General features: G+C 41.2%; 1 protein-coding gene and 1 non-coding gene across 2 annotated transcripts; both read right to left on the minus strand.

The window, feature by feature from the left end:
• Nucleotides 1–6,903: 6,903 nt before the first annotated feature.
• Nucleotides 6,904–7,010, minus strand: LOC138827056 (U6 spliceosomal RNA). The gene has a single exon (XR_011371932.1). It is a non-coding gene; the product is annotated as a U6 spliceosomal RNA (small nuclear RNA).
• Nucleotides 7,011–16,933: 9,923 nt separating this feature from the next.
• Nucleotides 16,934–26,053, minus strand: Il21 (interleukin 21). The gene is made up of 5 exons (XM_070022057.1): nt 25,905–26,053; nt 25,764–25,799; nt 18,934–19,089; nt 17,271–17,348; nt 16,934–17,179 (listed from the first exon to the last, which is right to left on the minus strand). Exons 1-5 carry the CDS (start codon nt 26,049–26,051, stop codon nt 17,141–17,143), a joined length of 456 nt encoding a protein of 151 aa, XP_069878158.1. The 5' UTR covers nt 26,052–26,053; the 3' UTR covers nt 16,934–17,140.
• Nucleotides 26,054–72,089: the final 46,036 nt, after the last annotated feature.

A 72,089-nucleotide genomic window follows, 5' to 3' on the forward strand; every position in this document is an offset into this window, starting at 1 on the left:
TTGGAATTCTAGGTTCCCTTACTCTGCAAGCCTATCAGAGAAAAAGCAATAGTAAACCAGGCACACTACTTCTTTCCGCTTTCTCAGGCAAAATAAAGGTATTGCTTCCATTTTACCTGATGCCAAGACACATATTTTCATATTTTAACATGTATGAAATCGGAAAGTATTTTGAAATATATAATGTGGCAGTGTCTTTTTTTTTTAATGTCCAAAAGCTACTACAATGTAAATGGCACGCTTTCTAATTAATGGCCTCCTAGAACTCTAACAGTATAGTATTTTATGATCTTCCTCACAGGTTAACATGAAGAAAGCTGAATAGACAGCTGGGTGCCAGTGGCTCACGCCTGTAATCCTAGCTACTCAGGAGGCTGAGATCTGAGGATCGAGGTTCAAAGCCAGCCCAGGCAGGAAAGTCCGTGAGACTCTTATCTCCAATAAACCACTAGAAAACCGGAAGTGGCCCTGTGGCTCAAGCGGTAGAGCGCTTGCCTTGAGCTAAAGAGGAGAGCTGAGGGACAGCGCCCAAGCCCAGAGTTCAAGCCCCACAACGAACAAAACAAAACCAAAAAAAAAAACTTGAATAGAAAATTCTTTGAAAAGTGGTCAATGTATAACAATAGAGAGATGAAAGAACATGGGCCTCCCCTAGAAACCCTTCTGTCCACTGGATGAGGGGTCATGTGACCCCCAGTCACCACTCAGCAGAGCCCTTCACCACCAGACACAGGTACCAGCTTGTGATGGTGGATTCTGCAACTGGAAAACCATTTGGTGTCATAAAAGTACTGTGATGTGTTCAAATAAAAGTACAAAAGGAGAAAATACGAAAATACATTCTTACAAAATCGAAGTTAAGGGGCTAGGAATATGGCTTAGTGGTAGAATGTTTGCCTAGTATGCATGAAGCCCTGGATTCAATTCCTCAGTACCACATAAACAGAAAAAAAACAGAAGTGGTCCTGTGGCTCAAGTAGTAGAATACTAGCTTTGAGCAAAAGAAACTCAGGGACAGTGCCCAGGGCCTGAGTTCAAGCCCAGGACTGGCAAAAAACATCAAAGTTAAGCACCAAATATCAACTGTATATTATATATGTATTGCATACAATGGGTATGTACACATTGCACATATTTAATATGTGTATTTTCCCTTTATTGGTACAAACAAAGGGAAAATACACATATTAAATATGTGCAATGTGTACATTGTACCAATACTGGCACTTGAACTCAGAGCCTAGGCTCTGTCACTTAGCTTTTTTGCTCCAGGCTAGCACTCTGCCACTTGAGCCATAGCTCCACTTATGGCTTTTTTTAATAGTTAATTGGAGATAAGAGTCCCATGGACTTTCTTCCCAAGGGTTGGCTTCAAACCTCAATCCTCAGATCTCAGCCTTCTCAGTAGCTAGGATTACAGATTGTGAACCACTGGCACCTGGCACTGTGTGTAGAAACTTTTTGTATGGACTGGGTTAGACAACGCCCATGAGATTTGATCAAAACCATCTTTAGTTTTTTCTAGAATACAGGATCTCTTGATAACTCCAAGTCTATAAAGTATAAATGCTACTAGGAAATGGATTCCGAATTTTTAACAGATGAAGCAAAAATGTTTGGGGACAGGAGTGTCATATGGTCCCTCTCAATCCCCTGCTCTCTTTCCTGGTCTATTCTTCAGTGAATTCTTCTGTGGCGGCTCTTCTCTCTGAGCTATCTGGCTAAAGCAATGCATGGCATAAAGTCTTCTGGAAGCTGACCACAGCTGGGATGTTTATATTCCAAGAATTTGATTTTCCCAAAGTTGGACAGAAAGTTCTTGACAGAGTCAAGAAGCCTGGCTCCATACCCTACAGGATAAACGTACCTTTGCAGCCAACAAGTAGAGATCCAGCAAATATTTACTGAGTTCTAGGTTCATTAGGAGAGATCATATACAAAGATGAACATATACTCCTATGCATTTGTGGAGAAATGTGCTTAAAAACATGAACTAGCCAGGAGCCAGTGGCTCTCACCAGTAACCCTAGCTATTCAGAAGGCAAATACTAAAAGATCCTGTTTCAAATCCAGACCAAGCCCCAAAGCCCAAGAGACTCCAGATAAATTAAGCAGCAAAGTGCTGGACTGGAGGTGTGTCCCAAGTGATAGAGCACCGGCCATAATGATGAAGCCAAGTGGGAACATGAGGCCTAGGGTTTAAGCACAGGTACAGCCATACACAAAAAACAATGAATACGAAAAGAACATGAAATCGTTCACAGAAGAAATTTTCAAATACTTAACAGACACATTTAAATATGTGTGATTCATTAGAAATTAAGAAATATATGCTGCTAAGCCATGTGCCAGTGGCTCATGCCTGTAATCCTAGCTTACTCAAGAGGCTGAGATCTAAGGATCCCAGTTCAAAGCCTGGACAGAAAAGTCCCCATGAGATTCTTATCTCCAATTAACCACTCAAAAACCAGAAGCAGAGCTGTCGCTCAAGTGGTAGAACACTAGCCTTGAGCAACAGAGCTCAAAGACAATGCCCACGTCCTGAGTTCAAGCCCCATAACTGACAAAAAAAAAAAAGAAGTATATGCTAAAATGAGAAACCACTTTTCAACAAAGGTTTTAAACTATATAAATATATATGTATATATACACACACATATACATATCTATACCATATATACATATATGTCAGCCATTGGCACATATATATAATGGGAGCCACCCTGGAGAGGTGAAGGATCTAAGCAAGTCTCTTAGGGAAGAGAATTCTAACTTAAGTAAGCCAGGGAAAGGAGGGAAAGATAGAGATAAAGCCTGGAGGTGAGAGTATGTGAGAACTTGAAGAGTCCTGTGGTCCAGAACAATTGATATATAGAGCTTTAAGAGAGATGGACGTGGAGACAGAAGGTCAGATACCTCTTGTTCTTTGGCAACGTGTTTTTCAATTTTTTTAATTTAATTTTTTATGCCAGTCCTGGGGCTTGAACTCAGGGCCTGGTCGCTGTCTCTAGGCTTTTTGTACTCAAGATTGGTGTTCTACCACTTGAACCATAGCCCTACTTCTGGCTTTTTTGGAGGTTCATTAGCGATAAGAGTCTCATGGACTTTCCTGACTGGCTGAATTTGAATTATGATCCTTAAATCTCAGTCTTCTGAGTAGCTAGGATTACAGGTATGAGCCACCGGCATGCAGCACTCTGGCAACTTTTATATTAAAGAAGGCTGAATTGGATTCAGCTGACCACATTCTTTTCTATTTTAAGCTGCTCTCCCTGGGATGGTCTTTATTAACAACAACACGGGCCTACCTAAGAGAAGGCTGGGATTATGCACAAAAGCTCTCATTTTATTATTCAGTATCTGAGGAAGAGTGGCTGTGACTGTCTGGAAACATTAGCACACTTTGACCTGAAGACTGAGGAAGAGGGATCCACCATGGTCCCAGCTTAGAGGGGAAACTGTCTCCTCCATCTGAGTATAGCAGACCTGCACCCTCTGCCTACTTTATGCTGCAGTATGCCTGTGCAGCAAGTGGGCCAGCTTAGGTGGGCAAAGTTTTGTTTTTGTTTTTGTTCTTTTGGTGCAAATCCTGGAGCTTTGTTCAGGGACTGAGCACTGTCCCTGAACATTTTTGCTCAAGGCTGGCACTCTACCACTTTAGCCACAGCTCTACTTCTGGCTTTTGGGTGGTTAATTGGAGATAAGAGTCTCATGAGACTTTCCTACCTGGGCTGGCTTTCAACCACAATCCCCAGATCTCTTGAGTAACTAGGATTACAGGTGTAAGCTACTGGTGCCTGGTTTGATGGGCAGTTTTTATAGTTCTTACAAAGAATAGCCTTGTCTTTCCCAAAGATATGTTCTAAAGACAGAACCTCAGTGATTCAACTCACACTGATACTGAGTTTTACAACTCTGTCTTGGTAATTCTTAAAGAGTACTCTCCCTCTTTGTTTCCCTTTAAAGTGTCAGGCAGCACAGCATTATGTGATTATCATATCTAAATGCCTCATTTCATCCACACAAATACGTGTTCTTAATTTTTATTTTCACTCAGGCTTTTTATTGTCTCTGTGTAAAAAAAAAAAAAAAACGTGTCTCTAGACTTAACAGTTCTCATGCTATTTTGAGATTCACTTTGAAAGTGAGTTAAGGATATGCCTTGAACTGGCTGACATTTTCCATAAGTGATTCAAGCCCTGCTACCATATTTATCTTCAAAAAGGCTTTTGTAGATTTCTCATAATACCTTTCGTCTTGCTCTCTGGGTTCATGTTGCTTTCTGTTTGTTTTGTTTTGTTTTGTTTTGGTGTAATATCCTCCATGAGGTATTTTTGGTAACAGAGCTTGTCTGATTCAATCTTCTTCTCACTGCTGAGGCAAACCAGTGATTCATCTTCAGTGTGGTAGCCACTTTCACAAACATGGTTTTCTTATTGTTCTTTATTAAGGAAAGTTGTATCGGGGGCCACCCAGCTTTCTAGTGACTCTTTTGCTCTTACTACTTGTAGAGATGAGAAGAATGTGGTACAGGTTAATTGCTTTGTGTCTGGCTTTAACACCATTGAATCTGAATCTAACCAGTTAGGCACATTCAGTTTGAGAGACAATTTGCAAATCAGCTAGCTTGAGTTCTTCAAAAATATCAATGTAGAGGAAAACAAAGAGAGGGAGAAGAGTCTAGATTAATCCTCAAAAGGTGTGTGTAGCCCAGGAGCTAATAGCCTATTGAAATCAAAATCTCAGACCCTACCCCAGAGCTACAGGATCAGAATCTATATTTTAACAAGCACTTCAGAGATGTGTATGCACACACAATGCTGATAAACTCTGATTAAATGTCTAAGTCTTCTTCAATCTACCCTCATTATCCAGCAATATCCCTTTGGATATACCTATTCTGAGTATAGCCAGGTATCATACATTGCATTTAGTTGTCAAATGCCTTTAGTCACTTTTAATCTAGATCTGTAGCTCTAAATGTCTTATTATGTATCAGAAGCCACAGTGATAAGTGATTTGTTTTCAAAAACACAGATTGCTAGCCCTCTCCCCTCCCTAATTACTTCCTATAGGTGATGTGGAATCACATCACCCAGGGACCGTACGTTATGTAACAAGGTACTAAATAATTGTATTATTTCAGTGTTAAACTTCTAAGTTTGCCAGGCACCAGTTGCTCATACCTGTAATCCTAGCTACTCGGGAGACTGAGATCTGAGTACTGCAGTTTGAGGCCAGCCCTGGCAGGAAAGTCTGTGAGACTCTTATCTCCAATAAACTGCTCAGAAAAATCTGGAAGTGATGCCGTGGCTCAAGTGGTAGAGCACTAGCCTTGAACAAAAGAAGCTCAGGGACAGAGCCCACATCCAGAGTTCAAGCTCCAGGACTGGCAAAAAAAATTCTAAGTGTGACAACCGTGGTTTGAATTGCAGAAATATTTAGAAATAAAGGTTGCAGGGGGCTCACACCTGTAATCCTAGCTACTCAGGAAGCTGAGATCTGAGAATCATGCTTTGAAGACAGCCCAGGGAAGAAAAGTCAGTGAGACTCTTGTCTTCAATTAACCATCAAAAAGCCAGAAGTGGATCTGTGGCTTAAATGGCAGGGGCTAACCTTGAGCAAAATGCTTGAGGACAGTACCCTGCCCCTGAGTGAAAGCTACAGTACAGGCTCGCTCTCTCACGCTCTCTCTCGCGTGTTCTCTCTCTCTCTCTCTCTCTCTCTCTCTCTCTCTCTCTCTCTCTCTCTCTCTCTCTCTCTCTCTCTCTCTCTCTCTCTCACACACACACACACACACACACAGATGAACTGTTGTAATATCTATGATTAAATGTCAAGCAAGCCCACAATAATAGCTATATGGATGTAGCCTGGATGGACAGACTAGTTGGATGGATGGGTAGGTGGATGGATGATGGATAGATGGATTGATAATGGATGGATGGGGGGGTGGGAGGGACATGGTAAAAATGTTAACAATCAGTGAACATAGGTGAACAGTGAAAGTAATAAGTGAATCATTGAGAGAACACTTAAACTGTAGGAGAGGAAATTATTTTCTTCTCATCTTTAAAAAAATTATTTTTTATTGTAAATATACTGTACAGAGAGGTTACCATTACATGAGCAAAGTAATGAATCCATTCCCTATGGAGCATTGTTACCTTACCCTCTCCTTTGTTTTTCCCCTACCATCCCTTTCCTCCCCACCTCCCCAACTCCTCCCTCCCCCACCACAGTTGTAAAGTTTGTTTTCAACATAGTGTCTTGTACATCTCATTGTTACAGTGGGTCAACCTGTATCCTTATTTCAGCATTTTGTTATTTCCCTTCCCCTCCCCAAATTAGAAAAATGTATATACAAGATGCAGGACACTGACATCAAATATAGTGAAAACAGGGGTTATACCATGGGGGAAGAACATATAAAGAAACAAAAAAAATTCACTAAGTACATTATAAGTACATTAAAAAGAATAACAAGAAAGATAAAAATCTCTTGTGTCCCTATCTTGGGGTTCATTTCGCTTAGTATCAGGTTATGTGGTCAGCTTTTGACCTCTTCTGCTTGTCCTAGACATATATTAGTTATTGCAGATAAGGGAAACCATGGGACCTATATTTCTTTGGGTCTGGCTTATTTCACTTAATAGAATTTTTTCTAAGTCTTTCCATTTCTTAACAAATGGGGCAATGTCATTCTTTCTGATGGAGGCATAGAATCCCATTGTATACATATATACCACATTTTCTTGATGCATTCATCTACTGAGGGACATCTGGGTTGGTTCCATAGCTTAGCTATGGTGAATAATGCTGTGATAAACATAGTTGTGCTGGTAGCTTTAGTCAGGCCTTGTTTGTGATCATTTGGGTAAATGCCTAAAAGTGGGAATGCTAAAAAGTATGGAACACTTCACGAATTTGCGTGTCATCCTTGCACAGGGGCCATGCTAATCTTCTCTAAATCCTTCCAATTTTAGTATATGTGCTGCCAAAGTGAGCGCCTTTTCTTTTTTTGATCTCAATGCCTGCTGCCCTACACATTAGACTGCCAAAAAGTTAGGCAAAAAGGCCATGCAAGTTTTATTTTGTGTTCATTTTTACTGGTGGTGACTTCCTGAAAAAGAAGACTCAAAGAAGCAAACATGTTTGGGAACTTACATGCAATTTTTAACCAAGATCAATACATTGTGGAGATCTGAGAAGAAAAAGAAAAGGACTGTTAGGTTGGGAGCTTTGAGAAGGTAAATACTTTGGGGAAATTAAAAGGAGATAAATACTGCCCAGTACAGTTCATTTGTGGGGGTCTAATCAGGTGCTGGCCTTTGTTTTTCTCAAGGTCACCAAATTTCCTTGGGAGAGGGGTTTCTCAGGAGTGTCTGTGCTTAGTCAGGTAAGTAAAGATCTGTGGGGGATGGGAGGCATGGCTCAGTTGGTAGAACGCTAGCAATGAACCAAAGCGTCAAGTACTGAGTTCAAATCTCAGGCTTGAACTGAAAAAGAAAAGAAAAGGCTTGTGTGTGGCAGGGGCATTGTTCCTTCTGTATCTGTTGAAACTCAAGTGGCTTGCTCAGAATAAGCCTGAAGTCACAAAGGAGAATTTCAGGGTCACATATTCTGTCCCCTTCAAAAGAAGCAAAAATACTAATGAAGTGCCTACCTACAGCTGGTAGCATGTGCTGTCCCTATTGATGACATGCTGGGGGGAATATGGAAAGATCAGTCTTTTGGCACACCTGCTTTGTATCTCTAGCGCCGTTGAGTGAGAAAGTGAACAGCCCTATCACGTTAGCCTGAAAAGCTGAATGGAAGCTGGTCTCCTGGATACTGATTTGTGCCATAATAACCAACAGGTGTGTTAATTGTACGCTTGTTTCATTTCTAGCAATCCAGACTTGTTACAGGAGTAATGGTGATGCTAGCTAAAATGTCTCCAGTGTGGCATCTGTAAACCACCCCCCCACTTGCTCTCCCTCTTTGGTACTGGTCCCAGAGCTTCAATTCAGAGCCTGAGTGCTGTCCTTGAGCTTTTGTGCACAAAGCTATCACTCTACCACTTGAACCACAGCTCCACTTGTGAGTTGTTGGAGTTAATTGAGTCTCACAGACTTTACTGCCTGGCCTGCTTTTGTACCACGATCCTCAGATCTCAGCCTCTTTAGTAACTAGGATTAAAAGTATGAACCACTGGCACCTGGTGCACACTGGGTTTTTATTAGTCACTAAGGCATAAATTGTGACTGTTCTTTAAAAAATGTAAATAGAGATCACATTCCCTATTCTAGACACTAGAAATCCTCTACACATTGATGAATCATTCATAGGCTCACCTGTTTCAAGCGTCAACAGCTTGATGTTATTTTTCTTTAAAGGCACATCTATAAACACATGCTCACACAAGCATCATACTAAGATTTCTTCTGAATTTGCATCACGTTCTTTGCAGCTACTGCTGCACTTGCTTCTGGCCACACTGTTCGGCTCACCATCGTCTTCTGAGCCTTAGCTTCTGTATACCATGGGCAGCTGGAGGGCTTCTGACGGGTAGCACTATCTGTGGTCAGATTCTACTCTGCATCCTCTATCTGGAGGGCTGTACCATCCTTCAGACCATCTGGGAATAACTGAGCCCCTCAGGAAGCCTGTGGCAACATCTAGAGTCCTATTATATTGTCACACTTAGGGGAAAGAGGGACAGTGGGCATCTAGGTAGTTAAGGTGAGGACACTGTTATGCATTCTATAAGGCATAAAAACACCTAAAACAAATAATGATCTTCTCCAAAACATCAGTAGTGCCAAATTTGATATATTCCCTTCTAGTAATTTCTCCAAGTTCTTTAGTCTGAAGTTTAAAGGTCTCTCTTCCTAGGACCACTGTCTAATACGTTGAAAGTGGTTAGCATAGTGTCTGGTACATAGTATGTATTTGGTAATGATTGGAGGCTTTGCTTGATTGGTGCTATTCTGGCCTTTGAAAACAATTGGTAAGTTAGATGTATTTATTTGTTTGTTTGTGTATTTATTTGATGCCAGTCCTAAGGCTTGAACTCGGGGCCTAGGTGCTGCGCTTTTGTGCTCAGGCTAACACTCAGCCACAGCTCCACTTCTGGCTTTTTAGTAGTTAAGTGGAAGTAAGAGTCTCACAGGCTTTTCTGCTCAGGGCTGGCTTCAAACTGTGATCCTCAGATCTCAGCCTCCTGAGTTGCTGGGATTGCAGGTGGGAGCCACCAGCACTCAGTGAACTTACTACTTTTTAATCACAGTAAAGCTTCTCTGCAAGACAAAACAGATGTCACACTCTTAAATCTGTCCATAGCCAACATTACAAACAACTTGAGAAATGCTGTTGTCATCCAGCTTTTACTCACAACTCCTACTCTAGTTCCCTGACCCATCCTTGCCCCTTCACTCCCTCACCCCCTCTGCTCTCCCATTCATCCCCGAATAAAATGCCTCAGTGGCTCCCCCTACCGTTTCGGATGAACTTCAGATTCCTTCATCTGTGAGGCCCTTTCCTGTTGAGCCCCTGCTCCCTGCTCTCCAGGGCCTTCTTGGTGTGGGCACAGTGCTGGTTCACACCTCTGTGCTCTTTCCACACTCCAGATTCTCAAATACGACTCCCCACGCTCCAGCCCTGGCCTAGACAAACCTGTTCCTTTAGTGTCTACTTCTCCAGAAAGACTTCTCTACTTCCCAGGCTCCAATCGTAGCTTTTATTTATTATTATCTGTATTCACTGAAGTCCACAAATATTGGTTGTTGTTGTTGTTATTGTTGTTGTGCTGGGTTTGAACGCTGTGCCTCACACTTGTTAAGGCAGGTGCTCTACTCCAGCCCTTTTTGGCACTGGTTATCTTTGAGATAAGGTCCTACTTTCTGCCCAAGTGCATGCCTAGATAGCAGTCTTCCTATTTTCATACCTCTCACTAGCTGGGATGACAGACACATGTCACTGTACCCAGCTATTGGTTGAGAAGTCTTGAGGGTATGCCTGGGGAGTAGCTAGAACCTACTGAGTTCTAGAATTATAGGTATGAGCCACCCATGCCTAGCAGTTTTCTTAAAGTTAATAGACTTTAAAAAAAATACTTTTCTTTCCTTATGAATTCTCTTGATTTTTTTTCAATACTGAAGTTTGAACTCTGGGACTTGAACATGCTAGGAAGTTGCTCTGCCACTAATTTGTGTCACACCCTTTACCCTTTTGGTTTTAGGTTTTCAGATAGGATCTCACTTTTTATCCAGTGCCAGGCTCAGACTGAGGCCTTCTACTTGTGCCCACTCTTAAGTTCCTAACATAACAAGTGTGCACTACCATGCCCAGCTTTTATTGAGATGAGGATCTTGCTAAATTTTGTGGCTTCAAACCATTACCCTCTTGATGACCCTAGGCAATATAACCTACGGAATGGCATTTACAAATGCATTTACTGCCTTCTCCCTAGTACTTCCTAATCTATCATATGATTAATCATGGATTATTTAGAAATCTGTTTCTTAAGTTTCCAAATAGTTTTAGCTTATCTAGGTTCATGACTTTGAATTTAATTTCATAATTTTAAAATATTTATACTTTAAGATCTTGAATTTTTTCTTTTCAAATATATTGAGACATATATTAAAGCTGAGGACATATGGCCTATGTTTTTAATTTTTTTATTATTCCTATGATCTGTCCCTTTTTTTTGCCAGTCCTGGGGCTTGAACTCAGGGCACCATCCCTGAGTTTCTTTTGCTCAAGGCTAGTCTTCTACCACTGAGCCAGCCTTTTCTGTGGTAGTGAGGAATCTAACCCAGGGCTTCATGAATGCTAGACAAGCACTGTACCACTAAGTCACATTCCCAGTCCTGGTCTGTCTTAATGAGTGTTCCGTGTGCACTCTAAAAGAATGTGTATTTTAGCCAGGCGCTGGTGGCTCACACCTGTAATCCTAGCTACTCAGGAGTCTGAGATCTGAGGATCACAGTTCAGAGCCAGCCCGGGCAGGAAAGTCTGTGAGACTCTTATCTCCAATAAAACCACTAGAAACCTGGAAGTGGCACTGTGGCTCAAGTAGTAGAGTGCTCACCTTGAGCTGAAGAGCACAGGGACACTGCCCAAGCCCAGAGTTCAAGCCCCATGACTGACAAAAAGAAAAAAGAAAGAAAAAGAAAAGAATGTGTATTTTGAAGTCACTGTGTAGTTTAGATTGGGGGGGAGTGATAAAAGGATTTAATTTGTTAATTCAAGTGCTCAAACCTCAAATCTTTCTTCTGTGAACTAGAAGTGTTGTAAAGACTTCTTTTGTTAAGTAGTTGTACAAAGGGGTATCCATTTACCGTGTCAGTTTATCAGTACAATGCCTCTTGATCAATGTCTCCCTTCCTCCATTCTTTCCCATCTCTCCCTCCCCCTACTCCTCCCCTCAGGTTGCCTGGCTCCATTTTGACATCTGTACATTGAATATTGGGGTTGTATTTGCCCAGCCTTCCTTCCATTCAGGGAGGCCAAGGTTGTAGGAGAGATTCACATGTGGATGATTGTCATGCAAAAACTTTTGAAGTGGTACTGAGTCAAAATTCAGCACAAACTATTGTCACTAGAGGCAAAAAAAAAAAAGTCTCAAAATAAGTTTCTACAACATCAAAGGGATAATCACTGTACAAGGTGTTTCTCATACCTTAATTCATTTTATTTTTTTTTTGGGGGGGGGGGTCCGGTCATGGGGCCTGAACTCTGGGCCTGGGCACTGTCCCTAAGCTCTTCAGCTCAAGGCTAGCACTCTACCACTTGAGCCACAGCTCCACTTCCAGCTTTTTTCTTATGTGGTGCTGAGGAATCGAACCCAGGGCCTTGAGCATGCAAGGCAAGTGTTCTACCACTGAGCCACCTTCCCAGCCCAGTTTATTTTATTTTTGTGAGCATTCTATGACCTCAGAAAGAGCTTCCCAATTATTTCACAGATTTAGAAAAAATTGACAGGTGCTGGTGGCTCATGCCTGTAACCCTAGCTATTCAGGAGGCTGAGATCTGAGGATCATGGTTCAAAGCCAGCCCGAGCAGGAAAGTCTGTGAGACTTTTATCTCCAATTAACCAACAGAAAACAGGAAGTAGAGCTGAGTCTCAAAGTGGTTAGAGCACTAGCCTTGAGCAAAAAAGCTCAGACACAGGCAGGCGCTGAGTTGAAGCTAAATAAGTAACCACTACTGGGTTCAAGGACCTCTGGAGAAAACCTAACTGGATTAAATTCCCTTTACCAAGAGAGAGTAGCCAGACATTCCTCCTGTTTGAGGACCTCTGAAGTCTTTCTCAGAGGATCATGTGTAAGGAATCTTGCAGCTAATATGCTCCTGAGCAGGTCCAAATATTCCATTCTCCTTCACACTGAATTCCGAAGATCCAGGAGGAAATGGTTTTCCTGGCCCTCAAGTTGCTTTTAAAACTGGTGTAAATAGTGAAAATCTGGTTTTTGTTGTTGTTGTTTTTAGTCTCAGGACTGAAAGAGGCAAAAAGCCTTAAGATTTTATCATGTGTTTTTGCTAGGTCTTTTATGAAACATAGGAGTCTCTATGTGCATTGCTTCAGCAGGTGGCAGCACATCATCTGCTTTTAAAGATACACTCCTAGGAGTATGCACACTGAGAAGCTTCTGCTAGAAATAGAATGGGGGCATTGGTAGTATAAAGGTCAATGTTGATGTGGCTGGGATGAACCATGAATAGATTCAAAGTCATGTGGAACAAAAGTTGTGGGAGAGGTAAAAATGCAGGTGCTGAACAGGTCAAGGTCCTTAAGAGGCTGACAGAAGTTAGGCAGGGAAGATCACACCTGTAATCCCAGCTACTAGGGAGGCTGAGATCTAAGGATTGAGGTTCAGAGCCAGGCTGGACAGAAAAGTCTGTGACATCCTTGTTTCCAATTAACCAGCAAAAATCCAGAAGTGGAGTTGTGGCTCGAGCGGTAGAGTACCAGCCTTGCGTAAAAAAGCCAAGTAAGAGTGTGAGGCCCTGAGTTCAAGTCCCAGTACTGGCACTAAGAGACTGGCATGTGGGAATCCACGCTTGGGTACTGAAGTCACCTTGGATGATGACAGCGAACAAACCTAAGTCCCCAGTAAACATAGATTCCTGCCCAGTAGGTGAGACTCTGTCATAGTAAGAGGGCAGAGGAGCTGGACGGGAAGCACTTGCATGCAGGAAGGAGTTGCGGCACAGGAGTGGGTGTGCAGTGATGGAAGCGGGCCTGGGGGAGAAATACCTGCCGCTCCTTCTAGCTGTGCACTGTGGGAGGGCTGAGAAGGAAGTGCTGGGCTGTGGCTGGCACAGAACACGGACAGGTGTATTTTAGGGGCAGCAGGCAATGAGAGAAGATGATCTTTGCCACAGACCTGCAAAAACTAGATGCTCCAAGGAACTTAAAAATTATCTTTAGCCAGATGCTGGTGGCTCATGCCTGTAATCCCAGCTCCTCGGAGGCTGAAGTCTGAGGATTGCAATTCAAAGCCAGATCAGGCAGAAAAGTTCTTGATACTCTTATCGCCAATTAACCACCAAAAAAGCCTGAAGTGGAGCTGTGGCTCAAGTGGTACAGCGACACAGTCTTCAACAAAAGAGGCGTAGGGACAGTGCGCAAGTCCAAGCCCCAGGACCAGCACAAAAAGAAAAAAAAAATCTTTAATTTTCTGCCAGGATTATTAGACCAGGGTGCCAGAGAATCACCAAAGACAAATGTACTGACTAGATAGTCTTTAATGTGATCAGGTCTTAAATATGCCATGAACATAAACATGGAAAACCAAACATACAATAAATAATCATTAAATTATAATGTACATGGTTTATATTAAAACTAAATCCTCAGATGCAAATGTAAATACAGTTGTAGAACAATAACATAGAGTAATAATGCTATAATATTATACAAGTGCCCCAAAATGACACTTTCAGTTGAAATAGCAATTGTCTAAAAACTCCCATACTCCCATTACTTACAGCAATTTTTGTCTCCTTCCTTCCTTCCTTTCTTCTTTCCATCTTTCTTTTCCTTTCTTTCCTTAATTTCTTCCCCTCTTTCAGAACATTTTCTTTATCCTTCAGTAAGTGTTGCTACAAGTACTACTGAAATAATATTAAGCAACTGAACATCAGACTCAGAACAAAGTTTTACTCAGAAGAATAGTCAGATGTTCCCAGAAGAGTACCCAGCAGTTAACAGATTCACAGCCATACAAAGTTCTAAAAAATGCAGAATTGACTTTAGAGATTAAAATATTCAGCACCCTTGTTGTACAAATAAGAAAATAGAAGCCCCAAAAGTTTAAGCTAGTGAACACAGTTTTACATCCAAAAGTATTTCCCATCTCTCCGCCCACAGGTAAACAGTGATAGTTATGGGTTTCCTCATGTCACTTTCTTTTAAATTTTTATTTTATCTGTAAGTAGTTTCACAAAGGAGTTGCTATCAACAAGATAATATATGAATACACTATCCCTTTTAAGAACTCACTAAGTCATGAACAGAGAAGTGGGGACGGGAGCTATTCAAGTCTCAGTCAGCTTGTTGATGTAAAGCATTCTTAGATGGGGGTGGGATCCTTAATGGATGTTTTAACTACTGGGCTTTTAGCCAATGTCCCCAATAAATTATTTTACTCTTCAGAAAAGTAGAGACAGTAGTCTGGTCAAAAGATTAAAAAGATTTCTAACCAACACAGCAACATAAATACATTATTTTAACTATCAGATCATCATGTCAAGAAGTCCACAGGTAGAAAGCCAGAAACAAATTAGAGAGACTCTGTCTTTATGATGTCTAAAGCCCTGTGCCGTCATGCTTCTTTGCAACATTGTCAGCATCTGGGCCGGCACCATGTGACATGTGGGCAGGATCATATGCATGATGGCGTCAGTAGGCACGTGGCAGCATTATTCTATTGTAATAACACATTTAAGATTTTTAAACAAAAACACCATGCTCCTGAGATTCATTGAGGTTTAATTAAATAATATATCTTCACTACACCTTTTAGAGCTATAAATTAAGTCTGAATTTGTTTTTGAACCACTTTTAAGTAGACAGGTCTTCTTTGCAGAGCATAACACATTTTCCATCCCATATCCTCTTACACACTCAGATCCATTTTAACACTAAGAAACAGTGAAATAGCTTATACCAGTTGAGAAAACGTTTACTACAGTTTTAGTTTCTTATCTGGAATTGACATGAAGTGGCCGAGCACTGTTTTTACCAGCCATGATTGAAAGACTGCAGTGTTTAAGCAAAAATCTGCTCTAAGCTGGGACAGGACACTTCCTGGCCTCTCAATTTGCCTTCTAACTTTGATTTTATATAGTTGATTAAATTTGTTTATGGACAGCATGCACAACAAGTGATTAAAATACAAACAGGGTTTGGAATGTCTTCATCGTGGTAATTTTGTTTTAAGAAAAAGAAAAGGGCCAGGCTCTATAATCCTAGATACTCAGGAAGCTGAGATATGAGGATCATGGTTCAAAGTCAGCCTAGGCAGGAAAGTTCATGAGACTCTTACCTCCAATTAACCACCAGAAAACTAGAAGTGGCTCTATGGCTTAAAGTGGTAGAGCACAAGCTTGTAGCCAAAATGCCCAGTTCCTAAGTTCAAGCCCCATGACCGACAAAAAATGAAAGGAAGGAAAGAAGTCAAGCACTAGTGGCTCATCCCTATAATCCCAGCTGAGTAGGAAGGATCATGATTGGAATTCGGCCCAGGAAAGAAAGTCCATGAGACTATTATCTACAATTAACTACTAAAACTAGCCAAAAGTGGAACTGTGGGTCAAGTGGTAAAGTGCTAGCCTTGAGCTCAAAAGCACAGAGACAGTGGTCAGGCCCTGAGTTCATGCCCAAGAACAGGCACAAGAAAGAAAAAAAGAGGAAGGAAGGAAGGAAGGAAGAAAGGAAGGAAGGAAGGAAGGAAGGAAGGAAGGAAGGAAGGAAGGAAGGAAGAAAAGGAGGGAGGGAGGGAGGGAGGGAGGGAGAGAAGGAAGGGAAGGGAAAGGGAAAGAAAAAGAGAGGAAGGAAGGAAGGAAAGAAAGAAAGAAAGAGATGCTATGCTCATAATATGCCCCTAACAATTTTAGAAGGCAGCCAAATATTTTTAATCTCTATTTTAAGCTTAGGAGACTCCCTAGTATGTCCCTCTATAGTTTTAAGTTACCATTTTTACCAGCTTAAAATGTTAGCTTATGAAGGGACATGAGGTTGGGCAGAGGTAATATTAAATCCACATTCCTAGACTACTTTAATGACCAACAAAGACAGTCTATTCTGTAAATAAGTTCATGTATATTGAATTTAAATATTTTGATAAACCTAATAGAAAAGACCTTTTTTTAGTAATCTGATGAAGCTAGCCCCCTAGAACATAAATAAGTTACACATTTAGATGTTAGACATTCTGGGATTAAAAAGTAGATTCTTCAGATGAAAGCTTGTAAATACTCAGTTTTCATTTTCTTGCAAAAATAAAGATTGCAATTTTTCATTGTGAGCTGCTGCTTCCATATTTTTAGCTTGAATGAAGGTATGCACCTTTTAAGTTAGGATCCTAATAGACTTATCGAAGACCAAGGCTAACATAAAAATCAATAAATTTCCACACAGGATTTTTGCATAAATTTTTTAGCCTTAAGCATGGTACCTATGGTATACTCCTGTAATCCTAGCTACTCAAGAGGCATAGATCTGAAGATCCCACTTCAAAGCCAGGCCAGGCAGGAAAATCCATGAGACTCTAACCTCCAATGAATCAGTAAGTGGAGATGTGGATCAAGTGGGAGAGCACTAACCTGAACACAAAGCTCAGGCCCTGAAATTCAATCCCCAGGACTTGCACCCCGCCCCCCCAAAAATGTATATTTCTCATACAATCAAAAATGGTCCATAACAAAAATGGTCCAGCTGATTAGAAAGTTTTTTCCAAAATGACCAAACAGCATAAAGTATCATATCATAATTGGAGAGAGAATCCTAACTTTGCATACTTTTCTGTGATTTTTTTTTCCATCATGAATACATTGGACTTCTCTGCTTGGAATAAGAGAGGTGAGTTTCAGGCTGTGTTAGAGTCTGTAGTATAGTGTCCAACTGCAGTGAAATCCCCAACCATCTTCACGCCCCACGGCTCCCGGACAGACGCTGGTGAATCATCTGCAGAAAGAGCACACTGTGAGCAAACTCAACCCAGAAGCAACCCAGACAAAGAGGAAATAGGAAAGCAAGCATAACGTAAGATAGTTACCTTTTGGAGAAGAGATTTCAGTCTTTCGAGGAATTCTTTGAGGGGTTTTTTCTCATAAGAATCACATGAAGGACATGTCTAGAAATCAATGAAGAGGTAACATTCTTTTTTTTAAAAAAAATCCCTAATGCATAAAATGTTCATTTAAATTTTACTTTTCCAACTAAAGACATAAATCACATTCACCAAAAAAAATCTGGAAAAGTACATAAAGTCATTCTGGAAGTAATGTTGCAAATTGCTTGCGATCACGCTGCAGTAGGGCATCACTGCAGTGTTTTCATGCAGATACTACCATTGGCTTATTTTTTTATTTCTTTAAAAAAAAAATCTGTGCCTGTCGTGGACTTGAACTTGGGGCCTGGGTGCCGTCCCCAAGCTGCTTTTGTTCATGGCTAGCACTCTACCACTTGAGCCACAGCGCCATTGCCAACTTTTTTAGTAGTTAATTGGACACAAGAGTCTCATGGACTTTCCTGCTTGGATTGGCTGCAAACCCTGATCCTCAGATCTCAGCCTCCTAAGTAGTTAGGATTACAGGTCTGAGCCACAAGCACCCAGCTTTATACTTTCCTTTTTTGCATTTGTCATATCACAAGCATTTCCTAAGTGAGAGTTATTCTTTCAGCTGCTCACTAGGCAGACATTGGGAGGATGGTACTTAGAGACAGGCCAGGCAACGTCACTGAGAATCCTCCCATCGCAACAAATAAGCCACCTGTGGTAGATCCCACTGTAATCCTAGCTGCATGTTCCAAGGTGAGCCCTAGAAGCTATATGAAAAATAACTAGAGCCAGAAGTCCTACAGGGTGTGAGTCAAGATGTATAGAGTGCATGCCTAGCAAGCATGAGGCTGTGAGTTCAAACCCCAGTCTAGTAAGCATGAGGCCCTGAGTTCAACCCCATATATACATATATATGTATATATGAGTATGTATATATACACACATTGGGGTACTAATGTATATATTAATATATAGTGAAATGCTATATATTAATACATGTGTATATATGTATATACAACATATATATATATATATATGTATATGTACACACACAAACTTTCCAGTCAAGTAGTGGGGCCTACATGCTTAAATTCAAATATTGACTCTGCTGTTGTCTCTTGTAGGCTTATTCCTTGTTAGCAAACTTAAGATCTAGCTCCTATTAATAAGAATGCAAGTATAGATAATGAGAGGAAAATATTCCTGCTTTTGTGCTGGTACTAGGGCTTAAACTCATGTAGACAGTTGGCTTTTTGCTCAAAGCTGCTGGTGCTCTACTACTTGAGTCCTGCCTTACTTCAGGAAAATACTTTTTAACTAATAATTGGATTCTCTTTCTAATGAGTTCTTCCCTTGAGAACTAGCATTATTGTATGTTAGCTGCTATGGACTATTAACAAATTCTTACTGAGTTACTGAGCAGTTACTTGAAAGTCTCAAGTTTGTGGATAGAGAGAGGTGACTTCATTTCTCAAAATGTGCTAGGTGTGATTAAGTATAGCAGGTATAACTAACTGTTCAGGAAGAGACCAGGCACTCTGTATGTGTATGTGTGTGTGTACAATGATAAATACATTCCATTATAATAAATAAATACAAGATAGATGATACATAATGGTTCAATATAAATAAGCTAGATGACAAATGACAATCTTACAAGTTTTTGTTTCTCTCTCTGCCCTGCTTTTGTCGGAGGTAGTTTCCTCTTCAGCTGTTGGATGAATCCTTGGATTATCTTCCCATTTTCTCCTTTATCTGCTGCCTTAAGTTTGGCCTTCTGAAAACATGAGAAAGCTGACTGCTCACAGTGTCCCTGAAAGAGAAATCAGCAGTATCCATGTTCATGGAAGTTCTTCAGAAGGTTGAAAATGACGTATGGTGTCTTGGATCACGAGGATCACCTAAATTTCAACAGATGAGTTTATCTTTGACAATAAAAGATGAGAGATCCTGCATGTCAGTCAATCTTCCCTTGACTTAGGGAAAATGGGACCTTTCCCTGCTCCTCAGAGAGGAGAAAAAAAGCAACCTTTTTCTTCCTAAGTCTGTATCATCTTGAGATTTGAGTAGAGGCATGGTCTTCACAGAGATTTTTGTTGTTTTTGTTTGGTACTGGGGATCAGACCTAGGGCCTCATCTCTACTAGCCTAGCACTGTACTGAGCCACATTCCCAACCTGACTTTTGTGCTTCCTAAGAGAGACTTATTTTGGTTAAAGAACACATGTGCTAGATTATGAAGTTGTACTATGGCTGGTGGCACCATTGGGTAAGCTAGGCTGTAGCATGATTAAGACTCTTTTTCAGGAAGTGGAGGTGTAGTTTAAATGATAGCACACCAACCCTGAGTGGAAAAAAACAAGTAAGAGTGCAAGAGCCTGAGTTCAAGGCCCCGTACTAACTGATACACACACAAAGACTAAGAATTTTTTTCAGATTGATTGTACTACAGCATAAACATACGTGGAGATGTAAAAATGAAATTCTTCCCCCTGTAGTACTAATATCAGCTAATACTTATAAGAATCTTTTTCATTAATTGCTGTTTCTGTCATGTACGTAAGTCATACAGCCCCAAACATACTGTCATATGATTAGCAAGTGCTAAATACATATTTACAAACTCAAAAGATGAGATAAATGAGATAAATTCCCTCATTTGGGGAAAAGAAATGGGTACCTGCCTCTAGAAAATGTCATTTTCTAAGATTCAATGCATTTTCTTTGAGCTATGCATGACTTCTATAAAATCCTATATATATGTTCAGGTTAGTTAGGGTAGGGTTCTATAGGAATCAAACAGTCAAAGAATGTAATGTAAGATTTATCCAACCAAATGGGAGTGCATTCCTGTTGGCAAGAATAGTGTCTCAGGGCATGGAGAAGTGGAGAGAACATGGATCCAACACTTCAATCCTTGTTTGACCAACTACTGACTAAAGAATAAGCCAAAACCACCAGACACTAGTGACACATGCCTGTAATCCTAACTACTCAGGATGCTGCAGCCTGAGGATCAAGGTTCAAAGCCAGCCAAAGTCTATGAGACTTTTTTTTTGTCGGTCCTGGGGCTTGAACTCTGGGCCTGAGCGCTGTCCCTCGGCTCTTCAGCTCAAGGCTAGCGCTCTACCACTTGAGCTACAGCGCCATTTCCGGTTTTCTAGTGGTTTATTGGAGATAAGAATCTCATGGACTTTCCTTCCCGGGCTGGCTTTGAACCGTGATCCTCAGATCTCAGCCTCCTGAGTAGCTAGGATTACAGGCGTGAGCCACCACTGCCCCGCTCCATGAGACTCTTATCTCCAGCTAAATCCACCAAAAGCCAGAAGTTCAAGTGGTAGAGTGCCAGCCTTGTGAGAAAAAGCTAAGATATTAGAGAGTACATTAATATATATATATAATAACCCCAGTACTGGTGAAATATTATATGTATATTGTCTTAGTACTGGGACAATATGTGTGTTGTATATGTGTATACATATATGTGTTTATATGTAGGTATATATTTATACGTGTGTATATAAACATATGTGCACACATATACATATATATTCATACACATGTGTATGCATATATATAAAGCACAATTTAGACTAATAATCTAGGTTACTTTTATCCAAGATACTTTTTACTTTCAGCAAATGTGTACATGTGACACCCTCCCAAGCCCCCAAAAGTTGCCACACCTTCATTTCACTGAAGCTTCTATGTGATAACTGCCACTCACAATGCCACCCAGGAAAAACAAGGGCAGTACTGTATAGAACAATGTACCTGAGTCCCATCCTGGGTGGTGAGCTGAAAATAGCATCTAGCCTGCTTTGCATTTTCCAACCCCTGCGCTTACCTAATCTCGATGCCGATTAATAACTTGCATCCTTAAGACACAAACCCATCTGATTTGCTTTGCATATCAGACCACAAACTGAGAGCCGCGTGTCTGATTTCCCTATCTTGGGGCAGCCTGCTGTTCAAAAAGGCAAAGTGGTGTCCTTTCCATGTTTGCCAAAATGCTTATTTAATAGAAACTATTTATGAGTGTTAATTATAGCACATTTTTTTCCTTGAAAACCACATGTTCATGTTTGTTGAATTTTTTTTCTTTTCTCTTCTTTTTGACCACAACCGTCTTAACTTACTGGAAAAAAAATAATATTCAGATTTAAAGAGGTAAATTTTCCAGCTGAAACTGAAAACACATAACTGCTTCATCCGCGATGGTCTGAGAAACCAGCATTTCTCACAGAGGCTCCTTTTGCTGACTTCACATTTTCATGTGTATGTTGAAAGAAAATTAAGTTCCAGAGAAATGATGAACTCCCTGAGCCAATAATGCCAGGAATGCTGGCACTCACCCTGCGGGCCTGGCCATCTTCCCTACCTTCCCTGTCCTCCTGTGCTAGTTAATGGACAAGGATGTTTCATTTTCACACAAGGCCTACAGACCTGTACCTGGCAGTGCAGGCCAGGACTCATTACTGATGGATTTGATGGTAGATAGACATCAGAGGTGGCCTCCAAGGGGAATAGAAGCAGAAGAGCTGTCCCTACTAACTGCCCAGATGTGTGGAAGAGAATAGAAGGATTCGTCTTCATTCAAGCAGCTTCCAATGCTCTGCCACCCCAGAGGTTTACAAGATAGGATGGCCCATGTCTGTGTGTAGTGCTGAGAGCATGACCACCACTTTCCTTTGCAGAGCCTTGGTAACAGTGAATGCCAAAAGCAAGCCTTTGTCTCCTTCATCTTTGAACACCTGAGGATATGAGGAGGCGAGCTCTTTGCTAGTTTAGTAGGCTAGATGGAGCAGTGAGGAAGTCAAATCAAGGATGAAAAAAAAAACTACTCTTTAGCTAGAAAGTGCATCAGATGCTGCTTTTTGAAAACACACACATGGCCGGGTGCCGGTGGCTCACGCCTGTAATCCTAGCTACTCAGGAGGCTGAGATCTGAGGATCACGGTTCAAAGCCAGCCCGGGCAAGAAAGTCTGTGAGACTCTTATCTCCAATAAACCACTAGAAAACCGGAAGCGGCGCTGTGGCTCAAGCAGTAGAGCATTTGCCTTGAGCTGAAGAGCTCAGGGCCAGCACCCAAGCCCAGAGTTCAAGCCCCACAACCAACCAAAAAAAAAAAAAAAAGAAAGGAAGAAAGAGAAAGAAAGAAAGAGAGAGAGAGGAAGGAAGGAAGGAAGGAAGGAAGGAAAGAAGGAAAGAAGGAAGGAAGGAAAATACACACATGGCTTTGTTTTGCATTGAATACTTGAAATATGTATCTCCTTTAAAAAAAAAAAAAACCAAAGTCACTAGACACTAATGTTGAAAATGAGCTTTTTTTTTGTGGGTGGAGATGGGAAGGAAAAACTAGGAGAAAGGTACTCTTTACCTGACTTATGAACTTGTAACCCCTCTGTACCTCACCTTTATAAATAACAATAAAAATTTAATCTATTTTTAGCCAGGTGCAGTGACTCCCACCTGTAATCCTAGCTACTCAGGAGGTTGAGATCTGAGGATCACAATTCAAAGCCTGGGCAGGAAAGTCTGTGAGACACTTAGCACTAATGAATTGTCAAAAAGCAGGAAATGGAGCTGTGAATCAAGTGGTAGAGTACCCTAGCTCTGAGTTTAAACTCCAGTACTGGTACACGCCATACGTGCATGCACACACACACACACACACACACACACATATACACACACACACACACACATATACACACACACACACACACACACACACACACACACACACACACACAAAGGAAGCCATGGCCATTCACGGTATGATATCGAATTAACTGGACTCCATTACCTTGTCCCTATTTGCCCTCTAGCATACACTGGGTTTTAATCAGGGTTTTCTAGTGCAGCATTGCTGAAATAGTGGCTACATAGTTCTTTGTGGTCAGACCTGTCCTGGACATTCTAGAAGGTTTAGTAACATCCCAGGCCTCTACCTACCAGATGCCAGTACTCTCACCTACCCCAAATTTGCCAACAAAAAATTTCTCTAGACAATGTCAAATGTCAAATGTTCTCTGGTATGGGATACAGTCACAATAGTTTTGTTGTGGTGGTAGATGAAGGAGATGAGAATGCATGAGAGAAAGGAAAAGAGAGAAAGGAAGTGAAGGAAAGCCAGGGGAAAGATAGAAGAAGAAAGAGAGAGGAGGAGGAGAGGGGGGAAGGAGATGAGGGAGGGAGCGGAGGAGGAAAAAATTAGAAAGGCCTAGAGAAACTAATGAAAGCTCCTATAAAAATCCAACCTTTAAATAATTTTATTACAGATCCTCCTTAGATGTTAGCCCTAAAAAAGTTGGATAATGAAATTAAGTGAAAATTTAAATGAAAAAATGTAATTTGTTTACATTTCTGCCATGCAACCTCTACTATTTTTTTCCTTCTTGAGTTTGCCTGTCAGTGCAGCTCAAAGATCTTAGCTACACCTAGGGAGGGTAAAAGGGGAATCACAGAAATGGAGAGACAAGCCGGGCACAGGTGGCTCATGCATGTAGTCCTAGCTACTCAGGTGGCTGAGATCTGAAGATCACAGTTCAAAGCCAACCAGGACAGGAATATCTGTGAGACTCTGATCTCCAATTAGCCACCAGAAAACCAGAAGTAACGCTGTGGCTCAAGTGGTAGAGCACTTGTCTTAAGCTGAAGAGCTCAGGGACAGTGCCCAGGCCCAGAGTTCAAGCCCCACAACCGACAAAAGAGAAAAGGAAGGAAGGAAGGAAGGAAGGAAGGAAGGAAGAAAGGAAAGGAAGGAAGGAAGGAAGGAAGGAAGGAAGGAAGGAATGCAGGGACAAAGGGTGAACAAATGCAGCAGTGATACTCACTAAACACTATGTGGAAAATGAACTATACAATTTGGTATACAATTTGGAAACAGGAGGGAAAAACTGGGAGAGAGCAACAAGAGAAGGGGTAACATTGTCCAAAAAGAAATGTGTTATTTACCTGCCTTACATAAGTGTAGCCCCTCTGTATATCACATTTATATTAACAATAAACAATAAAAATGGTAAGAAAACCTACAGAAAAAAAAGATCTTCACTACAGTACTATAGCACTGCTTAGCTATGAATGGAAATATCACAGAGAGTTCCACTCATTTTACAGTTCAGTGAAAAAGTAACAGTGAAAAAGATAAAAAGATAAAAATCAAATAAAAGAAAAGATAAAAATCAAATAGCTATCAGAAAGTTTAAACTGTGAAACAAAATTCTTTCATTGACAAAGCATATGAAGAAGTAATCCAGTGGACCAACATTCATTAGAAAATGGGGTATTTTCTTATTTCTTACTTTGCAAACTGTAGACAGGCAGTAGCTAGAAAGCCCTAATTATAGTCATGAAACAACGTGCTTGAGATGCTGGAAAATCTATGTTTTGATAACTAAACACGTTAAGAAATATTCTCAGTTATTGGAAAAGTCCTTTCAATAAGTTAAATGTTCTACTTTCATTTTGGATGCTGCTTATTAGAAAAAACCTAGTAAATATGAGTGATTGTGTTCAGAGCTGGAGAGTAAATTTTAGAGTAAAGCAATAGTTGTGACTCATTCACTTTCTAAACTTTTACATCGAGTCATTTACCATAATTGTTTTCTTTGCAAACTATCTTCCTGAGTCTCACCCTTTGTGGCACCCTAATTACTGGTAGCACTTTCATAGTTATCCTAAATTATGCAATTAAAAGTCTGTAACAGTCAGAACAATTGCATTTCTACTCACACGGTCCCAGATCAGAATGAAGAAGTTACTGAAGGAAAAAGATCAGCAGGCACAACTCCTGAGATCTACTCTATGCCAATCCTCCTCAATTTAGGACTTGGATTTAAATGGCTACAGAGATGGGATTAGCTATTGAAAATGATCTTTTCAAAAACTTCACTGAAGCACCAAAACAACCGGACTCATGGAAGCGAGGTAGATGTCAATGATACTCAAAAGGGGGCTTTGATTTCTACACTCCTGTTGCTCTACTCTGTATTTATAATTCATTCATTCAAAGTGGTGGTGGTGTTTGTTTATTATTTCAAGGTCAATTCTGCCTTTAATGCATGCATCTTTTCTTGCTAAATAAGATTACAAGGGAAGTTTCATGCTGCTTAATGATTCTTAAAAGATCTTTCTTTAAAAACTGATTATAACACAAGTGTCTTATTTGTGTTCATTATTCTGTCTTCACATGCTACTTAAGAGTATACTTAGAACTCTCTGAAGATAAATACGTTATAAAGAATGTAACCTAGCATTTTATTGGTTGGTTGGTAAATCTATAAATATTTGACCAAAATAGAAGTAAATCTCTTACCAATGAAGTCTCCCCCAAAATTCACTGAAGTTAAGTGTATCCCTTAGTAATCATCTCATTAGACTTAAAATAAGTTAGACTTACAAGTGTATTCCTAACTATCCATCTTCTTAGACTCACAAATTTACATCAAATATGTTTTGAGAATTCAAGTCAACAAGTCTTACCTTTACATCTTGTGGAGCTGGCAGGAATTCAGAGTCCTAGAGCAAAAGAAAGTTGCAAGTTATTTTTATAAGCCCCAAAGTCACCTTTTCTATGAATTGAAAAATAAGATTTACATTCTTTTGTGACAAATGTGGTCTTACCAAGTCATTCACATAGTTTTTCAGCTGGTCAACAATGTCTATAAGTTGATTCATTCTGATCATGAGGCGGTCAGGCCTTGGGGAACTTGGCTTATGGGCCCCTGTTCCCAAGAAAATGACCATGAGACAGATAACTGTACTCTCCATGTTGCGTCTGCTCAGTACCAGTAGAGCGGGGCCTTGTTTCACTGTACAGGTTGTCACTATTTATTCATCCTTCAAGGAGAGGTAAAGCCCTCCCATTGCAGCCTGGAAATGTTTGTAAAATGGATGAATGTGAGTAACTCTTTTTTTCTTTTCCACTGGCTTAGGTGTGCGTGTGCTTGTGCTGCTGCGTGGGGGCAGGGATTAATGGAGTCTACGAAATGGGCTGCATCTGAGACAGGAAAAAGAGACACATGGGTGAATTCCAATTTTCAGCATGAGGCAAGAAGTGCATGTAGTAAATAGTTGGTGTTCTAAGACTTCAAAGGAATAAACACCAACACTTTGATCCCTGGCACCTTACCTGTTCCCTCCACAGTCATACGGGCACTGCAGTAATGAGTAACATGGCACTATGTGCCTTCATACAGGACTTTTTCTTGTGGTAATGACTGTCTTTTGATGGGGATCATTTTGTATTCCTTCATAAAGATAAGCAGAATGCAGCCTTCATAGTCAGTGTGTGTGTGTGTGTGTGTGTGTGTGTGTGTGTGTGTGTGTGTGTGTGTGTGTGTGTGTGTGTGTGTGAAAATGGAACCAGATTAATTGAGGAGATGGGTGGGATTGGGAGAGATGGAGGGGGGATAATGGAAGGGGTGACATTGATCAAGATATATTATGCACATAAACGGATATTCTAAAATGTTTTAAGGACAATAGAAATTAAGTTTATAGGGGCTGGGAAGGTGGCTCAGTGGTAGAGTGCTTGCCTTGCATGCATGAGGCCCTGGGTTTGATTCCTCAGCACCACATAAGCAAAAAGAAAAAAAGTCAGAAGTGGCGCTGTGGCTCAAGTGGTAGAGCGCTAGCCTTGAGCTGAAGAGCTGAAGGACAGCGCCCAGGCCCAGAGTTCAGACCCCACGACCGGGCCCTCCCCCCCCAAAAAAAAGAAATTAAGTTTATATTTTATTTGCTGTCAAGCTTGATTGTAACTTTTCTATCATAGAATATCTATTCAAGATAAAGGTAATTTTAAAAAATTTAAGATAGGAGGGATTAACTTTTAAGAAATTTTTAAACAGAGACAATATCCTAGCTAGCAATAATATTTTAGGTTCTTATCAAGTTTTGAGAGTTTAAAATTAGTATTTGCTTCCAGAATTCATTTACCTTCACCAAAGCATCTTTCAATATTATAAATGTTATCTTCTGACATTTTACCTAATAGAATGACTTATAAATGCCACAAATGATTCTAAGGAGCCTTATAGAAAAGTTATTCCTTCATCAAGATCTTACTCTTCTTTTATTAAAATAAACATACAAACTCTCTAATGGTCATCCTTTCTATTTTCTACATCTATTACACAAATGAGAAGTCCAAATTTAAAAAGCACATCTTACACACCAATATCAAAAGTACTTATAAATGATTACTTTTACCTTAGGATTGTGCTAGCTATTTCTGTTAGGTTTTATTTTCTCTGAGTTGTGAGCAAGACATTTCTGCCTGCACTCATGACAAAGGACAGGTTAATAAGATGTAAAGCTCAGAATTAGTCTTTCCATGCACTATTCTGCTGGTTCCTATGGTTGACTACCCATTTGAGAAAGTTGAGAATGATATTATAACCCAAAAGACTCCTGAACTGGAACTCTTGACTACAGATTTTATTTACTTATGTATTTTGTTCATATGTCTTGTTATATTAGAATTTCATGTGTGTTCTGGGGCTTGAACTTAGGCTCTTACTTGGCTTTCTGGCTCCAGGCTAGTGCTCTACCATTTGAGCCACACTCCCACTTCTGGTTTTCTGCTGTTTAATTAGAGATAGAAATCTCACAGACTTCTCTGCCTGGTTGGCTTTGAACCTTGATTTTAGCTTCCTAAGTAGCTAGGATTATAGATGCAAGGCACCAGCACTAGGCTTTATTCTAGGATGTTTGGAAGCTAAAAGAGATTGGAATTGGAATTTGATTTGCGCTGAAAGTTGATTGTAGTCGTTTTTAGTCTTAGAATATCTAGTCAAGGTTTGACCTTATGTTCTACATGAGAACTCTTACAATATGATCAGTAAGTCTTCCCTGTCATCACTACAATCTGTAGGGCAAGGTTCTCCATAAAGTTACTGATTGATATGACTGAGGATATAGAGCCTCGACATTGCCTGCATGGCTTTTGTCTATGTTTTCCTTATCTACCTAAATAAAAGTCCACCTGCTTGAAGACACTAACCATGGTGGTTAAGGGTTCAATTTTTGAGCGAAGTATTCAGGGTAAAATCTAGAATCTAAGAATGAAGAGCACATGTCACACTGGGTATATTATTGCAAAGGAGGAGAAAATGCAGTAGGGTTGTAATGGGGCTTAAAGGACACATTGCAAAGACTAAGCACAGGCAAAATAATAAAATCCCAGGATCCCACTGGGTTTGCATGCTGAGTGTGACACGTATGAAGTGCCTTGCTCCAGAGTTACCGTGAAAGAGATTTTTAAGAGTCTGAATTCCTGCCCTAAGTGGCATATCAGTTGTAAACTTGTTTTGAATATCACTGCTAGACTAGGAGATTGAATACTGCCCACACCCTGTGCTCACATCTGAAAGCTGTGAATAGTGAATGCAGTAGTTTTACATGAAACAAAAAGGATTTACAGATGTGATTAAAATAAGATAGTTGAATAAGAAATTATTCTGCCAGCACCATTTACTGAAAGGGCTGTCTTTCTTTCATTCTATTTTTTTTTAGCTCCCTTATTGAAGATTAGATGGTTATAGGTCTTTGACATTGCCCCATTTGTTAGGAAATGGAAAGACTTGGAAAAAATTATATGAAGTGACGTAAGCAGGCCCAAAGAAACATAGGTCCCATGGTTTCCCTTATTTGCAATAACTAGTATATGTCAAGCAGAAAAGGTCAGATAAGTTAATGTTAGGGGAATGAACCCCAAGATAAGTATTCAAATTTTTTTCTTTCATGCAATTGTTTCCAACATATTTATAAGATTTCTATGATTTCTATGTTTCTTTGTATGTCCCTCCCCCCACAGTATAAGCCCTGCTTTCACTGTATTTGATGTTGGTATAATTTGTGGAGGGGAAGGGAAAAAACAAATCATTTAACTAGGGATACAGGTGGACCCATTGCAACAATGAGATGTACAAGTCGTTATGTGGAAAAACGAACTTTACAACTTTGGTGGGGGGTGGGGGGAAGGTTGGGTGGGGGGAAGTGGGGGAGTATTGGAAGGGATGGGAAGGGGAAACAAAGAGGAGGCAACAATGCTTGATAAGAAATGAACTCATTATCTTGTCCATGTAATTGTAACCCCTCTCTACCGTATTTTCGCAATAAAATAATTTTTAAAAAAAGAGAAATTATTCTGGAGTGTGCAGTGGACTCCTCGGCAATGTGTAATCCATGGTTTTTCATACTCTCTGCACTGGGGAGAAGAGAGCAAGAAGTAGAAATAACAGAAGCAAAGATTGGAAAGATAGAGAGTGCAGGAATGCAAGTGCATTCTAGAACATTCTTCCCTAGAGCCTTCAGAAGACAAGCAACCTTGGCTGTTATCACATAAAACTTATTTTGAACTTTTAAAAAAAATGTGTTGGTACTGGGGCTTGAACTCAGAACCTGGCCTCTGTCCTTTAGCTTTTTCACTTAAGCCTGGTGCTCTACTACTTGAGACACAGCTCCACTTCTGGCCTTTTTTGCAGTGAATTAGAGTTAAAAATCTTACAGACTTTCTTGCCCAGGCTGGCTTTGAGCAGTGATCCTCAGCTCTCAGCCTCCTGATTATCTAGGATTTACAGGTGTAAGCTACTAGCATTTGACTCACTTTAGACTTCTGGCCTTCCAAACACCAAGTGATGTATTTGGCTTGTTTAAAGTCAACTAAGTTATGTGGTCATTGGTTACAGGAGAAATAGGAAAGTGAGCCATGGGGGTGTAGAGCTTTTTTCCTCTTTCTTACAAAGAGGCGGAGAAGGGGAAAGGAGAGGCTGGGCGATAGAGCAACAGGTAAGGCTGAAATCTTGTTGAGCTTTTGAAGGTTTGGGGTCTGGAGGTTGAGTGAGTGAGTGAAAGACGGAACTGGGACAAGCGTGTTGCAGCATGGTTGCTATAGGACTTTGGAATAGATCTATGAATCCTAGACATGGGAATCCTTCAGCCATGACTGACAGTACATTTCAGTATTCTCTGTCATTCAAACTGAGCAAATTAATCAAGGACTCCAGATTTATCTAAACCACATAAGCAAAGGAGATCGTTCTCTGCTTAGACGTATTAACCCTGTCGACTGGGTACTTCTGACTCACACCAGCTGTAATCCTAATTACTCAGGAGGCTGAAATCTGAGGGCCAAGGTTTGAAGCCAGCCCAGGCTGACAAATCTGAGACTCAAAGCCAGAGGTGGAGCTCAAGGGGTAAACACTAGCTTTGTGAGCAAGCGAGAGCACAAAGCCCTGAGTTCAAGACCCAGCATCAGCATTAAAAAAAAAGAAAGAAAAAAGATTCATGTACCCTATAACCCTATGTCTGTCTTTGCAGCATTATGGATGCCTTTCACTCTCATTTCAATCACTGTTATAATCTGACTGCTTTCAGCTGTATCATTTACTCTGAAAATGAATTTATCCTAATGGGATTTGATATGTTCAGGAATCATTTGAATATAACAGGGGTTTTATGTTATCTTCTATGAACATTTGCCTATTAAAAAAAACTAGTTAATGCAGAAAGCTGCAGCTGGCTGAACTGAACCATAGGAAAAAAATACACAAAATTCATAGGCTCCTCAAACCTCCCCTAGCTCCTCACGGGAAGTTTGTGTAGCAAGCCACACCCATACCCATGGGTTTCCATGCCAGAGACAGAGAAGCCAGCTTAGCCTTGGTAAGACACAAACTACATCTCTGAGCAAACCTCACCTCTCCTTCCAGATTAACTACCATATTTATTGGAATCGGTATTTCTTAACCATGTAATGTGTCTAAAAATTGCTGCATTTTTTTTTGGGGGGGGTCTGGTCCTGGTGCCTGAACTCTGGGCCTGGGCGCTGTCCCTCAGCTCTTCAGCTCAAGACTAGTGTTCTACCACTTGAGCCATAGCGCCACTTCCAGCTTTTTTCTTCTTGCTTATGTGGTGTTGGGGAATTGAACCCAGGGCCTCATGCATGCAAGGCAAGCGCTCCACCACTGAGCCAACTTCCCAGCGCCAAACTGCTGCATTTTTTAAGGCTCCTGTCTTCTTTGTCAGGATTGCTGATAGAGCTAATGAGTGTTGTGTCCCTAAGCTCACTTTTCCCGTACACTTGTGGTTTCATTGTGCACTTTGTACGGTACAGTGATTTTTTTTTTGGGGGGGGGGCGGTCGTGGGGCCTGAACTCTGGACCTGGGCACTGTCCCTCAGCTCTTCAGCTCAAGGCTAGCGCTCTACCACTTGAGCCACAGAGCCACTTCCGGCTTTTTTCTTTTTGCTTATGTGGTGCTGAGGAATCGAACCCAGGGCCTCAGGCATGCAAGGCAAGTGCTCTACCACTGAGCCACCTTCCCAGCCCTAGTATAGTGATTTTTACAGACACATCTGTCACATGATAGCAGAATTGTGTCTACAACTGTCATGTTTAATTCTTACCAGCAACTGTTCCTATCCACACAAAAATTAAGATCCCTTTCTTTTTTCCTCTCCTTTTCTCTTTCCTTGGAGTGGACTGTTGAGCTGTGAGCTCAGGACCTTGCGTTTGCTAAGCAGATGCTCTATCATTTGAGCCACACCTCTAACACTTAACTTTGGTTAGTTTTCAAGATAGTCTCATTTTTGCTTGGGGTTGGTCTTAGCTATTCCCTTACCTATACTTCCTTCATAGCTGGAGTTACAGCCATACCCCACTGTGCTGAACTTAGTGGTTAACATGGCGGTCTTGCTGATTTTTAGCTTGGGCTGACCTTCAATCTCTGTCCTCTGGATCTCCACCTCCTGAGTAGCTGTGATTACAATCATGTGCCACCATACCAAACTAGAATTTATTCTTACAGAGGAAGAAGAAGGGATTGATGAAGAAAGGGGGGAAAGAATGAAAAGAAACTACTGAGTCTTGGTTGTATTGAAAACCCTTTTGTCCCCGCCTGCTCCCTGCCCTGTTCCCATGCGTACAGAGTGTCTGTTCTGGCATCTTAGAACACATGAAGTTCCCAAAACCGGTTTCAGATTTTAAGGTTTCTATCTTTTTCATCAGCTTCTCAGAGAAAATGCCATACAACCATTATTTTCATTTTCCAGACTTCTGAGAGGCTGTGAGAGCTGTGGCTTTCCACCGTGGCTCCAAGAGGAGTAGTTCCAGAATTTTCCATCCAGGAGAATCAGCAGTGTGGTGGTCTGCCTGAAAGCCATATTCTAAGACAAGCTCACCGCATTTACTTCACTACTTCATTTCCATGACTTCTTTCTCTTTCTTTCTTTCTTCTTCCTTCCTTCCTTCCTTCCTTCCTTCCTTCCTTCCTTCCTTCCTTTTCTTTTCTTTTCTTTTCTTTTTCCTTTTTTTGTGCCAGTCCTGGGGCTTGAGCTCAAGGCCTGAGTACTATCCCTGAGCTTTTTGTGTTCAAGGCTGGCACTCTTCCACTTGATGCACATAGCTCTACTTCCAGCTTTTAATTGGAAATAAAAGTCTCAGGAAATTTCCTGCCAGGATCTCAATGGAGATCCTCAGATCTCAGCTTCCTAAAGGAGTCAGGATTACAGGTGTGAGCCACCGGTGCCCAGTCTGCATGCTCATTTGATACCTCATTAAGGTGAGGAATTTCACTAGATGTCTTCTTTGCTGGAATGTAATCAAGGTCATCACTGGGAAACCCTGAAAGAAACTCCAGCCATCCATTCAAGTGATGCACGAACATGTTCTCAAGCATTTCCTTCATGGCCTGTGCTTTCAGAATGCCTGGTCATAGCCAAAGGTAGGCCAGCCAGGAGAGCAGCAGGCTAGGGACAAAGAAGAAAGAGGAGGGTGTTCACACAGATGCCTGCCCCTAGGTTGCTAGGAGCCTTGAGTAGGTCCATGTCCACTGAAAAATCTTTGCTAGAATAAGGAAACTGTGTGTGTGAGTGAGAGAGAGAGAGAGGAGAGTGTGTGTACCAGTACTGAGGTTTGAACTCAGGGCCTGGGCACTGCCCCTGAGCATCTTTTGCTCAAGGCTAATATACTACCACTGCTATAGCTTCACTTCCAGCTTTTGGGGAATTGATTGGAGATCAGAGTCTCATGGATTTTCTTCTCTGGGCTGTCTTTGAGCCATGATCCTCAGATCTCAGCCTCCTCTGTAACTAGGATTATAGACACGAGCCACCAACACTGGAGAGAATAAGGCATTTTTTTTTTTTTACAATTTCCAGTAATATTCAACTAACCACTTAGGGCATTCTTTCTTGTTTACCTTGAGGGAGAAAAGTCAAGGAGTCTTCAAGGATTTCCTACAATTCTCTGCAAACTCTAACTTACCCATACCTATTCTTTCCAATCGCTTTCTCCTCATCTCAGTCATTTAAATGTCACTGTTTTGATTGCTTTTCTTAGAACTAAGTGAAAATCATGTTGTTGCTTTATTACCTATGTGAACTTTAACAAAGGTAATTCCTCCTAATATTCAAATTCAGTAATTCTGAATTTAGAATCATTCATAACATTGCTTTCCATGTTCCAACAAGGCCAGGGACTTCTGTAGACCCAAGGGCCAGTCCTTCTTACAGTTGTCATCAGAAGAAAACAAAAGCCTTTGTCGCCATCTGTGTTCTCCAGCTCTTGTTCCTGGACCCCTTTCTGGTTACAGTGCTTCTATGGTCTATGGGGTTCCTGTGTTGAGGAAAAGGACACTCACTCTCTGGCTCATGCAACAGTGACTTTTCAGGTGACTGAGTACCTCCATTCTGATGGTAGATTTGCATAGGTCACTGAGTGGTATTATTCTAGGCCTGAGTGTTTTGGGTACACGTCTCAACATACATTCATAGACTCGAATGCTGGAGACAAAGGCCTCTTGCTGAAGAACGTTCTGCAGAACACTTCCTGCAGAAAGGTATTGATCTTGGCTCGAGCCTGCCTCATCTCCTGCACACCTCCATGAGACTAGACATCAGGTGTTTTCCTTCCACAATCCCTGTGGAGAACAAGAACCAGAAGATCTCCATCCCTCATCCCACGCTTGAGGCTCTCTAATCCCCCAAGCGAGCCCTGGTCCTGTCTTCTCTGGACTCAGTGACACCCCTCTCCCATCCCATGCCCTTCCCTGTGAAGGACATGTAACAACTGTAACATCGCCATCTTGGTCCTGAAGTCTCTAACCCACATGCATAGCAATTAAAGAGTCTGATATTAGTTTTTGCTATGTTACTGTGTCCTCTGAAGAATAGAACCCCCTCTCTGAATTTTTCCAAAAGTAGAAACTACAGGATCTTACAGAGAACAGCCTGCAGGAAGAATGCAGCTCATCTTCAGGACCAATTATTTTCATTTCTAGGAAGGAGAATTTCTTTTTAAATTCCCACTTTCACCGGTTTGCAAAAGCAAAATATGTGTTGGAAAACAGAGGTCAAAATCCATATAACAATATAAATGAAAGTCAGCCACTGGTAGCTCACAATTGTGATCCAGTCTACTTAGGAGGCTGAGATCTAGAGGATCCTGGTTTGAAACCAGCACAAACAGAAAAGTCCTTAGAACTCCATCTCCAAAATAGCCAGCCACAAAGCATGGCTGAAAGCGCGTGTGTGCACGCGCACGCGCACGTGCACGCGCACATACACACACACACACACACACACACGTGCATGCTCCCATTTGCAAAATATAGTTGGGTATAGTGGCTCACATCAGTAATCCCAACCACTCAGAAGGTAGAGATGGATTATCACTGAGGATCAGCCTGGGGGAAAATACCCTATCTCAAAAGCAACCCAAGTGTGGGGGTGTAGGTCTATAAATACTTGGGAGATGGAGATTGGAACATCACAATACAAATGAGACAAGGAATAGCATGAGACCTTGTCTGAAAAGCAAACTCAAAGAAAAAGAAAAGGAAGCATGTCTCAGGTAGTGGAATGCTTGCCTAGCATGCCTGAAGCTCTGAGTTCAAACCCCAGTAACTGAAAAAAAAGGGGGGGAAACAAAACTGCTTTTTGTCTTCCCTAATTTTTATTCTCTAAGGTTCTCTCAAGAGTTTCTGTCTTAATGCTGGAGGGGATGTGGAGAACGAGGAACGCTATTACACTGCTGGTGGGAATGTACACTCATACAACCACTTTGGAAAGCAGTCTGGAGGGTCCTTAGAAAGCTAAAGATTGACCTCCCTTACGACCCAGTCATACCACTTCTAGGCATCTACCCTGAACAACAGGAACCAATATACAAGGACACGTGCACCTCCATGTTTATTGCAGCACTGTTCGCAATAGCTAGGATATGGAAACAACCTAGATGCCCCACCACAGATGAATGGATCCAAAAATTGTGGTATCTATACACAATGGAATATTATGCAGCCATTAGAAATGACAAAATAATGGCATTTGCAGGGAAATGGATGGAGCTAGAAGGAATCATGTTGAGCGAGGTAAGCCAAGAACGAAGAGACAAACAGTACATGGTCTCCCTGATAAGTGGATGATGAATCCAAAAGGTTAGGTGATATGACAAAACTAACAGGACTTAAGAAACAAAGAACTCCCACTCATCTGGTTGAACCACTACTAAATATCCCCATGCTGCTGATCACATATATGGTATATAACATATGAGCACCGTTATATATTACAGACTGTGATAGACAATTTGCTCCAGGAAAGTTAGAATGAACTTGTGACTTTAAATGAGCATCATTATTCCACAATACTGTGAATTTCTGGAAATTAAGTAATCACTTAATCACGATCAAAAAAAAAAAAAAAAAAGAACCTTGGGGAAGGGAGGGAGGGAGGGGATGGTAGGGGGAAAACAATGGAGGGGGTAACAATGTTCAAGAGGAAGTGGAAGTGTACTCATTACATCACTCATGTAACTGTAACCCTCTGTATAGTATCTCTACAATAAAAAAAATTTAAAAAAAAAAAAAAAAAAAAAAAAAGAGTTTCTGTCTTGCTCTGGACTGTTTGCTCTCCTATGTACATAGAAACAATAAAGGAATAGGTACAGATATGTAGAGATGGGAGAAGATTTTATGGGGGAGATAAAGACAGAAGAAAAGGGATGTAGAAATAGAGACATAGAAACAATGTGTTTCCTTTACATAAAAACAGTCTTGCCATACATATTCTGTAACTTCCCTTTTTTACTCAACCAATGTGAAGATAGAATTGCCACATGCAGGGCTATCTCATTTAATATCAGTATTTGTATTTTACTACATTGTACCCAAATGTATCCATTTATAATCCTACTGATAGCATTTTGATTATTTCTATTTTTCATTTCCTGTAAACAGTGCTTTCATGAGTATCCTTAAACATCTAAATCTCTAAGCACATGTCAAATTTGTTCATTATGGTTATATTTCAAAGTGTATATCATAAATTTCATCTCTTGAGTCAAAAAGAGTGTTCTAGAATTTGTGTGTGTGTGTGTGCCAATACTGGGACTTGAATTCAGGGCTTGGGTTTTCCCCTTCACTTTTTGCTCAAAGCTGGCAATCTACCACTTAAGCCACACCTCCATTTCTGACTTTTTGGTGGTTAATTGGAGATAAGAGTTTCACAGACTTTACTGCCTGGGCTGCCTTTGAACCACTATCCTCAGCTCTCAAACCTCCTGGGTAGCTAGGATTACAGGTGTGAGCCATCAGCACCTGGCCCACATAAAATTTTGATAGAAACTTCCAGATCCCTTCTGACTTACCAAATTAGCTTCTACCAGCAACACAGTTTCCTTCTTTACTATCACTAACCTTTATTTGGCAAATGCAAATACTGTATTATGAATTTTAAATATTTGCTAATATTCTAGGATAAAAATGTAATATAGGCTCATCCATCTTGATTAACTTGATCATTTAGGTCAGGCATATTTTTGCCAATGAGATTCTTGTTCCATAAATAAAACCTATTTCTTGGTGTTCTTTGCCCATTTGTTTGGTTGTTTCTTCTTTACTTATACAGGCTCTTTTTCTGTAAAAAGACATATTAGTCATGTTGGTATTACTTGCCAACATGCATCTTTTGCCACACTGTGTTTTTTTATTTTATCTGATAATCTTATGTTGTATGTCATGGACCCCATTTTACTATTAAAAAAAGAAAACAGGGCTGGGAAGGTGGCTCAGTGGTAGAGTGCTTGCCTTCAGCACCACATAAGCAGAAAAAGCCAGAAGTGGTGCTGTGGCTCAAGTGGTAAAGCCGTAGCCATGAGCTGAAGAGCTGAGGGACAGTACTCAGGCCCCATGACCATCCAAAAAAAAAAAAAAAACAAAACAAAAATCTCACAAGCTGGGTTCTGATAGCTAACACCTGTAATCCTAGCTACTCAATACAAAGTCAGCCCAGGCATGAAAGTCCTTGAGACTCTTATCTCCAGTTAACCACCAAAAAGCCAGAAGTGGAGCTGTGGCTCACTCAAGTGGTAGAGTGCTAGCCTTGGGTAAAAAAGCTCAGAGACAGTACCCAGGCCCTGAGTTCAAATTCCAGGAGCATGTGCACACACAAATACACAAAGCAGCACCTATCACTTTAAGAAATTGAGAGATAAATGGTTCAATGGTTTATGGTTTGATATAGTCATAGTTCAAATCAGTGCAGGTCATGCCAATGTATTGAGCAAACCCCATCCTCTTTACTTCTGCTGTCTATCTGCGCATCAACCAGAAGCCTCCATGACATGTCCAAATGAGGGACCTCTGTTCCTCTCTGGCTTGAATCACCTAACTCTCACAAGGACCACTGAGCTGATTGTTACCTCTGTTTTTTAGGGAATTCTTTCTCAGAAGTGTGTGGATTGAACTCATGGTGTTACTCATGACAAACATCCCCTTTATTGTGAGCTACAGTCCTCGCAGAGAGAACAATTTTCTGTTTTATTTTTACCTCCATATGCTAAATTGTACATAGTAAATTTTTCAGCATGGTAGGTTCATAAATGCAAATAATACACTTGGTCATATTCACCCCTTCTATTGCATTTCTTCTTCTGTTAATCTTTCTTATTCACCTTACCACCTACTTTTCTTCTCTTAAATTTCTACCTCCATTTTAGGCTCCCTTTTACTTTGGGAGACTAGGTTTCTCGAACTTAATGATCTTGTACTTGCTATGAAGGTGCTTTACTGCTTGAGCCACAACTCCCAGCTCATTTTGCTTTGTGATTTTTCTAATTGGATTTCTCTCTTCTTTCTGTTGCTGTTTTCTTCCATCCCATTTTATTCAGTTCTTGTTCAAGTGTCCATTCCATGAAAGCAGAATATGTTTGTATTTTTTGTCAGTCACGGGGTTTGAACTCTGGGCTTGGGCTCTGTCCCTGAGCACTTTAGCTCAAGGCTAGCCTTCTACCACTTGAGCCACAGCACCACTTCTAGTTTTCTGGTGGTTAATTGAAGATAAGAGTCTCACTGACTTTCCTACCTGGACTGGCTTTGAACTGTGATCCTCAGATCTCAGCCTCCTGAGTAGCTAGGATTACAGGTATGAGCCACCAGCACCTGGCAGCAAAATATGTTTTAACTGCAATTGTCTTATTAGGGAAGGTTTTCTAGTCTCAACTTTAAGTGTTATTTAAATACAAAGGAATTGAACTCTGTAATCTCTCTAAAGAAAAGAGAAGGCTACTTGTCAATGAGCATGGTATTTATCTCTAGAATTTTTTTCAACTTAAAAAAAAATCAGTACTGGAGGCTTGATCTCGTCATGCAAGGCTGGCTCAATACTGCTGGACCATACCTGGCAGGATAGGATCTTGCTTCCATACAAGGCATGTCCCTGAGCCACAATCTCCCCACTTCAGGCCTGCCATCACCAGCGAGATTGCAGACATTCACCACTGCAGCCAGTTTCCCTGCCATGGAGTCTGTCCTCACACCACAGGCCTGCTGGTCTCAGCCTCCCTTGTCGCTGGAGTGACAGGCAAGCACGAACAAGAAGACTGTGGCTCAAGCACATATCTTAAGTAGAAGCAAGATCCTATCCTGCTTAGTATGGTTCAGCATAGTACATTAAAAACAACAGTGGCAAAGAAAAAAATCTCTTGTGTCCCTATCTTGAGGTTCATTTCACGTAGCAGTTTTATTTTTGAGATGCTTTTTTTTTTTTTTTGTCGGTCGTGGGGCTTGAACTCTGGGCCTGAGTGCTGTCCCTCAGCTCTTCAGCTCAAGGCGAGCTCTCTACCACTTGAGCTACAGCGCCACTTCCACAGTTTTATTTTTGAAAATGGTCTCTTCCTTTTGTTAGTTCCTCTGTGTTTGTTTTGTTTTGTTGTGCTGATACTAGGCAGGAAAATCTGAGGAAGCCTGAGACTCACATTGCTGAGTATTTTCTATACATTCTTCCCTCTCTGATAGATGCATTTATCACAGTAAAATAGAATCAGTCTTTATCTGGGTGCTGAGAATTCACACTTGTCATCTTAGCTACTCAGGAGTCTGTGAACAAAGGACCTTGGTTCAAAGCCAACCCTGGCAGAAAAATCCCTAAAATACCATTTCCAATTAACTAGCAAAACACAGGGTTAGAAATGTGACTCAAGTAATAGAGTTCAGCAGTGTGCAAGAATACCAAACAACTGTGAGGTCCCTAGGTTCAAGCCTCAGAACCTACAGAAAGAGAAGAGAAAGAGAGAGAAAAATTGAGAGAGATGGGGGAGGGGGGTAGGAAGAGCAGGGGAGAGGGTGGGGAGAAGGAAGGAAGGAAGGAAGGAAGGAAGGAAGGAAGGAAGGAAGGAAGGAAGGAAGGAAGTGAGGGAGGGAAGGAGGGAGGGAGGAAGGGAGGGAGGGAAGGAAGGAAAAGAAAAATGAAAGTAAATGAAATAAGAAAACTTTAAAAGGAAACGAAAAGAAAGAGAAAGAAAAGTAAAGGCTTGTCAGGAAAAAAATGGCTTTTGAATGTGCGAACACATACAGATCCATTAGAACTGTTCCTCACACAGCTGAATGTCAGTTCCTACCTTTTTTCAAGAATTAAGAAAAAAATCCTTATGGATCCTAATTTAAAATGTCCTAAGGTCGCTAGAAGCTCTAATGCTGAATGCATTTGCTAAACAGAGGCACACGCTTTGGGGAATATTATGGGTAAACATTTGAACAATCCCAGCTGATCTCCAAACAGAGTTACAATATATAAAACCCTTTAACTAGAGGAGCATCCTCTAGAATGGTTCACTTTCACTACAATACTATGGTCAGAAGTGAAGAGAACATCAATGAAAAGCTAAGGACAGAGGAGAATGTCTTGATGGTTAGAAATGTGATTAAGAACAAGACCCTTGGGGAGGTTTCCTGGACTTCCGCCCTGTGTGGTATGAGGTGGGGAAAGTCCTGGGGCTCCCTGTCACTCATCCAGAGCCAATGGGCAAATGCCACGCATTTAGCATCCGTCACTTCAGAGATCTGTGGCTTAGGAACATGCTGAGTCAATTTGTTACTTAAAGTGACATCACCGTAGTAGTGGACTTCCCCAAAAATGGAATTCTGAGCAAGCTCGTATCCAGCTGAGGGGAGGGGTGGGTGGAGATTTCCTTTGTCCTCTCCTCCAGCCCAAATGGATACAGATCAGACTTCATTCTCTCCACCTGCATTTTCCTTTACACAACACTACCACAAAAAGATTTTTTTCAACACCTTAGTCACTGGCAGACTAAATAGCCTTGTGAAAATTAAGCAGCAAGGTAACCAAATGGCTTTCCAAGAATTTTTTTTAATTTTACATTGAAGACTCTTGGATGTGTTATTCACACGCGCTACCTGTCCAAAAGATTTGCTCCTTCAAACAATAAATAGGAAGCATTACATCATGAGAAAACATTTGTTGAGCCTCTGTGTATCTGGTATTTCTCCAGATGCTATCAGATACCTAGATGCTAGATGGTAAACACACGTGCTCTAAAAAATGAAAGCACACAGGTCGTCATGCGTAAAAATGACATGACATCAGAGCTTCATCGCCAGGCATTGAGGCTGATTTCTGACTTTCTTTCCAACATTTCTGTAGCATACTTACTGGCTGTGATCCCTAATATGATATTTAAATAATTAATAAGAGAGAAAAGTTTAGTCTTTGTTCATTAAATGGGTTTTGTCTTTGAGATCTCAATAGTAATTGATGAGTTCTTAGTACCATTCTATGACTAAGGGTTTGGTAAAAATAATATGGACATGGATTTGGGGAAAAGGTTCATGAAACACACTTTGAACCTGGGACTGGTGGCCCCATGCCTGTAAACATAGCTACTCAGGAGGCTCAGATGTGAAGATCATAGTTCAAAGCCAGCTTGGACAGGAAAGTCTATAAGACTCTTTTCTCCTGTTAACCACCAAAAAGCCAGAAGTGGAGCTGTTGTCCAAGAGGTAGAGTGCCAGCCATAAAAGCCCAGGGCCCAAGCTCTGAGTTCAAGCCCCAGTATAGGCACAACACACACACACACACACACACACACACACACACACACACACACACACACACACACACACACACACAAGCACACACTACAATACTAGCAAGATATGGACACTGTGAGAAAATTAATTACTTTGAACTCATGATACAAGAACTTCAGTCACTTAGTATCCTGCTGGAATTCCTTTGCTAGACTGTACCAGAATTCATTTTGATAACATTGGCTTTATTCCATGTTTATTCTTCTGTCTTGATGTATGTAAGAGAACTTGAAAGAATTGTCTCCTGCTACGGAATAACACAAGAATCTTATCTGACTGTTCAGCTCACTATCTTTCCATGAGCTGACATGCTGTCAGGTACAGAGATTCCCTTGATAAATATTCATGCATTAATGATTGAATAAATAAATGAATGAATTGTTGACTTGTACAAGAACTATCATTAGACCCAGCAATCCCACTTTTGGGCATTTACCCAAATGTTTACAAACAAGACCACACTAAAGCTACCAGCACAACTATGTTTATTGCAGCATTATTTACTATAGCTAAGATATGGAACCAACCCAGATGCCCCTCAGTAGATGAATGGATCAAGAAAATGTGGTATATATACACAATGGAATTCTATGCCTCCATCAGAAAGAATGACATTGCTCCATTTGTTAGGAAATGGAAAGCCTTGGGAAAAAATTACATTAAGTGAAGTAAGCCAGGCCCAAAGAAATATAGGTCCCATGGTTTCCCTTATTTGCAATATCTAGTATATGCCTGAGTCAAGCAGAAAAGGTCAGATAAGATGATGTTAGGGAAATGAACCCTAAGATATGTATTCAAATGTTTTTTTCTTTCATGCGATTGTTTCTAACACATTTATAAGATTATTTCTTTGTTGCTTTGTATGTCCCTCCCCCACAGTATAACCCCTGCTTTCACTGTATTTGATGTCAGTGTAATTTGTGGAGGGGAAGGGGAAAAAAAATCGTTTAAATAGGGATACAGGTGGACCCATTCTAACAATGAGATGTACAAGTGGGTATGTTGAAAACGAACTGTACAACTTTCATGCGAGGCGGGGGAGGGAGCCGGGGAGGATTGGGTGGGGGGGCAGGGGGAGGATGGGAAGGGATGGGAAGGAGAAACAAAGGAGGAGGCTACAATGCTTGATAAGAAATGTATTCATTATCTTGCCCATGTAATTATAACTCCTCTGTACAGTAATTTCACAATTTAAAAAAAAAAAACAAAGGAGGAGACAACAATGCTCAATACAAAATGTACTCATTACCTTGCTCATGTAACTGTAACCCCTCTGTACAGTATATTTACAATAAAAAATGTACAAAAAAAAGAACTATCATTAGTTATAGCAGGAAACCACTAGTTGAATTCCTGAGTCCTGCAAATAGAGTTAGATTTGGTTTATAAACCTAGACATTATGAAAATAGATAACACAGATTCCAGAAAAGAGATGATGGAGCCTTTTACCCATCATCTCCCCCACCCGCCACAGCCCCCCAGCTCCATGTACCCTAGATGCGATCAACTGTTTCCATTCATAAAGCAGAGACTTAGCTTATTAACAAAGAATCGGTCACTTGAACAGGGCTTGGCAAATGCTTTGAGCAGTTTGAAAAAAAGTTTCCTGCAGAAAAGCATTTCTTTTGATGATAACTTTGAAACATAATTTGTGTAGTTTCTTTTTCAGTCGTCTCTCTTGATCCGTATGGTACAGCTTGATGCGCATTGGTTAACAACAAAAATGGTAAGGAAATTACTCACCACGGTTGTCAGACCGGGTTATTAGGGGCAGCCAGAAGAGTGGCCCCATGAGCAGGAGCTAGATAGCTGCTGTCAGCAGAGCTGAGGGCCAGGGGGGCGGGGGAGGAGATGGGAGAGTGAAGGGAGCAGTGGTCTGGCCTCAGGTTCTCATGAAGAACTGAAGTTTGAAATGCAAGGAGATGCCTAGCTCAGCTGGAGCTGCCCGGGTCTTCCGCTGGAAGTGGAGAAGGGTTGCTGGACATAAATTCAGCTATAAAATTGGAGTTTAAAGCTCATGGAAACCTTATTTATAGAAATAAGGCCATGTCTCAGGAAATGCATATACATATATATGGATAAAGTGCGTGTGTGTGTGTGTGTGTGTGTGTGTGTGTGTGTATTCTTTGAGATCCCAATAGTAATTAACACACACTTATTACCATCTTATGAATGTGAGTTTGTCAAAAAAAATAATGTGGACATGGATTGGGGAAAGGACTCATGAAACATGCATTGAATCTGGGGTTGGTGGCTCACACCTGCAATCATAGCTGCTCAGGAGGCTGTATATATAACCTGTGTGTGTGTGTGTGTGTGTGTGTGTGTGTGTGTGTGTGTGTGTGTGTAAGAGAGAGAGAGAAAAAGAGAGAGAGAGAGAGAGAGTTCTCAGTCACAGTCATCAGCCTATCTTTTAATTTATAAAGATAATTATGCAAAAGGTAGATTTGGGCCAGGCACTGGTGGCTCATGCCTATAAGCCTAACTACTAAGGCTCATGGTTCAAAGCCAGCTCAGGCTGGAAAATCCATGAGACTTGTATCTCCAATTAACCACCAGAAAGCTGGAAGTAGAGCTGTGGTAAAGTGGTAGGGCTCCAGCCTTGAATGCAAAGCCAGAAGGGCACAAGGCTTGGAGTTCACCATAGTTTCTCTGTCTCTTTCTGTGTGTCTCTCTGTCTCTCTCTATCTCTCTCCTTCTCTCTCTCTGTCTTTTTCTCTCCCCTCCCTTCTCTTTCTCACTTGCTCTCACTCTCTCTCTCTCTCTCTCTCTCTCTCTCTCTCTCACACACACACACACACACACACACACACACACACACACACAATTAGCAAACACACCTACTAATTTATCTTATGTCTCCGAATTCTATATCAGCAACACAATTGCTCATGTCCTTAGATAAACTTCATGAATCTGTAGACATGGCAGTCTACTCTTCAACTTTTCAGCCAACTTGGCTTAATACTTTCTTATAGGATTTATTTTCCAACAATACCATCAATTTTTCCCTAGGCCCTGCAGATGTTGGCCACAACTGCTCTTAAATGTGGTGACAGTGCTACCACAGTTATGGTAAAGTAGGACAGCTCCCAGGCCCTAAACTTTGCTCTCCCCACAACTTTCCCCTCTCCCCACATTATAATGACAGGTGGCTAGGAAGTGACTCAAGAGGGGCGTGGGGAAATGCAAGCAAGCTTCCAGCGGCCAGTGTGAAACAATACTTGAGGCTTTTATATATGTGCACTTAGTTAACCAACTCATCCTTCCTCTCCAAGGGAAGATGGTGCCTTTTTTGCAAAGCCTCTGTGGCATGGGAAAATCTAATTAAGATTCCTAACTTCCCTTTATATTTAATTTATATTTAATATTCACTGTAATAAGGGATTGCCCCAAAACTACAAGTCAGCACCAACTGATGTGATCTGACCTTCCTTACCTGTTTCATTCAGCCAACCACACTGACCCAAGCAGTAACCAAAATTGACTCTAAAAATGGCAAAACCACCAACAGGGACAGCGGACTCTAACTTTTCTAACATTGTATCCTGATATGTATCTCTCTCTTTGGATCACTGCCCATGAGATTTCATTTTCTTCCCTCCTTCCTTCCTTCTTTCCTTCCTTTTTCCTTGTTTTCCATCCTTTTTTTTCTTCCTTTTTCCTTCTTTGCTTTCTTTCTTCCCTTCCTTTCTTCCTTCATTCCTTCCTTTATTTCTATATTTCTTTTCTATGTGTGCTATTCCTGGGGCTTAAATTCAGGGCCTAGACACTGCCCTGTCCTTTTTGTGCTCAAGGTAGCACTCCACCACTTGAGCCACAACTCCACTTCCTACTTTTTACTGGTTAATTGGAAATGAGTCACAGACTTTCCTGCCCGGGGTGACTTCAAACCATGATCCTCAGATCTCAGACTCCTGAGTAGCTAGGATTACCTGGAAGAATTCCAAGTCCTGTCATGGGGCCTGAACTCTGGGCCTGGGCACTGTACCTCAGCTTTTCAGCTCAAGGCTAGCACTCTACCACTTGAACCACAGCGCCACTTCCGGCTGAGGAATCAAACCCAGGGCCTCAGGCATGCAAGGCAAGTGCTCTACCACTGAGCCACCTTCCCAGCCCAGAATTCCAAGTTTTATACCATCCATTCATTTATTTAACGAATAGTTATTGATTACACACTTTGTGCCAGGAAAACAGAAAGAATCCTAGCCTTCATGGAACTTATATTCTGGTGGGGGGAAAGAGAGAAAGAATGGACAGTACCATCAATTGTAAAGTACATCAGACACTGCAAATGCTCAGGACAAAGCCCCAGAGGAGGCTGGGAAATGCAGAAGTTAAGAGTAGGCACAGGTGTGCACAGAGAGGGCTGCAGGGATGAGGTGAAGAGGATGCCATGTGAACACATGCTTGAAGAACAACGAGGGCAGAGTTGCCAGTGGAGAGGCTGGGAAAACAAGTCTGGGCTGAAAACATACATCTGGGAATAAACAATGTGCATCTTGTGTTTAAAGCATGGAGCTGATTGAGATCACCAGGGGAGCTCATCTAAATTAGGACAAAAGGAGATGTGACACAGTCTGTCAGTTTAAAGTTTGGGATGAGGAGGAGATGAGCAAAGGAAGCAGAAGGAATGTATGTTGACAAGGGAGAAAAACCAAGAGAGTGAGAGTCAAAGCCAAGTGAAGTAAGAATGATCCATGCCATCAATGGGGCTGCATTGCACTTACATGTTTGAATTGAAAACTCTTTGTACAATAGTTAAAGATAATTTTTTAATGCAAGGGGGAAAAGAAGGATCAAATTATTGGAATGCTAACAGATGGACAAGTATGTCATTGGTGACCATGAAAAGGGCCATTTCAATAAATTAGTGAAGACAAATGCTCAGTTAAAGGAGGGCCTAAGAGAATGGAAGGGGATAATAATAGAGTGCCAGCCAATGAACAAAAGCATCAGATATGAACTTGAGTCTGGGCCTGGGAGAAAGAGAGAGAGAGAGAGCGAGAGAGAGCGAGCGAGCGAGCGAGAGAGAGAGAGAGAGAGAGAGAGAGAGAGAGGAGGGAGGGAGGAAGGGAGGAATGGAGGAAGGGAGGCAGGGAGGAAGGGAGAGAGACAGAGATGAAGATGAAGATGGAGAGGGAAAGAGAAAGGAGAAAGTGGGAAGAGGGAATTACTTCTCAGAGAAGTAAAATAGAATACACCAATCAATTGAAACTGGTTTTAAGATGGGAGTAGTAACCAGGTGCTGGTGGCTCACACCTGTAAGTAATCCTAGCTACCCTAGAGGCTGAGGTTTGAGGATTGAGGTTCAAAGACAGCCTAGGCAGGGGAAAGCCTGTGAGGTTTTTATCTCCAGTTCACTACCAAAGAAGCCAGAAGTGTAGCTATGGCTCAAGTTGGTAGCATACTAACCTTGAACACAAAATCTCAGGGATGGTGCCCAGGCCCTAAGTTCACACCTCAGAACCAGCACCTCACAGCCCTACCTCTCAGATGAGGGTGAGGGTGACGGCTTCATTGGTTAGGTGAGGCCAGTTGACATGACTTCATTATTCATCTCATGTCAAGCTGTGTGCATATGAGCCTAGAGCAGGTAGAACAGTGGGTTGTGCCTGCCTGTACTACTTTTTTTTTGTGTGCCAGTCCTGGGGCTTGAACCCAGGGCCTGGGCGCTGTCCCTGAGCTTCTTTTGCTTACGGCTAGTACTCTACCACTTGGGCCAGAACACCACTTCTGGCTTTTTCTGTGTATATGGTACTGAGGAATCGAACCCAGGGCTTCATGCATGCTAGGCAAGCACTCTACCTCTGAGCCACACTCCCAGCCCCCTGTATGTCTTTCAAATGAAAACAATGACTTGAAAAAAGGAGAAAGAAAGGTGATAGCACAGCCAAGGAGTAAGAGACAATCTGTAAGCAGTAAGATCAGAAAGTTAGTCAAGATTATTAGAGTTGGGGCTAGAGAAAGCAAGCTGGAAAGGTAGGAGGTGAGGCAGCAGGCGGGGTTTTGGGAATTGGGATTATAAAGCCATTGATGGAAATGACTAATCGTGACAAAATGTAGTATATGACCATGGCTGTGATAGGTAGGAAATGGTACAAAGTGACTTGAAATGGATGAAGCCAGGGAACTGACAGAATATCAAGAGGACAGTGGGAACATTTTAATCATTAAGGATTGTTAGAAGAAGGGGGCTAGGCTCACCTCCTACCAACTCAGGAGGCTGAGTATGAAGATCAGGATTCAAAGACAGCAAGGACAAGATAGTTCATGGGACACTTACCTCTAATTAACCAGCAAAAAGCCAAAGGGGGGGTGTGGCTCAAGTGCATCAGGCATTAGCCATTAGTGTAAAAGCTCCAGGATATCACCCAGGCCTTGAGTTCAAATTCCACTACACACACACACACACACACACACACACACACACACACACACACACACACACACACACACACACATCTATTTCATTGGAGAGTCAAGGTTGGAGTTGGAAAGGGGGAGTTGGTTAAAATCTAGGAAGTAGAAGGATAATGCCATCAAGAACAGTTTAGTGAATTATTTCACTTAGAACAAACAGCCAGAATGGTTCATGTAAGGTGTATTTGGAATAAATAATTCAGATTGACTGCAAAAAAAAATCTAGGAAGTGGAACACCAAATGAAGTAAAACTTGGTGGCTTTGGGTTGTACAGGCTCTGTAGAGCAGGATCCATGGGATTTCAGGAGCACCTGACCATCGAAGGTCATTACTGCCCACCCACCCACGTGAAAACACAAGCTGTGTTGGCATAATTGCCTCCACGCATCTGTGTCACCACCGGGTTTTGTGTGGGAGTTTTGCACACACCAAGCTCACTTTGCACCTGCATTTTTATGATACGAAAACTGCTCTTCTGCCATATAAGCAATATCTCAAATGATAGAATTTTCTCTCACAAAGTGGAAAAAAAAGGTTTCAGAACATGCATTCACCTTCTTCTAGCGTCCATATATACAAGACAAGTTAATATGCAGGTTCCCTGGATTTGGGGAGCCCTAAGAGAAGAGCCCCCTATGAAGGTGTGGTGTGGGACACTGCACCTCAGCTTTCTCGTCCATTTGCATCATGATGGAGCTAGCCTAGCAGTACAGTTGGTTTTGTAAATGGACTTACTTCAGTTCAGTAAAATACTCGCCAGCGATCATTTGTGGGTCCTTGTTTGCTCACTGCAGGCTTTTGACCTCTGGATAAGAAGCCAGGAATATCTTAGAATCATGACTTCAATATGAGCCATCATTTTTATTTCCCCACCCTCTAGTGATAATGTTGGGGTTTTTTTGAGATGCCCAAGGCTCCTGACATTTTTCAGCAGTTAGCAAAAGACGGTAGAGAACAATTTGTAGCTTGTTAGGAAAGAAAGATGGTGAAAGAAATACGCAGAAAAATAAATTCTCACATCTGTCTCCTTGAGTTGTGTAACTGCTCAGCGCTCTCATAAAGAGTTTTTGTATGGATTACCCTGCATGTGTGAAGGGAGAAGAAGTAGGAACAGGGAAGTGGGCTGCAAATTACAAGCATGCCAGGCAGAAGTTCCTGTGGCCTCCCCTCCTCTCTCCTTTCTGCAAACCGCTGACTGCTATCCTCCCTTTTCTCTTCCTCCTCATGGGCCTCTGAACTTTGCTGTCAAGCCCATGTGTCATCAGTGACTCACATTGTCACAGCCACCCTGGGCACTCAGAACAGAAATCCATGGGAGCCAGAGCAAGGGTCAGAGAAGGAGCCTCTGGGCAGTGTTCTAGCTAGCCGATAGGGTATCTTAAATATATTCTTAGGGCCATATCACCTTTTAAAAGTATTGACTTAGCCAGGTGCTGGTGGCTAACACCTCTCATCCTAGCTACTCAAGAGGCTGTGCTCTGAAGATCAGAAAAATCCAGGAGACTCTGAGTTCAAGCCTCAGAAGAAGAAGAAAAAATATTGACTCAGCATTCACAGAGAAGTGGATAGTGCTGGAAAAAAATATATTTAGGGAAGTAAGTCAGGCCCAGCGGGATAAAAGATTCGTGTTTTCTCTCATATGTAGAAGTTAGATCTAATTTATATATGAACATATATTCATAAATTATATATATAAATAAATATACATAAATTGTAAATATATAAATATATATGGGTCATCTGCATGTATGCACAAACATATTAACTAAAGTGTGATGTATGCAGGAGAGAACTCCACTGATGTAAGTTTTTTGAACTTACAGTCTAACACAATGGATAGCAAGAAGCTAGTACCTGCGGGGATGAGAGATCTGGGAGAGGATGGTGGAAGGAGTGACATAAATTGGCAGGTTGAATTAAAATCCTTTGTACAGTTAATTAAAGATAATAAAAACTGATATGAAAATATTGACAACACAACGTCGTTTATGGGCAGCCAGACCAAGCAATCACTGTGTCCTCTGACCTTGAAACAGGGGCCATGTTTATCTTCCTGTCTGACATAGTTCCCCTCCCTCATTCATCTCAAATCCCATCTCTTCTCTCCTTTACAATTTGTGTGCGTGTGTGCGCATGCGCACACCAGTCTTAATGTTTGAATTCAGGGCCTGGGCACTGCCCCTGAATTTTTGTGCTCAAGGTTAGCACGCTACCACTTGAGCCCCAGCTCCACTTCTAACTTTTTAGTGATTAATTGGAGATAAAAGTCTTACAGACTTACCTGCCCAGGCTGGCTTCAAACCACCATCATAAGATCTCAGCCTCCTGAGTAGCTAGGATTACAGGTGTGAGCCTCCTTTGTGGCTCTTGGACAAATCATGAAATCATCGTATTGCTTAACTATTCTCAAAATACTACAGATGGACCACCAACCCAGCCCTGGTACGATCCCAGAGAGATAAACCACCCTGCTGGAAATACAGAGCCCCAAAGGAAGAGCAGCCAGGGCCTACGCTTCCCCTGCTTTCTGGTACAATGAAAAAGGTCATCCCCTATGGAAACAAATGTTTCTGGGTCCAAGTCAGCTGCATGACTTGTGCATGGTTTAATTTTGAACAACTTTAAGTTCATGGTTTACCCTTGAGCAATTTACTTAGTGGCTATGAACTTAAATCTTCTATTTTACAAAATAAACACTCTGATAAAGGTAAGAAATCATAAATATAGCTTTCAAATAACAAACATACCGAATGCCAATTATCTGTTTTCCTTCTCCTTTCTGGCTTACACTCTTTTATTTCTTCAGTACTGCAGTGTGAACTCAGGGCCTCGTGTTTGCCAGGCAAGTGCTCTACAATTCGATCTACACCGCCTTTTTGTTCTAGGTTATTTTTCACATAGGGCCTCAGATTTTTGTCCTGAGTGGCCCCACAGAATCTAATCTTTTACCTATGTAGTTGGGACTGCAGGTGTGTACCATCACGTCCAACTTGTTAGTTGAGATGGAAATCTCACTACCTTTTTCCCTGAGTTGGCCTCAGACATCAGTCTTGCCAACCTCTGCCTCCCAAATAGCTGGACTCACAGGTGTGAGCCACCAGTATTGTCACTGGTCAGCTGGCTGTCATAGGCAATGGCTGTCCCCCAGTTGTCCAACACCTGTGATCTCCTCCTTTAGCCTCTCCACACTCATGGCTTTAAGACTAATGGTGTCAGCTATGCCTAGACAGAAATTCCAAGCTTTTGCTTGTGGGTTCTACATTAGCCACATAATTCTGGTTTTTCCTCACTCTTTCCTTCTGACTGCCGGTCTTGCTGACCAAGAACAACTTGTAGCCCACCCACAGTGGAGTCACTGGATCTCACAAAGGTCACAGTCACGGAGAGCCAACACCTCCCTCCAGACCTCAGCCCCAGTCTGTTTCACAGTTCCTCCTGTTGTAAGGTTAGAAAACAGAAGCCACATTTTAAGAGGTCGAATCTTGGGGTCTTTATTAAAAGGCTGGTAACTGTATGGTGCACTCCTGTCTCAAAGACCAGCAGCCAGCAAATACACTTAACACTGTTAGAAAACTGAGCCATGAAGGCCAGACAGGAAAGAAAGAACAAAAATACCAACAAACCAATTCAATTCCAATGGAGATCTGAAGTGGGATGCCATGGGGACCAAAGAAGAGCCGGGAGATAGGACAAGAACACACAGACACATGGCATGGCATAATGGCACCTGAGCTGGTCCAGGCCTAAACAGGGCCAGGTCAGAGGGCAGGCTCACAGGAAACTCCCAGTCCCAGGCACTAGACTGACAGGTTTAATAACCTATTACCAAGTGCCCACTCCTGTCTCCAGGGATTGAGGCCAGCCCATCACCTGGGAGGTGGGGGCTTTACTTTGCCCACCGTGAAGACAAGATGCCAGACTCTACCATCCACCATATTGCCAAGATGGAGCTAGCCAAACCCAATCACCCTAAGCATCTGACCAGTGAGTTTTCTCTGATCATTCTTCAAGCCTTTATTTCTCTAGTTTCTCTCATAATTGTGCAAGATCTAACTTGTACAATCAGTTTCTCAGTCTAGGAAGTGCAGACTGGTCCTGATTCTCCCTTGTACACTGACTGTAACAGGGAATGAGGGAAGGAAATGATGGAAATTTTCAAGGATTCTGACTTGGAGGATGAACTAGGGATGTGTATACAAAGAATATCCTACTGGGATATTAAGCAAGAGCTTAATATCAAGAAGCTGAGATCTAAGGATCACAGTTTGAAGGCAGCCTTGGCAGGAAAGTCTGTAGGACTCTTACCAATTAACCACCAAAAAGCCGGAAGCAGATCTGTGACGTAAAAGGTAGAGCACTATCCTTGAGCAAAAAGGCTCAAGCTCCAGGACCAGCACAAAAGAAAGAAAAACATAGCAAAATATCCTGAAGATAGCAGAGACAAGTGCTTTGAGATCTTGAAAGGACACCATGGTGGCTTTCAGAAGAGAAGAGATGGTGGGGAGCCATCTGGGGATAGTAGATGAACCCAGAGAACCCAGAGATGAAAGGAATTTCTTATTCCCTCCCCAAAGCCGCCTTCCATCAACACTTTATTCAAGGTACAGATGTGAAAATGGAACCTGGTAACTTGAGGGGAGGGGCAGGGTTGGGAGACCAATGGAAGGGTGACATTAACAGGGTGTATTATATTCACAAATGGACATGCTGAACTGAAACTCCTTTGTACAACTATTTAAAGATAATTTTAAAGAATATAAAGTCCAGAAACAAAACAAAACAAAACAAAAACCACTGTATCACAGAGGTATTCCCCCTACTGATCTGACCACGTAAAGATAGCAGTGTCTGGAAAGATCTGTCTTTGGATGTATCAGATCACCATAGTCTCTGTGGTGATCTTAGATCAATATTCATATAACTTCACTGCAATGCATTGATAGTTTAATATTTTTACTTTTTTCTTCATTCCTCCTTTCCCTCCTCCCTTCCCTTCCCTCTTCTTTCCTTCCTTCCTCCCTTCCTCCCTTCCTTTCCTTTTCCTTCCTTCCTTCCTTCCTTCTCTCTCTATCTCTCTTTCTTTCTTTTTTTCTTTCTTTCTTTCTTCCTTCCTTCCTTCCTTCCTTCCTTCCTTCCTTCCTTCCTTTCTTTATTGTGTGCAAATACTGGAGCTTGATCTCAGTGTCTACAGCTCTTGCTTAACTTTTTCAGTCAAGGCCAGTCTCCCACTTGAGCCTCATCATCACTTCTGGCTTTTTGCTAGTTAATTAGAGACAAATGTCTCACAGATTTATCTGGCCAGGCTATCTTCACACCAGGATCCTCAGATCTGAGCCTCCAGAATAGCTAGGGATACAGGCATGAGTTGCCAGTGCTGGGCTACTTTTCTTTCTGTATGCTTTCCTATACAACCCAACAATCCTAAAAAAAAAATGGATAGGATTTGTAGCTGGGTGATTCTGTAGCCTTAAGGAAAGTAAAGATGTTATCCACTTTAGGTTATTATGGAAGGATGATCCTGAATCCTTCATTCCTCTTCTTTTTAAGGAGAAACCACTAACCCAGATTGAAATATGCAGCTAGGGTTCACTCCATCTGTACATCAATTATAATTATCAGTGTATTATTATCAGTTGTATGTCCCATGGTGGAAAGGATTAGGAGATTGAACAGGTGTGCCTGAAGAGAAAGCTAATTCTGATTTCTCATTCTTGGTTTGAAAATGAAGTTTTGCAGCATAACACACCATCATCACAAATGTTGAAAGATTTATTTTTACTCCAGGTGCCAGTGATTCATATCTGTAATCCTAACTACTAAGGATCAGGGTTCAAAGCCAGTTTGGGCAAGAAAGTTCATGAGATTCTTATCTCCAACTACCAGTAAAAATAAAAGGCCAGAAGTGGAGCTGTGGCTACACTTTTGTGTGCTAGCCTTGAGCACACAAAAAAAGCATAAGGACAGCACTAGGCCCTGAGTTCAAGACCTATGACCAGAAAAATAAAAGGATATTTTTGTCCTTGTGGATATGAATCATTTTACTGTGTTTTAGCATTTTCTAAATATGCACAATGATATGTTACAATCATCCTAGAGTTTGAGAAATGTGTTTAATCAGTGGATGATTACCTATGAAGTTTATTTTCAACCTAAGAGAAAGCCACAAAGTCAGAGAGCAAATGAGTACACTCATGTCCATTAACCTTAGAATTTCTAAAGCATTTTCATGAAGCATGAATGAGTTGAAGTACTATTGGGAAAGGCAAAGATCTTTATATTAAGCCAGGTTTGGCATTACCTATTCAGAAGGAGAAAGATCACTGAAGCCCAGGAGTTCAAGACCAGCCTGACCCCATCTCAAAGAAAAAACTGTAATCTGATCACATTTTCCATGTCACCTCAACCATTCTTCCCGGGCCCTTATCCTGTGTCACCAGGAGCATTACAGAGCCCCGTCAATGGCCCTCACTCCCTCCAGACTCCCTACAGTCCATGCATGACACTCAGTACCCAGAGCACTGGGCAACAGTGGCTCACACTCAGGAGTCTGAGGCCCGAGGATCACTGGGCATAGGAAGTTCACTTTTGTTAACTCTCTCTCCCTTTTCTTTCTTCCTAAATCTAAACAATCACTGAAAGATAACTCCTTTTTTACATCTTTTTTAATCTGCACCATCTCAACTATTAAACTCCCGTACCTATGCTGCATATATCAATTATGACAATCTCTTCACTAGTTTTTCTCCATCCAATCCACTCCATATTCTTATCATGTGTAGTATCTTACTTTAATGAAGTTTGTTTGGTAATCATAATCAATTATATGTGCTTCTATCATTTTCCACCAGGCACTGGTGTCTCGCATCTGTAATCCTAGCTACTCGGGAGACTAAGATCTGAGAATCATGGTTCATAGCCAGCCTGGGCAGGAAAGTTCTCAGGACTCTTATTCAATTACACACACACACACACACACACACACACACACACACACACACACACACACACACACAAGCTGAAAGTGGAACTGTGGCTCGAGTGGTAGAGTACTAGCCTTGAGCAAACAAAAAGTTCAAGAGGCAGGCCCCAGTGGCTCACACCTCTAATGCTAGCTACTCAGGAGACTGAGATCTGAGGATTGCGGTTCAAAGCCAGCTGGGCAGAAAAATCCCTGTGAGACTCTTATCTTCAATAAACTGCCAAAATAGTCAAAGTGAGACTGTAGTTCAAGTAGTAGAGTCATAGCCTTGAGCAAAAGAAACTCAGGGACATTGCCCAGGTTCTAAGTTCAAGCCCCAGGACAGGGGCATGCATGCGTGCAGGCACGCGCGCGCGCACACACACACACACACACACACACACACACAGATATGACTATGTTTAAAGGAAGATATAATAATCTAGGCCATTCAAATTGCATACACACCAAAAATAACTTGGATTAATGAATTTGTAAATGAGAGAAAACAATTAGCATAGAACTTCTTATTACAAATGTATCGTCGATGGAAACCTTCCAATGTAACCTTGTATACTTCATCCTGCCACCCTCATTTTGGTCGTCTGGCTTATATTGTTTAACAAAGTCTTATGATGTAAGTATATCACTTACCTTTTTTCATAGATGGGGAAACTGAGTCTCTAGAAGGCTAGGAAACTTTCCCATGGCCACACTGTCAATTATTGACAAAGCAGACTTTGAACCACAACTCAGGACTATAATGATCCCAAACCCATTTCATCAACCCTTCTATTGATCTTCTTCCTTTTCCTCCTCCTTTTCTTCCTCTTCTTCTTCTTCTTCCTCCTCTGCCTCCACCTCTTCATCCTCTTATTCTTCTTCCTCTTCCTTTTCCACTCCCTCTCCCTCTTCCTCTCCCTCTCCTTTCTCTCCCTCCTCTTCTTCTTCTTCTTCCTCCTCCACCTCCTCCTCCTCTTCTTCCTCTTCCTCTCCCTCTTCCTCTTCTTCTTCTTCCTCCTCCTCCCCCTCCGTCCCCTCCTCTTCCACCTCCTCCTTCTCCTCCTCCTCCTCCTTCTTCTTGTACTGAGTTTCAACTCTACCTTGTGTGCTTGGTACACAGGTGGTCTATCACTTGAGCAGCACCCCTTACTTGCTTTGCTTCGGGTGTTTTCGAATAGGGTCTCACATGTATACCCAGGCCAGCCCAGGCCAGCGTCTTCCTGTTCCTGTTTCCCATGTAGTTAGGGTGACAAGCACACACCATTGCACCCAGCTTTTCATTGGTTGATGTGGATATTTTGCTTGTCATGTACCCCCACTATTTTTGATTTGGTAATATTGTTACGGAGACTGATGGCTGGAAACAGAGAGTTGCTGGAAGGGTCTAGGGACAAAACACTATCCTTCAAAGGCTGGTCTTTGGTGATCTACTTCAACCACCTAAGCTCCATCTCCTATTCCTACCATCTCCCAGTAATGTCATCCCATGACAAGCCCATCTAAGGATTCCTTCATTGACGAAGCCAGAGCTCTCGAGATGGAAGTCCTGCATTGGGACATGGCTGTATCACAGAGCAAGCCCTGGGCAGCTGGGCTCTCCATGGCGGAGCTTCATGTCCAAACTCTAGCAGTGTTCTTGCTTGCTTGGCTTTCAGCATTTGTTTGTACAGTTTCTTTTTCTCATCATTTTAACTATCCCATTAAGTGTCATTCACTGGGGAAGATGTTCTAAATGTCCAGAAGCAAAATAAAAAGTGGAGACAGTTTAAGTGTGCCATTCATATAGCTGGGCTTACCTGTTGTTGAGTATAATTACAGCATATTACTTATGGTGCTCTGTACTGCATATTGTCTCCCCTATGGTGAACTGCAAGCTTACCCAGTCTTCATGTGTTATATACAATTTCATAATTGTTACTAAGGTGCTGTACGCAGGGGTTACCATTTTCATAAGTCAGCTCAGTGCATCCAGTTCTCTTTGGATAATGTCACCTTTCTTTTGCTTTTCCCCAGTTTCTCCCTCCTGTCCCTGCTCACAAGGTACACAGTTCATTTTCCTCATGGTGTCTACTAAACACCTTGACTGCATCTTTTCACCCTTCCTCCCTCCCTTTCTCTGCCCCTCAACATAAAAATAAACAAAGCTACACAAACAACAAAAAACGTATTTCCAATTCCTGGGATTCATTTCAATAAGTATTATTTTAAGTGCTCAGAGTCATTGCACTTTTGTGGTCCTCCCCTAAGAGTATCCTTCTTTGGTCTCACTGTGTGTGGATGCCTAGAGACCTGTATAATTTATCATGCCCCAGTGTATTGTAGATCGAGCTTCATATATAGGGAAAACATATGCCACTCTCTCTCGGAGCCTGGCTTGCCTCACTTAACATAGTTTGTCCTAGGTCCATCCATTTCCCTGAAAAATGACATAATCCTGGTCTTTCTAACAGATGAGTACATTTTCATTGTGTAGATATACACTTTTTTTAATCTATTCATCTATCTGGGCTGTTTCCATAACTTGGCTGTTGTACTTACCTGTTTTTACACGTCTTGCTCTTAACATGTATTAGATGAAAACAATGGTTAGTCAGATTCTATAGGGAACATACTGGTGATAAATGATCCAGGACTGATTTCCTCATTTTCAGAGAAGACCACAGAAGTGCTAGTGGTTTGACTAACTTGGAAACAATTCTCAAAACATCAAATGAATCTCATCAGAGAAAAGGCATCAAAGAACTTGGAAACCTTTCTCTGCACATACAGGTTGTATTCATTTCAAGGTATCCTAAATCCATTTGTTCATAAATTCAGTGTTAGCCTATAGGTGGTAGCTACTGCCATCTGTTGGTAGTAGGCAGAAGTTCATCTTTAAATTGAGGGAGGGAGGAAGGAAATCATATACAGTCAGATAGGTAGGGGGAAAGAAAGAAGAAAAGGAGGGAGGGAGGAGAAAGAGGGAGGAAAAGAAGGAGAGAAGTAAGAGAGGGAGGAAGGAAGGAAGGAAGGAAGGAAGGAAGGAAGGAAGGAAGGAAGGAAGGAAGGAAGGAAGGAAGGAAGGAAATGTATGACATGTAGAGTTAGAACCCAGTAGAGCTAGATTCAAGTCTTAACTCTACCTCATGTACTTAATGTGATGATCACTTTCTATTTGTAAGTGGATATATATATATCTATTTCAGAAGGTTGTTATAAGAATTAAGTAGCAAACACCTGTCAGATTGAGTAAATGCAGGCCAAACTCAAAGTGGCCCAATACAGTGGTAGCAGATCCCTTCATCACACCTCAGTTCAAAGTGGGTCCTCCTCATCACCAGGCAGCTCTCCACCAACTGTGATTTGGGGCAAAACTCATTCTGTCTTATGCCTCCACTATCTTCAACTTGAACTTCTAGATACCCTGGAGCCCAACATCCAGCCAGCAGAGCAGAAGAGAGAGTGTGAAGGTTTGCAGAAGACGCAGTTGTGGGCCAGGCCTGGAAGTTGCACCCATTAACAATAGCCCAAACTCATTACCCCTGTTGCATGGAGCCAGGCTGAGGGAGCATGGTGAACAGGCCAAATATATAATATCGGATTTTGTGAGTGAGTAATGTGGGTGTGTCTGTGCGTGTGTGGGTTTGTGTATGTATGTGTTCGTAATGGGTCTTGAACTCAGGGCATCATGTTCTCATTGGACTTTTTTTGGTACTCTACCATTTGAGCCACACCTCCACTTCCCAATTATACAATGTCTGAAAGGCGATTAACTGAATTATCTCCTCACAGTAGGTGATGAAAAATGTTAAAAGTCATGATTTTTAATAACAGAAACATAAGCAGTGCACTAATTCTGTCATGTTTTTTTCTTTTTGTTATGTAATATTGGTTTTTTTCTTTTTTAGTGTAAAGCAGATATGAAAATAAAAGGCATGTGATGAAGATGGCATGTTCACCAGGAGCTGGTGGCTCACGCCTGCAATCTTAGCTTGTCAGGAGACTCAGATCTGAGGACCGAAGTTTGAAGCTAGCCTGGCCAGCAAGTCCATGAAACTTGTAGTTTCAATTAAGCACCAGAAAAGTAGAAGTGGATCTGGGGTTCAAGTGATAGAGCACTAGCAGCTGACAGACAGCACCTAGACCTTGGGTTCAAGCCCGGGACTGGCACACACACAAAATATGAGCATGTTGTAGGAGTTGTGGCTCCCAATGCTGTGAGACCCGGAATAACTCATTCACCTCTCTGAATCCTCATGTTCTCACTAGGAGAATCATGGTGTCTGTGTTGTCCGCCAGTATCCCTACCTCTCAATCTTTTCTCAGAGAAGCACTGCAAAAGCCAAACAAAACCATAAAGCACCTGAAATGATTCAGACACATGACAGGACTTGGTCTTACATGGGGAGCTTTCCTGAGAAAAGCAGTTTTAGGCGGGATCTTGGAGGAGATTGTGGGAGAGAGTGGGAATGAGGCCTGAAGACAGGAAGGCAACCAGGAGCAAGAAAAATTGATGGGAGAGATCTTGATAGGGAAAAAGGCCTCCCTAAAAAGAAGTGTGTGAGGTAGTACTGTAGGTGTTCTTTAATAGGTAGAGGGAAGAAATTGTGATCTCTTGCCAGACTTAGGAAGTCATATTTAATCCAAAAGGCTCCCAGCAGGAAGCCAACTGTAGTTTTTAGATGAGTTCATGACTTGAAAAAGTTAGAAGGACAAAGAAATCCAAATAGATCACAACACCTGACTGGCAGTACTTTGTATTAAATTATTGAACTTCAAAAGTCTGGATGCTACGTCAAAAAAATCTTCCAATGTGTTAGTTACCAGTTTCAAGGAAAAAGAGAGAGTATCATGTGGTAATGGAAAAAAGAAAGATGAGGATGTGGGAAGAAGCAAGTCATTCATGTTGAGAAGAAGAGTCCTTATTTCTCCGGTTTACTTTATTTTATTTTGTTAAATGAGGATAAATATGTAGGCAAGACATGAGTCAGAGCAAATTCAGAAAGTACCTGGAAGCCTTCAATGTTTGAAGCATGCTCACTGGTTTCATGTGGGTTAAAGTATGGTTTTTCAAGAAGACAAATTGAAAATAGAACTTGTTTGTTTAGATTTCACCTCGCTCCTGGAGGCTGAAAGACCAAAGAACTCTAAGAGGAAGATCTATTTTTTTTTCTCAGAACACTAGTGATAGGCTTTTTGGAAAGAACGTGATTCTGGACTGATCAGGGACTGTTTTAGGTTGTTTTCTGGATGGAGTTTGTGCAAGACAGCTTTGGTGAGGTCATCATAAAGAGATGGTTAGCCCTGCCTAGACCCTGGGTTTCCAATAAAGTGTGATGGCCAGAAAACCCTAGAAGCTTGATGCAATGTGGAGGAACACTGTATGTGATGCCCTGGACACCCTTTTAACTCTCACCTTCTTTTGGGGTTCTCGCATGCTGTCATGAAGCACTTGTTTCTGTTTCGAAGTAAAAGATGTCCTTTTAGATGAACCATTATTTGTCATTTACTACCTATTCACTTGCACAAATTAAATATTCTACTATTGAAAAAAACACACTTGACCATAGCCAGTCACCCATTTTTTCCCTGAGCTTCCAGCATCTGTTCTCTGGATTTCATGACTTGGTTATGTAACCTCAGAGGCCTCTTCCTGACCTAAAAGAATAACTCCAACAACTTCCTCTTTCTGATGAAGCTTGAGGTTTACTTTATCACCTCTTTCTAAATCTCTACAGCTCTTAAAATAGACAGGAACAACAACAACCAAAAACACAAGCAGACCACAGAGTGGGCTCTGAGGGCAGCATGGATGGCAGCCCTGCACTGAGTTGGTGGCAGCCCCAGCGCAAAGAGCTGCTTCTCCCCACCCCAGTCAGGGACGGTGGGAGTCTCACTCAGCTTCTAGACTTCACAGATGCATCACAGTTACCCTGGGTGCTACTGCGATCTCTAGCATGTGCACTTTTCAGTTTGGCTGTGGTTGATCTTCTTCTTCTTCTTCTTCTTCTTCTTCTTCTTCTTCTTCTTCTTCTTCTTCTTCTTCTTCTTCTTCTTCTTCTTCTTCTTCTTCTTTTCTTACCTTCCTTCCTTCTTCCTTCCCCTTCCTCCTTCTCTTCTTCCTTCTTCCTTTCTTCTTCTCTTCTTGTTCTTTTTTATTTGTTGTTTGTTGTAGTGCTTGAACTCTGGGCCTGGGCGCTCTCCCTGAGCTCTTCAGCTCAAGGTGAGCACTCTACAACTTGAGCCACAGCGCCACTTCCAGTTTTCTGGTGGTTAATTGGAGGTAAGAGTCTCATGGACTTTCCTTGCCTGGCCTGGCTTTGAATGGCGATCCTCAGATCTCAGCCTCCTGAGTAGCTAAGATTACAGGTGTGAGCCCCTGGCACCTGGCTTGTTCTTGTTCCTCCTCTTCCTCCTCCTCTTCCTCCTCCTCCTCCTCCTCTTCCTCTTCCTCTTGGGGCCTGGACACTGTTCTTGAGCTTTTTTGCTCAAGAGTAGCACTCTACCATTTGAGTCACAACTCTACTTATAGCTTTGCAGTGATAATTGGAGATCAGAGTCTCACAAACTTTCCTGCCCAAGCTGGTACTGAATTGTGATCCTCAAACCTCAGCCTTCTGAGTAGCTAGGATGACAGACATGAGCCAGCAGCTCCTGGATGTTTTTCTTTTTTATTCCATTTGATTCAATATTTTTGCATGAGCACTTCTTTCTCAGAAGGTCATTTTCTCTCAAGAGCAGAGTATATCCCACTTAGAGCAAATTATTTACAAAACCTAGGCCAAAGCATGCAATGATAGTGAGATTAGATTGCAGATGAGAGCTAGAAAAATACTGTAGAATTTTAGATCTGCTCTTAGTTGAGTTCTAATTTGCAGTCAGCTTTAGAGAACAGAACTGCCCTTAGTCATATTCTAACTAATGACAAGACATGGAAACCACTTAAGGCATTTTCCTATCTAGGATGGCTCGAATATTTCCAATACCACAGTATTTATCACCTTATATAGTGGCCCATTCCACTTTTCTTCCCCCTGGAGCTTCAGGGAATCAGTTCCAGGGGATGGATCTGTCTATACCTAGGCTTCTCCTCCATGCCATGGGAGAGGAGGCAGAGACCTGAAGCAGTCTACAGTCTTGCTCCGAGTGGCCTTAACAAAATTCACACTTTCCCGTTGATGTGTTCCAGTCAAGCTTTACTGCTCTCAGTATCCACTGACTCTGGTATCTACATGGGGTCCTGAAACCAATCTTTCACAGATAGCAAGGAATAGCAGAATGACTATCGTGTGTGTGTGTGTGTGTGTGTGTGTGTGTGTGTGTGTGTGTGTGAACATACAAGAATAATTTTATGTAGACACAAAAGTAGACACATTTTGGGGGGAGGAATGTGGAGGTGGGGGAGGGAAGGGATAGTAGGAGAAAACAAAGGAGGGGGTAACAATGCTCGACAAGAAATGTACTCATTACCTTACTCATGTAAGTGTAACCTCTCTGTACAGCATCTTTACAATAAAGTTAAAAAAAAAATAAAGTATATACAAGGCTGGGAAGGTGGCTCAGTGATAGAGTGCTTGCCTTGCATGCATGAGACCCTGCATTCTATTCCTCAGCACCACATAAGCAGAAAAAGCCGGAAGTGGCACTGTGGCTCAAGTGGTAGAGCGCTAGCCTTAAGCTGAAGAGCTTAGGGACAACACCCAGGCCCAGAGTTCAGGCCCCACAACCAACAATAACAAAACAGTGTATACACACATATATAAGTGAGATGTCCTATGTTTTCCGTTAATGGCCTTATAATTTATATACAAAGGTGCATTTATATAATGCATATGTCTAGTTATATATACTTATTAAAATACATTAATATGGCTTACAACAAATACATATATATTATGCATACATACAATGAAAAGGTCTCTGGAAGGGTACATTTCTGGTGGTAACCATGGAAGGGACAAGACTAGGGAAGTTGCCAGGTGCCACTGGCTCACACCTGTAATCCTGGCTGCTCAGGAGGCTGAGATCTGAGGATTGCACCTCGAAGTCAAGCCTGTGAGAGTTTTATCTCCAATTAACTACCAAAAGACCAGAAGTGGAGCTGTGACACCAGTGGTAAAGTGCTAGCCTTGAGCAAAAAACCCTAAAGACAGCACTCAGACCCTGAGTTCATGCCCAGGACACACACACACACACACACACACACACACACACACACACACACACACACACACACACACACACACACAACACAGAGTAGAAAAGGATATATTTCTATTTCATTTGGTAGGTTTTTGTATACTTCAGTTTCTTCATACAACTGCTTTTAGAAAAACAAAACATTTTGTAATAATTGGTTATACTACTGAACCATCTTCCATCCTTTTCTTTTTTTGTCTGAGACAAGGATTTGAACTCGGTATCTGATGCTTTCACTCACTGGCTGGCGTTCTACCACCACATTACTAATCCCCCATCTTCTGTCTTCTTTTATTTTTAGGTCAGAGACCAGAACTCAAACTCTATGCCTGCCACTTTTGCTCATTGGCTAGTGCTCTACCAACTGAGCATAAAACTCTTAATGGTGAATTCATGGATCTTTATACAAAGGTTGAGCCATTTCCCACTCTACTTTGTTTTTCTTGCTGACTCTTGAATATTCTTAATTAATGAAGCCCTCCCCTCCTCAAGTCTCTGTGCTCAGTATTGAAGCCATGGGATGAATGTGACACAGTCCTAGTAATCAGGTATGTGTGATATGATCATATCCATCAGCATATTTGTTTTGTTTTTGTTCACTCTGGAGTTTTTTTGGTGACAGTTTAGGGGCTTGAACTCAGGGCCTGGGTGTTGTCCCTGAGCTTTTTTGCTCAAGGCTAGTGAGCACTCTACCACTTGAGCCATAGCTTCATTTTCCCCATCCAGATATTTATTATTAACATTGGATAAGGACATGGAGGTAAATAACTGCCCTTCTGTATGTTGGCCATAATAGCAAAAAGATGTATAGAGTGGAATGTCTGTGATGTTAGAGGATGGGCAGGCATTTGCTCCATAGAGATTTTGAACAAAAAGACAGAAATGCCATTTGCAGACAGGTGTGGAAACATGGAAAATTCAGAAGGATGTGCTTAGCTGGGTTTGGTTGAAATGTAGAATAGACTGGGCATGGTAGCTCAGGCCTATAATCCTAGCTTTATTGGGTGACAGAGATTAAGAGGTCATAAGTTAGCCCAAGCCAAAACAAAACAAAACAAAACAAAAACCAAGTTTGTGAGACTTCATCTCCACCAATCGCTGAGTTTGGTGGTTACATGCCTGTCATCCCCTTGATGTGAGAAGACACAAATAAAAAGTTTTCTGTCTAGGCCAACTTAGGCATTAAGTGAGATCCTTTAGCAAACAGAAAAGTGAAAATCTGGTGGACCTCAAGTGGTAGAACTAGTGGCTAACAAGGAAGAGACCCTGAGTCCAAACTCAAGTTCTACAGAAAGAAAGAAGGACAGAAAGAAAGCAAGAGAGGAAGGAAAGAAGGAAGGGAGGAAGGAAGGAAGGAAGGAAGTAAGAAAGGAAGGAAGGAAGGAAGGAAGGAAGGAAGGAAGGAACCGAGAGAGAAGAATAATATCAAATAAAGGTAAAGTAACATAATCTACAAGAACTTCATAGGGTCTATTTATAAGTTGTGTAATGTGAACTCTGCCATCAGAAGTAAGCACTTAGGGAAGATGAGAATTTCATTGATAGGTATATGGGATGTGTGTGTTGTGGGGGGAAGGGTCCTGGTGCTTAATTGAAGATAAGGGTCTCATGGACTTTTCCTGTCCCGGCTGACTTTCAATTGTGATCCTCAGATATCAGCCTTCTGAGTAGTTACAATTGCAGACATGAGCCACCATTGCCCAGCTTACTTTACATATTTTTGGGGGAAGGAAAACGTATGTAGCTGTATAGTTGTTTACCTTGAGTACGTTAATAATTCATCCATGAGAACGTTTTTCATTATTTTATTACAAAATTGAATTTTTCATTGATAATCTATTTTTCCTCAAATAATTGAGGAAAAATTCAATATTATTAGCCCTGAAGCATAGAAGTAAACAAGTTTGCTTGGAATTAAGAAAACCAACTTTGGTAAGTTGATAAAAGCTGTGTTTAGGTTGGACCTAGTTAGCTCATGCTAATCCAAGAGAATCAAGGTTGAAGTCCAAGGATAGCCTAGGAAAAATCCTTGAGCCTCTACTAGAAAAATAATCAAAGAAAAAAAGGACTGGGGACATGGTTCAAGTGGTAGAGCACCTGTCTAGCAAGCACAAGGTCCTAGGTTCAAACACTAGTGCCATCGGACAAAAATTATATAATTCCAGAGAGTTCATAGAACTCTAAAAATTTCTTAGTTTAATATTGTACAAGCAACCATTGATAGTTCTAACAGTTTGGGAGGTTTAATTTTTGTTTTGTTTTATTTTTTTAACAAGGAAATCATCTATGGAGTCTTAGGAACTCACCCACAGCTTCATATTGAGAATGAAACAATTCAAAATCTTATTTCAGCATCTAAGTCTGTGGTCATCTCGTAAATGCAAGGTAGTAATGTTGAATTTTCTGAAGTCTTCTTAAGTAAAAGAAATCTATGGCAAAGTAAAGTGGGTAATGTTTAATGTAGGTCACGAGGTTATTTTGGATGCACAAACAGGAAATGAAAGAGGAAAATATTATCCCACAAAAATAAGGTGAAAACAATAATTCCATCACAGGTCAAATTTCAAAATCTTCTAATGCTGTCACGTAACTTCTACTATGAGTCAATGCCACAAAACAAAGGAAGAAAAACTCTCCAGTTTAAAGCTTGCTAATGTTCAGAATAAACTCTGATTCCTTTATTGGTTTATTATTGTAACAGATCCTTGAAATTAATTCATGCACAGGAAGAAAAAGGCTAAAATCTTTTGGAAATATATGGCTGCATTTTCTTATTTAACACTAGTGGCAGGGAGAGGAGGTGGGAGTGCATGGAATGATTGGAACATTTTGTGCAGGAGAATAAATTAAAATTTCACTGTTGAAGCTAGGTGTCCGTAGTTCAGGCCTGTAATACTACCTATGCAGGAGGCTGAGATCTGAAGATCTAAGCCAGCCCAGACAGGAAAGTCTGTTACAGTCTTATCTCCAATTAAACACCAAAGAAAAACCAGAAGTAGATATGTGGCTCAAGTGGTAGAGCACCAGCACTGAGCAGAAAAAGTTAAGGTACAGTGCCTATGCCCTGAGTTCAAGTCCCAGTGCTAGTACAAAAGAAACAAAAAAAATTGAGTGAAAAAAGAGAATCATCTGCAGTTTTTGTGACTGTAAGTATGGTATGAGTGAATTGACAAGGTTTATAATTTCAATATATTAAGTAATGCCATTCTATATGTTTAATAACTTCATGGCTTTTCTAGTACACAGATCAGGCATTTTTTGTGTGATACACAAGTATGTCTCTCTGTGTATCTCTTAATAATTTCTTTTTTTGTTGTTACATTTCCTATGTGCTGAGCTGGGGATATATTCTTCTCGATGATGCAATGGGGTAAGAAAGTATCAGGAAGGAAATTTCTTAAGGTCCAAGGACCTTTTGTTTCCGTTTGATTGAGCAGATGGAATTGCACGTAGTGGAAAATTGTGAAGGGGGCCAGCCCATACCCAGTGTGGTTAGGATGTCAGCCAGCCCAAGGGGCCAGAGGTCACTCAGTGGCTGCTGGCATGTCACCCTTTCACCAATCATTCTCTGCTGCACTCAACTCTAAGCTTCAAAATCCAGGATTTTGTTTGTTTGTTTGTTTTTGGTCGGGTCGTGGAGCCTGAACTCTGGGTCTGGGCGCTGTCCCTCAACTCTTCAGGGCTCTACCACTTGAGCCACAGCGCCACTTCCAACTTTTTGTCTTTTTGCTTATGTGGTGCTGAGGAATCGAACCCAGGGCCTCATGCATGCAAGGCAAGTGCTCTACCACTGAACCACCTTCCCAGCCCCAGGTTTTATACTAATTTTTAAGTGGTGTTTTTACTTGTGAAATGCTAAAACTCCTAATGATCAGAGAAAGGTGTGGGTGATTGCCTGGAAACCAACTCATATATTCCTTGAACATTTCTCTCTCTCAAAAAGCAACACAAAAAGCAATTATTTTGCAGACTTCAAGAGGACACTGGGAGCTACAGTAAATGTGGGAGTTATTTTTATCTGAACTTTACAACTTTGGTGGGGGGGAGGGTAGCAGGGAGGATTGGGTGGGGGGTGTGGGGGGAGGATGGGAAGGGATGGGAAAGAGAAACAAAGGAGGAAGCTACAATGCTTGATAAGAAATGTACTCATTATCTTGCCCATGTAATTGTAACCCCTCTGTACAGTATTTTCACAATAAAAAAAATAAAAATAAAAATAAAAAATAAAAAATGACTAAAAATTTTTATAAAGATTATTCTTTTTTTCATGGAAAAGCTGCAAACATGAACACACTAGTAACAAGATTGAATCAGGCATAAAAAGTCTTTCATCAAAGAAAATTCCAGGTAGCTTCACTGCTGAATCAAGTAAATAGTTAAGAAAATCTTATGAACATTTTCAAGGAGGCCAGCATTACTCTAATATTAAGAAAACACATACACAAAGAAAGAAAACTCTAAGCCAATGATTTGCAAATGGAAATGAGGCTTCTGAAAAAAGCATCTTACAAGAAGGGTCAGATTCAACTAATACTGTCTTTTTTTCTCCTTTAAAAAAATTTTTATTGTTATTATAAAGGTGATATACAGAGGGGTTACAGTTACATAACTCAGATCATGAATACATTTCTTTTTGAAGTTTCACCCTCTCCCTTCTTTTCTCCCAGTTTTTTCCCTCCAAGCCCTCCCCCACCCATAGTTCATTATAGTGTCTAGTGAGTATCACTGTTGAATTGATTCACCCTTTGTCCCACCATTTCTGCGCTTCCCCTTCCCCTCCCCAAATCAGATAAACTTACAAGACAAAGGGTATACAAATCAAAAACAATAACAAAAGGAAAAAAACCCAAAACTTTTTTTTTTTTTTGCTGGACACCGGTGGCTCACACCTGTAATCCTAGCTACTCAGGAGGCTGAGACATGAGGATCATGGTTCAAAGCCAGCCAAGGCAGGAAAGTCTGTGAGGCTCTTATCTTCAAGAAACCACTCAGAAAACCAGAACTGGCGCTTTTGTTCAAGTGAGAGCTGAGGGACAGTGCCCAGGCCCAGAGTTCAACCCCCCCCAAAAAAAACCCTCTGTTTTCATTTACTGTATACACAAGGGAATTCTGTGCTTCCATCATAAAGAATGGAAAGACTTGGGAAAGACATAAGGAAATGGGAAGACTTGGGAAAAATTATATTAAGCGAAGTAAGCTAGGCCCAAAGAAACATAAGCTGCATGGTAATTAGAATGTGACTGATGAAAAATGAATTTTACAACTTTGGTGGGGGGGGCTACAATGCTTGATAAGAAATGTACTCATTATCCTGCCCATGTAATTGTAACCCCTCTGTACAGTATTTTCACAATAAAAAAAAAATTAAAAAGAATGTGACTGATAATCTACAAGTAAGCTGTTTGGATAACAAAAGACAACAATTATATACTTGGACATGATATATTAAACAGGACTCCAAACATTCATACAGTGAGACCAAAGGAGGGTATTCTTAGGAGAGAACCACAAGGGCTCAATAGCTATGTGCATATGATCATATAAGATGATGCTTATGGAAATGAACTTGTTTTCTTGACTAGAATTCAGATTCATTCCAGGTACAGTGCATTGCCTGTGACAAAACACAGAGACTTCAGCTTTGACATGAGCTGCTGAGCCAATGCCAGTAAACACTTATCTCTAAAGATCTCATGATGAGAGAAGAACACAACATATCATTTTACAGGCCACTCTTTTGGGGGTTGATGTTACTTGGAAGCCATTCTTCATTGACCTAATTGGGTATTGCCTGGAGAAGATGATTACAGTGGTGGTGCAGTAGAGAACATTAATCCTTTGACCTGCAGAAGTACTGAACTTATGTCTTTCATGGTATTTGTGTGAGTAGCAATTGTACATATGAGAATCTTAGCAATTTTACTGGTCTAAAAACTCCTCAGATTTTCCTGTCTTTGTCCCTATAGATGTTAATTTAGCATTTACTACATATTTTGAATGAATGTAATTATCTAAGCTTTAAGAATCAATTTTTTAAAAAATTAGCAACAAGATTCCTCCAAGTGAAACTCTTACAGCTTGTATACCATGTGAAAAATGTTTATTATGACAAGCGCATAGGGAGTAGTAAAGTTCCCTGATGGTGCATAATAAGAAAAATCCTTCATAAACCTTAATAAGATTTTGTGACTGTTGTCCAGAAAACTAAGGTTCATTATTCTCATCATCATCACAAAAGAATGTGTTCAGATAGGAGGAGCCAAAATCTGGGAAGAAGGGAAGACTAGCATGGGAATGAACCTCAAGAAAATTCTCATGACATATTAAACCAGAGTCAATCTGCCATATTCTAAGTAATGTCTGTTGAAGTGTGCTGTTGTGTATCTTTACATGTCACTGTGAGAAAGGAAAAATTATTTTATTTTTATTATTATTATAGAAAGAATACAGAATTTTTTTCTTTATGAATGTTTTATTCTGTTTTTATTAACTTTATAAAAGGAATCTATAATTTTTAAAGGTAAATTTATAAGAGTTCCTAATTAGGAGATTTTGTCTCTGACTGAAGGAAATTTTTTAGTAGCTATTTTGAGTAACAAATATACTGTGTATCACTTATGCTTAGGTAATATTTAATGTTTACCATTTTTAAGAAATATAGCTACGGGCTGGGAAGGTGGCTCAGTAGTAGAGTGCTTGCCTTGCATGCATGAGGTCCTGGGTTCGATTTCTCAGCACCACATAAGCAAAAAGAAAAAAGCTGGAAGTGGCGCTATGGCTCAAGTGGTAGAGCGCTAGCCTTGAGCTGAAGAGCTGAGGGACAGCGCCCAGGCCCAGAGTTCAGGCCCCACGACCGGACCAAAAAAAAAAAAAAAAAGAAATATAGCTGCAGTGTGATAGCACTAAGACTGGAAATACAGCAGTGGAAAGATAGCTCTGTTTTTCTCTCCTGGAAATTAGTATCATTCAGGAAAGACATATAGTGAAGAAATAACTACAATAAAGTGAGAAAAATTGTATTTGGCGGACCTGAGGAGGTGGCAGGAGGAGCTGGGGAAGCAGTCTCAGTTCAGACTTTAGGAAATTCTGGAGAAATAGGAAAGTTATTAAAGCATTTGACTTAAGTATGGTAAATAGATAAATTATTCTCCTTTTGGTTTTGCTTTCCAAAACTGCTTTCAATGTTCTGGAATTCTTTTTTACAAGATGTTTGTATTCCATGTTCTAAACTCTAATACCAACTCTTGAAATTTAATATGCTTATATCTGATATGTATGGTCTTGTGAAATAATCAGAATTAAATCCATGTGATAACATAAGAAAAATTAGTGGTTACTAGAGGGACTGTATTTCTATGCTATCTTAATTTATCTTTCTAAAGTTATTCCTGTTATAAAACTAAGGAACGATACAAAATAAAACAGAAAAAGCTAACAACTAGCAATAGAACATTATAATTATTTTTAAGTACAGTAGGGCTTGTTACTTTATTCTGTAAAAACATCAATCATTGATTCTATTGTAATTTAAGTTAAATGATGAGTATATGTAGGTTTTTTTCTATTTAAAGATAAAATATCCTTTTATCTAAAATAACCTTCGTAGGTAATTTTTTCCTTTTATCAATATCAGTATATGCTTCATGGTGTATACACTATCTTAAGCCATAGCTGTTCATCATGATGTGTTTAATTTTCAAGGGGGAAGGATAATTTATGTATAATCACAGGCATAAAAATGATTAACCCAAAAAAGCCAAGAGAACACTTGTTCAGGATTCTTCAAACACATGGGGCTTGAATTCAGGGCCTGGGTGCTGTCCCTGAGCTTTTGTGCTCAAGATTAGTGCTCTACCATTTGAGCCACAGCACCACTTCTAGCTTTGTGATGATTAATCAACGATAATAATCTCATGTCACCGCTGCTCAATAGGAGATAAGAGTCTCAAGGATTTGACCACCTGGGCTGGCTTTGAACTTCGATCTTCACATCTCAGTCTTCTGGGTAGTTAGGATTACAAGCAAGAAGCCACCAGTGCCCAGCTCTATCTATCATTTTAAATGAAAAATAGATTGGCCCAACTTAGTGAACAGGGAAACAGGCTTTCTATCAGTGAGTACGAGGCCCAGTCTGCCTGGAAGTAAAATGATAAGGAGCCTGTCTGTGGTTCACAGCCACAGACAATGCAGACTGTCTCTCTACAACATCGGAGATATTACAGAGGTAAGCCACCTGCGCTCAGCACAGGAAGCGCAAGCCCGGGGGGCTGTCTGATCCTGCAGGCCACAGCCCCTGGCTGCCAGTGCAGGGATTACTTCTCTCAACAGAGGGGATTTGGACTGCCTCCCCCCCCCCTCCCCACCAGGCTGGATGAGTGTGTACCACAGGCATCTGGCTTGCTTCCCATGTGGCTCCCATGTAGGAACAAAATCCCTGGCCCATTTTAGTCCTTTGAGTCAACCCAGAGAAGCTATGTGTTTCTTCCTACCCCAGTTCATGGGCAAGACCCTTACCAAGACCCTTGCCTTCCTGACTCTCACTTCCTCCCACCATGCCTTTTCACTATATTAATTATGTATGGATTATCTCTATTGGTATTGACTGTATACCTCCCCCCATGTCACCCATGCAAATGTATCCATCCCTCTCTGCACATAAATTTCTCTCTGTGTGTGTCTGTCTTCCTCTCCTTCTTCCTTTCTCTCCATCTCTCCCTTGCTTTCTCTCTTTCTGTCTCTCCCTCTTCCCTTTCCTCTCCCTCTCCCTGCATCTCTCTTTCTGTCTCCGTCTTTCTCTCCTTCTCTCTGTATCTCTCTCTCATGATATTACAGATAAAATGAGTTTTGGTATTCAGC

This window comes from Dipodomys merriami, unplaced genomic scaffold, assembly GCF_024711535.1.
Source record: "Dipodomys merriami isolate MVZ:Mamm:240054 unplaced genomic scaffold, mDipMer1.0.p SCAF_15, whole genome shotgun sequence".
Lineage (NCBI taxonomy): Eukaryota > Metazoa > Chordata > Mammalia > Rodentia > Heteromyidae > Dipodomys > Dipodomys merriami.

What these genes read in the sequence shown, in the direction of transcription:
- Il21 (XM_070022057.1), bottom strand. Translation starts at nt 26,051, where the DNA reads ATGGAGAGTACAGTTATCTGTCTCATGGTCATTTTCTTGGGAACAGGG. An exon ending in AAAACTATGTGAATGACTTG is followed by an intron (nt 25,800 to 25,904) that starts GTAAGACCACAT and finishes CTTTTGCTCTAG; the next exon opens with GACTCTGAATTCCTGCCAGC. An exon ending in CAGCTCCACAAGATGTAAAG is followed by an intron (nt 19,090 to 25,763) that starts GTAAGACTTGTT and finishes TTTCTCTTTCAG; the next exon opens with GGACACTGTGAGCAGTCAGC.